The 72089-nt window shown below is 43.1% G+C and overlaps 2 long non-coding RNA genes across 2 annotated transcripts; one reads left to right on the plus strand and one right to left on the minus strand.

The window, feature by feature from the left end:
• Nucleotides 1-15163: 15163 nt before the first annotated feature.
• On the minus strand, nucleotides 15164-21038 carry LOC143158253 (uncharacterized). The gene is made up of 3 exons (XR_012994941.1): nucleotides 20867-21038; nucleotides 20420-20485; nucleotides 15164-19483 (listed from the first exon to the last, which is right to left on the minus strand). It is a non-coding gene; the product is annotated as an uncharacterized LOC143158253 (long non-coding RNA).
• A 13281-nt stretch (nucleotides 21039-34319) lies between these two features.
• On the plus strand, nucleotides 34320-54583 carry LOC143158255 (uncharacterized). The gene is made up of 3 exons (XR_012994942.1): nucleotides 34320-34394; nucleotides 36211-36314; nucleotides 54110-54583. It is a non-coding gene; the product is annotated as an uncharacterized LOC143158255 (long non-coding RNA).
• Nucleotides 54584-72089: the final 17506 nt, after the last annotated feature.

A 72089-nucleotide genomic window follows, 5' to 3' on the forward strand; every position in this document is an offset into this window, starting at 1 on the left:
GGATCCAAAAATACAACAATACAATAAATTAGAGAAAGATGATGATTGATTTAAGAGACCTATTATTTTTACCACACTCTGCTACTGGCATACCGGGACTGCGGTTTTAACCAGGCGTTCCACTGCTATCGGTATCTTTTAGATAAGCTTTAAATAACCACTGGAAAAACACTCTGGACAGCTTTATGAAGATAATAACAGCAATTAAATCATGATTCTTTGGGAAGAAACCCTTAGCACACCACAGATGAACATTTCTCGGCGAGATCTCCTCAGTCGGGTGTACGGAGGCAGAGAAACCCACCGCACGGGCAGGATTAATAGGGCCCTTGTTGGGCTGCAGCTGGTGTCGCGCCCCAGCAGGTGGGCAGGATTTGGGCCACGCGCCTCCCTCAGACCCCCGTCCTCCTGCCCGCCTCTCGCCCCATCCGTCGGGCAGCTGGAGGGGGCCGCCCCGCTGCTCCCCCCGCCGCTCCCCTCCCGGAGCCGTGCCCGGCAGCTGTGCGAGGGCTGCGAGGAGCCCCGCTCCCCCCGCGCACGGAGATCGCTGTCGGCGGGAAAGGCAGAGAGCGGCGGCCCGGGGAGGGACGACGACCGTGTGCCGGGGCGCTCCCCCTCCCCAGCCCAGAAGCGCCCCGGCTCTCCGGCAGGACAAACAGCCGAGCCCTCCCGGGGCGCGGCACGCCCTGCCTTGCTGATTGCGAGGGCGTGGATGTATTTACTCATTTGCGCAGTTTCTTTCTTTCAAGGGTGGATTGCATGTCAAACAGCTACCAACGCCTCACTGCAGCGGTCCGCCACCTGTTTTCTGGTGGGTCGTGCTGGACTTAAGGCACGAGAGGCTCCGGCTTGCAGGCTCGGGGACTCTGCAATGGGACCCACAGCTTTGCAGGAGGCTTCTTCCGCACAAAGCGTGAGGATGGGCACTGACGTTTAGCTGTGGTGGGGTTAGAGACTTTACTCTCTTTTTTTCTCCTCCGTGCCCTTTGGAGGGTTGCCCCTACTCAGGGCTAACAGCAGCAAATGTGTGGTGGTTCCTCGCTGGTGGTGGGGCATGGCCTGGCGCGGCACTGCAGGAGGCTGGGCTGGCACTAACTGGTACCCTGGTGCACCGGCTGTGGAGGAGGCAAGGTCTCCTTACCCTGCCTATGCAATCCCAGGGGAAGAATGTTGCTGTGGACAGCAGGGGCTACATGTATCCTAAAGCGCTGGCTGGACTGACAGCGGTGAGGCGTGGTGGAGTCCCGTCTCTGCCTGGGACTGACAACCTGAGAGCTTTACCTATGGCAAAGTACTTAGCACTGTCCCTCCAGGGATGGGTGAGCCCCGTCATTTGCTCTTTACTCTTTCTAGGACAGCAGTGGAAGTGGGGCTTACCATCTGGGTAATCCCCTAGGTTTCTTTGCCTCTGGGTCCCCTGCTGCCTGTTGCAGCCACAGAGCGAGACCCAAGTCTAATCCGTATTTCTGTGTGGAGACATCCAAACGTGTGTCCTGCAGGCAAAAACTGATGGCCCATTGGTTTGGCAGGCCCTGGGCAGGAGCAGGTTCCCCCTCTGCGGTGATGTCCTGCTGTTCTCCAGCAATTTCTTGAGGGATGCTACCTAGCCCATCCAGCAGCCCACCTGCCAGGGGTGCAGACCACTTTCTCACAGCTGCCAGTCAGTAGCTAATGGACATCTGGAGCTTGCACAGAGAGCAAGTAACAGTAGTGGGAGAGGATCCCTGGCTTTTCCTGCTCTGGACACTACAGCCCCACAGAAACGGGAAAAGCAATGACAAGCTGCAATCTCGTTTCAAGCCTCGTGTGAACACCGAGATGCGGAGCTGTGGAAAGCAGGTTTGTGAACCAGAAGAGCTTTGGTAGAGAAGGAGGAGAGGACATCACCGGTGGATTGGGAATATCCAAAATGCATGAATAGCTGTTCCTGGTGGGTACAATTACCTAAGTCATTGCTTCATTTATAGTCCTTCCATACCTAGCTGAGTGCTCACTGACTTCATGGTGGCCTCCCAAATGTCCTGAGAGTTGTCCCTTTGCTAGCTGCCTCCAGGAATAAATAAAACCAAGCAGTTAATGTGGGGTTGTGGCTATCTGAGGACCGCTACTTTTGTGGGAAAAAGCTCGGCATTATGGGTGTGGACAGCAAGGCAGCAGTGAAGCCAAAGTGAGGAATAATGGTGCCTTTAGAGCTTCTTTTCCAAATGCCTGCCATTAGGGTTTTAAGTTCTGAAAGGAGCTTGTTGCTTTCAGGCAGGACTGTTTTACCACAAGAAAACTGGAAAGAGGAGGAAGAAAGAAGAGGGGAGGAGAGAGAAAAAAAAGGAGTCCTGTATTGTATAAAAACAATTGGGACCTAGTGGAAAGTGGAATTGGTTACTAATGATCTGTGGCTAAGAAAGCATTAAACACATTCAAACTCCAGCCTCTGTGATGACAATACTCAGTGGGTGAGAGGAAGGCAACATGAATGTCAGTGAAGTAGGAAAGAGCTGTAGTCCTGCCGCAGCACAGTGTGACTGCTGCCCTGGTTTCACCGCCCAGCCGGAGCCTGACTGCCTGATGCCCACTGGGTACCAGCGAGGCAGTCCTGCTCTAGCGATTAGCAGCTGCTTTCCTGTCTGCTCTTTTTGGAAAAGCAAACAAACAATTTTTTGTTTAATATCTGTCCGTTCCTCTTAGCGTCCTGCCCACAGTTCATTTGAAAGGGGGTTGTAAGGAGCCTCCCCTGCAGCAGGGAAGAGTAGGCGTTACCGCTGCAGGAACTGCTGGATAAAATCCTATGGCTTGTGCTACACAGGAGGTCAGGCTACATGACTATTGTACCAGTTCTTGCTGGCCTTAAAATCTACGTCATTGTGTGCTTCAGCAGGGCTGACTTACAGCCTAGAGGCTGTAACGTAGGTTGGTTTTTTGGTGAAATGCTGACGTTCGGCTCTTCCTGCTGCCTACTACCTGGGACTTGACTTTATGCTACTCGGAAGAGTTCATCTTATGTGCTGGGTTCATACAAACTGCTTTAGTTTTCATTTTGTTTTAAATATTTGTAATGCCAGGTCCTTTTGTTGTGGTCACAGCCTCTGTGGGCAGAGAACACCTGTCATGGTTCTTTACACCCCACGTCTGTGGGAGATCTCCCAGTAGATGGGATGGCCCTCTAAGTAGACCACTTGCCCTGCACAGTCCTTCTGAGAAGTGGGTCCTGAGAGTGTCCCTGCCCTATCATGGTGTCCCTGCACCGCTTACCCCTGCAGCCAGTACCAGGACAGTGGAAACAGCAATCTTTCTGGGGTCATTACGTTCCCTGCCTGCAAATCTGTCAGGCAGCAGTGAGGAAGGTGAAGGCAAAGGTGTCTCCTTTCCCAGTTCTGCAGGTGGGCATGGCTGCCCCAGCGCTGGACAGGGCTAAGTGCAAAATCTGGCTCACGTTACCGTGTTAGCTACTGCACCCTCAGGTAAGGGAGAAGCTCATGAATAGGTCCCAGTATCATTTCATAGTTCACCCAGTGGTGTGCTGCCAGATAGACAGGTTTTGTATCAAAACCTCAATCCAGTCCCAAGAACTGAAGACATCTGGAGTAACTCTGTCTTTCTGTCTATGTGTATGTCCAGGGCTCAGCCCTGTGAGGTGGTGAGGTTGGCCAAATATCTTGAGCCAAAAGGGAAAGAATACAGGGGTTAGGTAATCAGGCTCCATTTGGAGCCTCTCATTTTACTACTTTGCTAGAATATTTTCTAGTTTGATGACTTCAGTCACAGGCTGCTTTGTTTATTTGCTCTGCTGCTAAACTGTGATTTCTGAAATCACTCCCTGTTGGCCCTTTTATAATTCTCAACTGCCCTAATAACCCTAATTTTCTGTCCCAATTTCCTTCTTCAGTGTTAACACCTGCTATTTTATTTTTCTTTGTAAACTGGAAACTCTTATGGTGGAGCTCTCTTTAGTAGAGTGGCTATGGTGAACTGACATATCCTAATAAAACCCTGTGCTCATGTGGAGCTCAGATACTAAGGAAATTTGAAAGAGGTGTAAAACAGTTTTCTATTCAAACAATGAAAAATAATTTGTTTTCACTAATATTGTGCAGGAAATTCAAGAGAAACAAATGGTATGGTCATTTTAGTCAGACTACAGCTTTTGATCTTGCTTGTATACCTGAATTATTAGGGAAGGAAAGGAGGAATCCATTACATACACTTTTTAATGTAATTCAAAGTAAGATTATGTAATTGTTAATGTGTTGAAGAATGCAACTATATCAACCGGTAGACACTGAAATGTTTTTCACTCATCAGGAAAGCGCTGTTGCTGGGAAATCTCTTCTTTATGCTGTCTCAGATATATGAGGCCTAGTTGTGCTAGTTCTCACCATCACACCAGAAGAACTGCAAAAGAAAAATTTGTTTTTCTTTAACAGACCTGACATGTTTTGTGTTGCAGATAAAACCTCTGCTTATGTACCTCACTAGGTTTCTGCCTGGAATTGTCACCTAATCTTGGTCTCATTTGCTTCTGTGTAAATGAACTGAAAACTGTCTGACAGTCCCAGGTATCGCCCAGTTTACAGTAAGGGTGCATCAATCAGAACTGGATCCCAAGACCGAATCCTGCATCAGTGTAAACCTTGGCGTGACATCAGTGGCATGACTCTGGATCTGCATCAGTGGATGTGAGACAACATCTTCCCTCTTCTTTTGAGAGTTCTCCCAGTCTTCAACAAAAGTGCAGTCCCATGGGGCACCTGGTAATGTTTAACTTCTCTTGTTAGCTCTGAGTCAGGGAAAGTCAATTATCTCCTCTACGTAGGGATTGTATCTGGAGTGGATTCCCTCTTCCAGTTGTTTTAGACAATAACGGGTAGAGGAAGAGACTTCCCACATCACCTTCCATAATAGAAAGATGATACAAGGGATTGGAGTGCAGAGGATAATGCAAAAACAAGACATAATGAAAGTAGTCTCTGGACAGGATGAAAGTAGAAGGCTCTCTCCAAGCAGACACCCTGGAAATGGCTACCTTAAGCAATGTACAAATACTCTTATTACACATGCCTATTCTTCATGTTCACAGTTCAGTCATTGATGTGTGTGCATTGCTTGCAATACAAGAATTTATAGCTCATCTTCTTAGCATTTGTTTCTAACCATGGCCATTCCTGGTCTAAACTGAGGCAACTTCCTGAAGACTAATAGTATTACGATGACTTTGAATTCATGCGAAGAGGGAACTGGAAGCTATGAATTGGTCTAGTGCTTTGCTCAAGTGAAGTTCCCTATTATGAACTGACCCCTAAGTTTGTAATCAACACATTCATGAGGTAGGCTGAATGTGTATGATTAATTATTTGTACCAATAGCTCCAAAAAGTCCAATTCAAGGACTCTGGACCTGAAGAGGTAGATACAGAACAACATGAAGTCCTTGCTCCAGAAAACAGACACTTTAGATACTGAACAAGATGTGCCAAGTGGTACAGATACCTCTTCTATGAGGGCCATCTCTTTTTGTTTGCTGTAAGTCTAGCTCTTAGAAGCTTCATTTGACACTCTGCTTCTCGCAGTGGATAGACAGCAAACAGTCGTTTTCTATCCACTCACTCCACATCATTCATGAGTTTTCAGAACTCTATAAACCATTCAATAGTTTATCATAGTTGATCTTTCTCTGAGCTTTTTCCACCTCAAATGTGTCCTTTTTTGAGGTGAGAGGACCCTAACTGAGAAAAATACTCAAGCTGCAGATGAACAGAGTTGTAATTATGTTTTTGTTTTGCTTTTTATTCCTGGCATTTGAGTTGTTTTTTTGACCGCTGCTGCGCACTGAGCTGATGCTTCCATGGAGCTGCCTATCGTAACCTCAAGCTCCCACTCCCAAATGGTAATTGTCAGCTCAGAGTCGGTCATTTTATTTCACTGTGAAGGGTATTTGTTCCATTGCAAGGACAGACCTTCTGTTTCATGTCTTTTGGCCAATTATCTATTCCTACCAGGTCCTTCCCTCTTATCCCATGGCTGCTAAGTTTCTTTAGAAACCATTCATGGGAGACTTTGTCAAAAGCATTTTGAAAATCCAGTTGTACTTTGCTTGACTGGCTCACCTGACCCACACGCTTGTTAACTTCAAAAAAACTCTAATGGATTTTACAAGGCAGAATTTCCCGCTACAGAACTGACATTGGCTCTTCCAGGTAGGTTGCATTTAGACACGTATCTTAGGTAAAGCCTGTCCTTTATTGTAGCTTTTACAAATTTGTGCACTAGAGTTACTAGCTTGCAGGCCTGTAGCTCTCTGGATCCTCCCTGGCATCACATTCGCAAGCCTTCAGTGTTCATGCTGCCCAAAAAGTAAACATGGGAGATCAGATACTCCTATTAGTGATTCAGCTATTACCTCCTTGGGTTTTCTCAGAACTCTTGGCTAAATACCATCTAGACCAGACAACTCATTAGTGCTTATGTTAACATTACGATAGTTGCTCCACAGTCACTTACGTTTCGGATGGATCCTCTGCAGCATTGCCCTCCAAAAAGGCTTCTAGTGAGGAAATAGCCTCGGTTTCTTCTACAGTGAGCAGTGATGCAAGTATTCATTCTCCTTTTCTGCAACAGCCTTGCCCTCTCTGAGGACTCAACCTGGCTGTCAGTGGGCTCCACAGACTGCCTGGCAGGCTTTTTGCTCCGATATGCTGGAAAAGGAATTTAGTATTACTTTTGATTGCTCCAGCCAACTGTTCCTCAGACTCTTTTTTTTTTTTGGCCTGCCTAATTATATTTTTGCATTTAATCTGCCAGAGTTTATGATCCTTTATATTTTCTTCATTTGGATACAGCTTCTGCTTTTTGAATGATGCCTTCTCAATTCTAATAAACTCTTTTACTTCCCAAATTTTTAGCTTACTGCTCCACCGCGCCTGCTTCTTTTTATTGTATCTCAAGTTTTTCCTAACAGACAGTACGCACTGAAGCTCTGCTTTCAGTAGGATGTTTTTTGGTAGTCCCTGTGCTGTCCATAAGGATTTCATTCTCTCAGCTACCTCTTTTAGCTTCTTTTTTAACAAGTTTCCTCATTTTCGTATACTTCCATTGCTCAAAGTTTAGCACAGTTGTGGTGGATTTTTGACCTTTGCTGCTCCAGAGAGGATATTGGATCCAAGTACATTATGGTCACTGCTCTTGAATGGTGCTTTTCCTGTGAAATTTTGAACCAGAACCTACATAGTCTTTAGAACCATGTCACAAAGTGTTTTGAAAACCTGGGTTGAACAGAATTTAGGGTAAAAAGGAGATAGCTCAGGTACTTGTACCATATCAACGGGATTGATTCGAAGGCAAAATGGTAGAAGAGGTTTAAGAAATTATTTTGAAGTATTAAACTGTTACGGAATTTATCACAGACCAGGAAAGAGGGTAGTGTGGAGACGGGCTGACTGAGGCCAATATCACTGGAGGAGCAGATCTGGGGTCAGCTAGATATGATGCGATGGAGTGACTGCAGGCAGTATCAAGAACAAGCAGAGGAGAGGAAATGATGGATCAGGAAGGTAATTTTGGTAGCAGTACTTAGAATGAGTTTGAAGGGTGATCAGGCAATATTATGGCTGCAGCGTGTGGCACGAGGAGATAATATGGCCTTTCTCCATACTGATTCCTTTATGCAAACAAAGCTTCCTCTATGCAAACTGGGTCAACATCCTGAATGCATTTGGACAACTGGGCCCCTGTCTGAACCAGTTCATCTATTAAAAACTGATTCAAACTGTATAAAATGTTAACCTGAATAATGCATGATAGAAATTAAGGATTAGAAGTTGTGAGTAGGGCTGATGGCCTTGAAAATATACCAGAGTGCTGCAATGTTATGAGATCACTTGTGCCATACTGCCTAGAAGATCCTCCAGTAAAAGGAAAATTAGCAGAAAAACCTCAGGTCAAAAATGGTGGCAGAAGGCTAATCCTTCAATTAATTAAATCATTGCAGATGAACCTTCTTTATGCAAAGGGAGCAGGTAATTTTGCATTACTGCTTTGCACATGTGGGCTTTATTCGCTGAGGAAAGGTAATCATCAGTCCAGGCAGTGCTTTTCTCCTTGCCTCTCAGCCCCTAGCTTAAAAATGAATGTGTGCTGAATGGATGTGTGTGGTAGTAGCTATATTCTTTTCACCTGATTTATTTGGTCCCATACACGCTGAATACATCAGGCATTTGTTTAAGTGTGCCTTTCTGGGTAATTGTGGACTGGAGGAGTATTGAACTTGGTATAATACGAATCTCTCAATAAATAAAAAAATCTCCTACTAAATCTCCCTTTATAAAGGCTGAGAAGAGAGATCTGTAGCATTCCACCTGTGTATGAATCGATTTCAATCAGCCTTTAGGAGGTTTCAGGCTGCGTTAGCTGTAGGATAGCATAGAGCAGCAGCGAAACTGCCCTCACATCCCTTATTGACAGGTTTGTTATGAAACATGGAATATTTAGATTGAGGAGATTCATCCCAGTACTGCAGACACCCAGCCCTGTTATCTTCACTGCAAATCTATTGTAATGCTATCCACAAGCACACCCGCTTCCCCATCGCATGCAACAGGACACCAGCTTCTCTGGATAAGCCTTTTCTGGAAACTAATGAGGTCTTTAAAGCGGGGTGGGGAAGGGAGATATTTTCTGGTTACTTTTTTTTTTAGCGCAATTTCTGTGTTTAGGAAAATGGGCCAACTTTCCCATTTCAAAATCCTCTGATTCAGATATGGGCAAGGTGAGAGGTTAGAGGCCTCATTGTTAATGAGAGAGGCAGCCTCTGATTTTTACACTAATTGAAGCATTTACATTTTTCAGCAGAACTAAAATGCAAAACTAACACATTCCTTGGAGATTTATAACCCCACGATGGATTTTCCTATCCTCTCTCCCTTAATTATCCCAAATTATCTGAACTCTCATGAAGAAGAAAGAAATTAATATTAATATTCCATTTAGAATATACTCTAAAATGCAGTAGAAAATGGAGGCAATAATAATGATAAAGAGGGTAGCTGAGATGATTTGGAATATATAATCTTTCTTCTCTTCACTGCAGCTTCCTTATACTAGAATAAGCCAGGAAAACTCTGTCTTGCATTCGTTTAGCAGAGCAATTTTTGTGCTGCATTGACTTCCAGTATATAAGTAAAAGCTTGGTAAAATATTGCTCTGTCTGTTAAATGTAATATTTTGGCTTTGTGCCTTGATCAGAAAAAAATTAAGGATAAAAGAAATTGGATAACTTTTTCTGAAGAGTGTTTGTACATGGGGGCAAATAGACAGGTAAGGCTCATCACTGGAGAGTAGACAGGAAAAGTAGCAAGAAGAAAAGAGCAGCTATAAACTGGACATGAAATGAAGCAGAAATTATAGTTTATGTTGAAAGAAAGGAGGGAATTAGTTATCTGAAGAGCAAACAGTGGGGTCAAATTAATCAGAAGCTGCAAATGTCAAATCCATATACATGGGAGGAGAGGGTCAGAGGAGAGGGTCTGCTTGCATGAAAGAGAGAGAAAGGTGCCACAGGGAAGGGTCGGACGGGAAAAGGAAGAATGTCTCTCCATTTGGATGGTGAGACCAAAGTACCTGGTAAATCTCCAGTTAGACACTGACTAACTACTGATGATGAGTTACAGGTTTGTAATTGGCCTTTACTACTCAGAGATGGCTCCCAGCTGCTGCCCCAAATTCCTTGCTCCCATCTCTAGGCCATTGGCTTTGGGCTCCCAGTGCCCTGGAAGTTGGTAGGTATAAGATACGAGTGAAGGAGTGGCTTAGTTTTGGTTTAGAAGTGCCCTAGGATGGAAAATAACCTCGAGAACGGTCCTCAGTGGTGCGATACCGTTCACACTAAATGCAAATGTAAGCCCAAGTTCAGCTTTAAAACTGAAGGCAAATTATAAATCTGAGTCCCATAACCACTTCTTCATCTTGTTCTGTGTAAATTTGTTCATTGTTTCGACTCACTGAGAGGAGCCAGAGACTTTCAAAGGACCTACCACCTGTGAGCATCTTGGCTTGCAGCTGCCTTGGTGTTACGCTGTCGGCTGTACTTAGAACTATGTTATCCCATGAAAGTAATGTTTGATTTCTCAAACAATATTTTGTGTCAAAAATGTAACTTTTTAAAGGCAGAAGGGATATAGACTAACTCCCTACTCTCCTATTTTTATAAACCCTTTCTTTCTCACTGTCTTAGTACAACGTTGGCAAGTTGCTGTAAGGGTGGAAGACACCAACCAAAGTGAAGCCCATCTGCAAAGCTGTTGCATACGGCATCACATATTGGGCTTAAGGATGGATTGTGGGAGAAAAGACTGTCGTATTAAAAGAAAAAACAACAACAGAGAATGATATTAAAAATATCATTCACATAGTTCACAAGTGAACAGACTTGAGATCAGCTGTGAACTAAAAAAGCCATTTTGCTGTTGCTTTTTAGTTGAAAATAGCCTTTACTGTTTTTGTAACACGTTGCCTGCTCTGTTCTGTTTGCTCAACTTTCAGAGGCTGAAGACTTGTTTGTAAGAAGTATTGAGACGTGGAGCTAAGTCTAGAAATATATAGAAGCTGTTCACGGTCAACAGCCAATACAGCTGGGGGTCTATGATACGTGGGACCAGGCATACTTACCATTGCAGATGGCCTTCCCTCAGCGCTATCTCAAGGTAATAATACACAGAAAATAGACGGAGGATGCTGTGGACTTGCTGGTGACAGGTGCCACAGCACCACATGTTGCAATGCTGCAGGTGCCATGGAGCTAGGCCCTGGATTGCCTGTGGCCGACGGTCCACAGCACATGTGCAGAATTGCAGCCGGGGAAGTGCTGCACAGGACTGTGCATTGCTGGCACAACTGCTTCGCTGCACGTGGCGACTCTGGGTTATTGTATGCCGGCACAATTGTAGTGTAGCTAGGAGGTGTTGTGGGTTGGATGTTTTGGGTTCATTTTCAGTCTGGAGCATCTGTGAAAGGAGCTTGTGTTTCTCAGCCTTCTCCAACAGGCCAAAATATTTGGGAAGGAACACTAGGTCTTAATGCAGTGTTTTGTTGTTCTGTTCAATATAGTGACATTCAGTCTCAGGCGAAGCAATTTTGTGATCCTGCCTCCTTGGCTTTATTTAAAAGTGAGAATGAAAACCAAACCAAACCAAACCCCACTGCTAAGGATGTTAGTAGTAGCTACAGGTTTTTGGTGCGAATGTGTGTTTTGAATAGTTACTAGCGAATATGTGACCTTTAAACATAATGGAATGGGGAAACTAGATTTTATTTCATTTAGCCTGATGTAACAATTTCAATGTTATGCATTGCAAGAACATTTGCAATCCACCATTGAGAAACAGTAATGTGATGGATAAAGCACTGGACTGAGCTTTTATTCTAGGCATAGCTGTAGACTTTCTACAACAATTTGTCCAAGAAAATTAACCAGCCCCCTTAGCCAGGGCTTTCTTATCTGTGAAATGAGAATGATAATCCCACAATACCAGTCTGTGACAAATACATGAATATTACTTGTATTTACTAAACAGTTTCAGATTAAATTTTTCTCTTGTCCAGTTATTTCAGAAAACAGCTATCAAGAAAACCTGACTAAAGAAATGAAAGCTGTTACATTACATGTCTAATGTGAATTGGCTGGCACATGCTAGACTGTTGAATGTCCCAGGATGAGAAATTAAAATAATTTGGTTAAATTATTGAACAACTGATTGCTAAAAGTACCATATGACCAAAGACACCTCTTACTGACTTCATAATCACTGAAAATTTCTGCAGCAGTCATAAAAAATGATGCATCTTAGTTACATTCTTCATTAATTTTATTTGTTAAATAAGAGATATGAGGCTAAAATGAGACAATTTTATTATTAAAACTACAATTTGATTTCCAAATACCTTCTTGTTTTGTTCTGCGGCAAACATTTTATGGATTGCTTTCTTGTTCATCGTTTAATGAGCAGCAAACTATTCTGCAAACTGCCACAGAAGAAAATAACGCATATGAGAGGACAAGGAAAGAAATAAAACAGCACATGCTATAAACTGAACAAAATAAGTACAAGGTATCTATGCATGCCTTGTATTACACGTCTTTTTCTGTATTGCTCTGGGTGAAGAGAAATATTCTGCATTTCTTCATGTGAATTAGGATAAGACACTGAATTCCAGAAGCTGCCTGGTACCTTTTCTTAATTTGGAAAAACAAAGAGTGTCTGTCTTTTTCCGTTCTTGTTTTCATTTCCTTACAGCTATCTCCTGTACATCATATATCGAAACTGCAGTGGTGCTCATTTGCAAGAAAAGTGCCATGTGTGTGTGCACGATGGTCTGATTGTGAAAGACTTTTTGCCTTCCTTCCCCTTTCTGGAGATCCTGAAGGCCACATTTGTCATATAGTCCACTTTGCTGAGTGTGTAATTAAATGTAAAGCACTTTGGGATGTTCAGCTGTATAAAGTATTGCTACTGAAATGCAAGTTGTTTTTCTGCAGACAAACACAAAAGGAAAAAAACCAAATAAACAGCAACAAAAAAAAAATGAAAAGGTTTCTAGGGATAAAAATGTGAACACTGCTAGATAAATAAAACATTAGAAAGAAAGGAAAATACTTCCGGAAAACAAATCAATAAGATTAAAAAAAAAAAGATTTATTTGAGAAAGTTGACAGGCTTGCAGAAATTTCTAGCTTACAAGCTATTTACAGAGAGAAAATATGATGAATCAAGACACAATCATCAAAGTAAAAACCCTAGGTATTAAAATTTTAACTCTAACTTGTAGAGAGTCCAAATCTTTTCCTCTGTGACATAAATTTGCACAGGCAGTAGAAGCTTCCAATTACAGTGTTTCTTCTGTATTTTACATCCTTGGAGATAATGTTTGTCCTTTTGTAAAATGAGTGTGAGAGTCGGTCCTCCCCAATTTATGACTGCTACACAACATATTAGGAACTGGAATTATATATAAAAACGGAAAAAAATTAAGGCTTAACAAGCTCATTGGTTGATAGTTCTATTCATTCACTGCAAAATTACATTTTTGCCACGATGAAACAGTGGCAGGATTTACCCTGAATTGTGGTTTGGCCATGGACTAGACCCCAGGTATGCAACCTTTCAGGTAAATGCCCTGACCACAGGGTTGAAGAAGTATAGGCATAATCATGTATTTTTTCTCTCCATTGGTTCTGGTGGTTCACGTCTGATACAACAGAAGACAGAGCTGCATGGAGGTCTCCCCTTCCAGGGGAGCGCTCCAGCCCTCGCACTGCTAAGTAGGCAGTTGAAGAACAAATATCACCACATCCTACTCCTCCTTGCTGTTTTTGGAAAGGGAGCCTGTGTCTAAAACCAGGGACACTCACCTGCTCCTTCTTCCATCCAGGTTGTTTTAGGAGGTTACTGCTCCACCTCCTTGTAACCCTCCTCAGTGGAGGTTACCGTCCCCACAAGGTCTTCTGAGGGACCTTCTGTGTCGGGGAGGTGGGGGGCAGCTTTTGAAGCAGGGCAGGGGCACACATTATCTTCTGACTCCAGCTGTGCTGAGTGCCTCTTTTTTTTTCATTGAAAGTGTCTGTAAAGTAAGTGAAACTCTAACCAAAACAGTTTTGGTTAGCTATTTTGGTATTAAATACAGTGAGACACAATGTATACTACACACATATTTCCCAGATAACTTCATAACCAAACCAGTTAATTATTAATAAATGCTCTCTATTAGACTCCTAGCTTTCTTTCAGCCTTCAGTGATGACTTCTCAACAAAATTCATGTTCTGAAGGTCCTGCGTTGCTTTAGCTTTGGTAGCTTTCTCGTACTGGACCATATTAACTCCTCTTATTATCTCCCAGTGGGTCCATGCTGAATTGAAGCTAATGGGTTGATGGCGGCTCTCTTTACAAAATGTTCATGCTTCTCAGTTTTGGATTGTTATGTGTTGAAGGCCAAAGAATAACAGAAGTGGGAATTGCCTTTCAATTTTCTAGTCATCCTCTGCACTTTTAGTTATTTCTGATAAAATGTCTCAAATGTGTCAATTCACTAGTCTTAGAAGTATGATTTCATGAAAGCTAAGTCTTCTCCCTGGTTTACAGAATACAAAGCAACAAATGTTTCCATGCCAGGAGGACTTCAGGGCAAGAAGTTGGACCACCCTTTCATGTTTTGCTTAAACTTGCTCAGTTCGGGCTAAAGTGACTCTCCTGCAATTTGATAGTTAGCTCGAGTAATGCTGTGTACTCTCACTTTATTACTAGGTATCTGAAATTGTTTCGGTTAGACCTGGCAAATTCCGAATGTTAGCTTTGTGTTTCCCCTTTGTTTGGAGAAATAATCCAGTGTATTTGATTTCCTGAAACACTTAACTATAACCTATTAAGAAAACATGTCTTGCTGGTTGCTTTGCTTCTGCCCTAAACTGAAATGCAGTGGGAAGATGGGAAAAGGCCTCAGCCGAGTTGAAATTAGAGAGAAAGAAAGAAACACACTTGCACCATTGAAACCTGGATCCACAGAAAGCAGTTTTTACGGTAGCTTTATTGTTCGTGTGTTTCTAATAACCTTCTCATTTCATCTTATTGTGAGTAAGGGGAGATGATGTACTGCCATGAATGCTAGCGCGTGGTCTAAGCTCCAGCTTTCATTATTACTTCCATTATCACAATGGATCTTCATTGGCCTGAATTGCTAACGTTCTTACAGGAACGATAAGACTAAAATGGCTCTACCTGTCATTCACTGATGTGTGAATCGACAATCAAATGATTGATCAATTTTTCCGCGCTTCAATAGCTTCTTTCAAGCCACACGTCCTGAGGTACCGTATAAAATGCTGCAGTTCTAGCTAAGTTTTCTAAGGGATAGGTAAAGTAAATTAGGCAATTAGACCTAATCTTAGATTTAAAAATTGAAAATCCATCAGTGTCTCTGTCTTGCAAAGAAAATACATTTCAAAATCTAAACGGCAAAAGTATCCTTACAAAAAAACCCTCCTGTACTCCTGACAGCCTGCCTGTGAATGGCTTTCATGAATTTCTAATATATTTTTCTTTTGTTCATTTTTTCTAAAAACTTTGGACCCTAGAAGCTTTTAAGAAGGAGGAGTTTTGAAAGTGGAGCAATAGGAAGTTCTAAATATTTTATTAGTGATTTATGAAAACATGTTTTTGCTTTATTCCTTTAATAGAAAAAAATCGTGACAGCAAAATCATGAGGATTAATGTATGAAAATGTATTGCATGGCAGCTTCTGAGTAATGCATTTATAAACAGTTTCTTTTTTTAAAAATTTTATGTCAAAATGGATTACAAGAAGACTAGCAAATTATTGTAGTCAGATTAAATACAATACACAGTCCATGAGTTTTTCTGTAATGTCTCCTGCGTCCTGACTGAGATCACCCAGTCTTCATGTAGTTCCCTATAGGAATAGGGAACATAACAGGAATGTCATGTTACTTTTGTTCACTTCCTTGGTTTAAAGCAAAGAGTAAAGCAGGTGAACCTCTGAAAAGTTTAATGTAGGAAAAATGCTTCTTGATTTAAGTTGGGTTTCATCCAAAATCTATTTTTCAGTCTATTTAGTCCTTTTTGCAGTTGTTGGTGAACCTGTGCCCTTCATGGTGTACAGGTAATGATTCACTTTTAAACACTAATACGACTAGAGTTGTATGTTCTACATGATCTGTCAAAACTAAGAAACAATAAAGAGCTGCAGAAGGAAAAAAAACAACCCACAGATGAAGGACGAAAGTGAGATAGAAACCATCAAAATAGAGAACTTGAGGCAGACAAAGGCTGGGTAACCATTTTGACAAGCTGACTGGAAGTCACTGTGCTTTATACTGTGAGGGCTTCATCCAAGTTTCACTGGTGACAGTAGAGAAGCTTCAGTAGGCTTTAATGCAAACCTAATTCAGCCAATTTATTGAATGATTTCTTCATTTTTGTGACACCAGTCTTGTTGCTGAGCAGGGATGAGGAGGAAGGAGACGAGGGAAAGCCAAAGGAAAGTTGACCACACAAATGTAATGTTGGAGGCATTAGACTGCGTGGGGCTGTTCAGCCTCTACAAAGAACCAAACTCATTCCCATGGAAACCAATGTTCGAAGATGAATAAGTAGCCTGGCTCTCAGCAGTTCCCTTTCCTTTTTCTCTTTTCTTCTCTCTTGGGACGTTTTGTTGTTGTTTTTGGTAAAGGGAAAGAAAGACGCTCTTCACCTCCAAGCAGCTTGAGAAAAGACTGGCAACATTCATTCCACTAATAAGGTGGCAATTAACGCAAAGAGGAATGTCCTGGATTTCTCAAAGAGAAGTATTTTCCAACAGGAGCTAGTCAAGATGTTGATGAGGTTTTGTTTCTCTTTTTTGTTGTTGTTGTTGTTGTTGTTTAAATGGGATGTACACTTTCTGGAAGAGGGGGCTGCTAAACTGGTGTTGTAAGTCTGCCCTCACGTGTTGGGTTTTAACTCTTCAGGAGAGAAAGTATAAGTGAGCTCAGTGGAATCCACCAGATGTATTGTGGCACCACCCAGGCAGAGATCCTCAGGTCTGCTCGGTTTTTTTAATTTTAAGTTTTAGGTGCTGATGTACGCGTAGCAATGGGTTACACACAGAGGGAATAGCCGGAGGTATGCACTATTCATTTGATGTAGCAGATACGGGTCATTATCATTCCTGCGCTTAGTAGATAATGAATTCAAAGGGAACGTTACAAAGGTGTTACTGATGGTATCAGTGTTATAATGTGTTGCAACTATTGACTGACATAAAAAGAGACAGCCAAAGGTAGGCTGAAAAACAGGAGAATTATCAACTAACTTTCAGTAAGCAAGGAACATAGTCTCAGTAGTCTGAAAAAAATCTTTTGCATTTGGCTTCTTGTGAGGACAGTTTCTGAGAATAGAAAATGTCATAGGGAATAGCGTCATGTGGGAAATTTCCAGTGTGAGTCAGCATGAAACTGTGCTTAGATGGGGCACGAGTTGTTCTGCAGGCTTCAAAACTAATGAAGCCAGGTCTCCTGCAGGCTTGCACCTGGGGCCGACTGACTGTGGCATCTCTGAAAGTGTCAGTGCCTGCTGAACACTGTTGGTGCAACAAGCACCTATAGAAGACCTTTTCCATCCAAAGGAAGACATCTTCCATGTGGATCCTCTGATACCTAAATGACGATCTCATGCTGCAGCTTTTCCTTTATCAGGGAATAAATTTTGGTTGCTCTCCCTTCTCCCTCTCCAGACATCTGTTTTTACAAAACTTGTAGGAACATAATTGTCTTTGAGAGCTCTGTCCCTCTATTCCACTTGGCTGACATCAGTCAGTAGGCTCAAAATTAGTAGGGAAACCAGCCAGACAAAATTATTGCCTAAGCCTCATTTCCTTAGGAAACTAGGCTAAAAAGTTAATATTAGCAATAACTCCTGAATTGGAGCTACCGCTGGGCGAAGGCAGTGTGGCACCGAAGCTGTGTATGCCAAAGCGCAGTCTGATGTGTCGCTCCCATTGTGCTTTTGCTGTAAACTTTCTCCCGGGCCCCGTTAGCAAACAAACCTTCCTCCAGCTGCTGTGTGGGTGAACGGTCATAGCAGTCTCCTCAGCAGGGGGGAGTCAGAACCTCTTTGCTCCTTGGCTTACTCACTGGTGTTTTTGGGATGTGAACCACTGCTTACCAGAAAGTGACGGAGACCACACATCCGTTTAATCTGGACATTCCCTGGCCTTCTGAATATTTTAGACCTGCACTCAAATCAGCAGTTTGCAATGGTTTCATCTCCTGTTACTGAGTAATTCATTTCCATGGCAAATTTTTTTTTTAAATCTTTTAAAAGGCCTACATGTTCTTCTCCACCTGAGTATATGAGTGTCAATTTGGTTTAACCTATCTATCTGCAGTCCTTAAATTGTTTTTGAATTTACTTTTTTTTACATAGTTTTACGTTTTCTTTCTAGATAATGAATTATGGATGTGCAGTGTGAGAAATGTATTTTCTGCTGCAGTGGATGGAAACCTGGGTCTCCATTGCTGCCTAGGGTCTGCATTTTCATCTGCACTGTGTTGTTCATGGTATGTATCCCCCCTTTCCTCCTTCCCCTTTCTCAGAACAGTGCTTAAGAAATTGCATTTGTCTTTGCAGAAAACTGAAATGCTCATCTCTGTTTCAAAAAAAAAAAAAAAAAAAAAGAAAGGAAAAAACACATTTCACAGCAGACTCTTCCTTCTTCATCACATATGGTCAGTGATAGTCACCTCGCTGAGATCCGTTCAACTCCCAGTGTGTTTTAAGAAGTCCTTTATATACTAAGAAAGGCATATGGCCAAAGCTGCTTGTGCTGCGATTTCTACTGTGTGAATATGAAGCGCGGCAATGGCATCGTGACTGCTTTCCAGCGTGAGCTTATCTTCAGTATTTTGTTTTATCCTGGAGGCATTGACCTTTCTATTATTAGCCTCTCTGAAAGGAAGGAGTACAACCATGTCTTGTCTGTATCATCTTGTTTATGGTTTATATGCGGCTCAAAGTTCTGCCAGAAACTTAGTGTCATTTTACTGCCTGGTTTTACATTCTGCCTGTGATGTACTAATTATCGGGGTGTGACAGAGCACTTATTTCCTATCATAAACCAGGGCTGTTATCCAGGAATGAAATTTTGTTCGAGTCATGAAAGGATGTAACAATATGAAGTATTCTCTGAGGGCCATACTCTCATCCTGTTGACATTGATGGGAATGTTACTTTTGTCTTCACTGCGAGAGCCACATAATGAGACAATGGCATTACAATGCCTGCTTTTATTTTTTTTTAAAGAAACATTTCCCCACAGTGCTGTGAGCACTGGACAGTTGTATACCTCAGCTGAGTACCTGGTGCAGCACTAGCACAGGATATTTAGTATGCTAGAAAGCTACAGTCTTTGTGGATATAAATCAGCATATTTCCTTCCACATCAGGGGCAGTGTACTGTTTTATATTATGGGGAAATCTTGCTCTCAGCTTCAAGCTGCCATTTCCTTCCCCTTTTAGAAAGGAAAAAGCAAAGAGACTGCACTTATAATCCATTCCTAGTAAGGGGAGGATGGGAGGAAAGAAATAAAACAATTTGGAGGCTGTGTAGTAGTTTCCTAGTTCCCTACAAGTAGCACACAGTTAATGCACATGACTTAATGGGAATACACTTGCACTCAGCCGCACTTGCCCACGGCAGAAGAGATAATGAAGTTATTTCTGCTTATACCATCACAAGCCCTCACTTGAACAGCAGGAGCACAAGTAGAGACCAGATTCAAACCAAGAGCAAGGGTGAACAGAGTGCAGCCTCCAGCCTGGCCAGGGCTGCTCAGCACCGCTCTTGGAGACGCTGGGTGTTGTTGGACACTTATGCATCATGTTAGAGCCTCACGTTGCTCTAAGTATCGGTGTTTTGTGTATTCACAGGCTGATGGCTATTTCTTCCACGTCTGTGGAAAAGATGGTAAAATTTCAGGACAAGTAAGAAAGTCGGTCTTTTTTGCCAAATTCCAGCAGACTAGACAGCCCACAGTGTTCAGAACATGTGTGATATTATATTGCAGACATTTCTGGTTGTGACAGCAGAATTCAACCCTGAACTCATTTACATGATTAAAACGAAGCCAGAATGTCCCACCATACTTTTATAGCACTGGAATGCAAATTTTGATTTACAGTTCCAAGTCAGTTCCTTTTCTTACTGATATTTCCCCCCTTTTACCCTCCTCCTGAAAAAAAAAAAAAGCATTTGCGTCTTTTACTTCTATCTTAAGCATATCTTTCTGATCTTCTACAGACTGAACCTTGACAATTTTGTAAGGAAATAGATGGTTCTTCTGTTCTACATATCCCATAATTTATTGGCTTCTTGCACCTGTCAAATGCCACATTTCCTCCCTCTGGGACCATGCTCCCATTCATGTAACCCTCCTTGCCCTGTAACTAGAGAAAGAGAGAAAGTTACAGGTGTCAGTTAAGCCATGACTGTTACTTTGATCTTCCCTAGGGTTTTTTTTTATTGGAATGTTTCTTCCTAAGTGTTTTTCCTGTGTAACTTTACTTTCAAATAGAGCAGCTTTTGTTTCGTTTTCAGTAAGCCCGGAGCCCCAATTCTGCTTGTGCCACCAGTGAAAAGTGGAAGCGATTCCCCTGATCTCAGCAGATCCTGCTGGGTTAAACCTCATCCGCACAAAGAGTTCTGGTCTCCCTGTCATCTTATTCAGAAATGAGATCCCTGTTTGTGAATAACCCTTCAAATCCACCCCTTATTTGAGAAAGCACTCAAATACTTTCCTGAATCGGGAATACGGAAAATATTCACTTTTTTAACAGGACAATTTAATGATAAAAAAATCAGGTATATTAAAGGAAAAACAGATCCTTACTCATTTTCCGTGGAAGTGATATATCCTTCGTCAGGACCGGATCTCTTTCTAACTGATGTTCTGCAGCTGAAACAGAAGATGAAAGTATGATGCACACATTATTGGGGAGGCCATTTCCTAGTACTGTTCAAGAGGTTGGACATAGTCACTGCTAGCTCTCTCTGCATCACTGAAATGCAAACAGTTCGGCTCATCTCCGTGCCTTCCAGCCCAGACATTCAGACACTTTAGTAGTAATAAATCCTAAAAAGCACATTTTTAAAACTAATGCTATCAGCCAAGGCAGGCATTTTGCACAGCTTGAGCTGGGCATCTAACCGGACCGCTTTCATTTTTGATCCTGATCTTTCTTTCTTTCTCCCCCTGGTTCTTCTGTCCTCGCAAGAAGACGCCGCTGCCTGTGTGAAATGGCAGGAGGCTGTCCGTGCTTCTGAAATAAATAGTTACCCGTGAGGTTTTCAAAAACCCTGAGAACATTTCTCCGTACACCCTCTTTTTCTTCTTGGTCACGCTTTCCCTTTCTTTCCACGCCGAAGCATTCGCTTTGGGGCAGAGCCCAGGCCATTTCTTTCGGGCTTCCTTTTGCTGCGGCTAGCGATGCCTTTTACTCCCTGCCCTCCTGAAAAGGCTCCCGGACGGTACCGCACACCCGGCACCGGCCCCCTGGGCTCCCCCCAGCCCCGTCGCCCCCCGGGCTCCCCCCAGCCCCGTCGCCCCCTGCCCCGCCAGCCCGCGTCCCTCCGCCAGGGCTGAGGCGAGCAGCCCCGCTCCGGCCGCCGGCTGCGGCGCTCGGGCGCGACGACGCCCGCTGGCGGCAGCGCGGGACACCGGCGGCCCGCCCCGCGCCCCGGCGGCCACCGGCGGGGGGGCCCGCTCGGCGCCTCCTGCCTCTGCCTGCGGGAGCCTCCCGGGGCACATACGCGTCTGTGGCGCACGTATATACATATACATATATCTATATATAATACGCGTACGCTTTAGCCCTCCCTGAAATGAATTTCCATCTCCTTTCAGCGTGAGGTGACGGGATTTAGAAAATTTCAAACTCGTTGGCTCAGCCGCATTTCCCTATGCTTTAACACCCCTACACCAGGCGAGGTGGCTGGGCAACAGAAGCCGGAGGTTCTCGGTAGCGTACGTTTTCTCATCGCAGCCTATTGAACTATTGCCTTTAAAATATTTCTTGTAATATCTCTTTGGAAGTACGTGTTTTAAAAATGTAAGGAGCATCTGTGAGCTTTCTGCTATGTTTATTCAATCCTCAACCCTCCAAACACTTGAGAATTCGAATTATTCAGCTAGGCTTAATGAGGCTGACTCAGAGTAAAGTTATGTGCATAAAAGTCAAGGATAGGAGGCCTTCATGTTATGCATTTTTAGGTGGTTATAGGGCTTTCAATATTAATGTTTACTACTGAACAGTTTAAAGGAGAACTCGGGCTGTACCTTTTCATCAGTGCTTGCCACTTCTTGCCTTGCTGCAAAGGAGCTCTTTGGGGGGGGTCTGGGACATGGAAGTTTGTTTGTGGAAGCACTGCAATCTGTCAGTGCAAATCTGAGGGCTCCGTCTCAGCCACTCCAACCTCAAACCTTGCTAACAGCTACAACTGCTAGCTCTGTGTGGGTTCACGCCACTAACCACTAAGCTCTTAGGTCAATGACTTTCCCTTTGACTCCATTTTCCAGTTGATAGAATGGGGAAAACCACTTTGGATGTCTAAAATGACCAGCACGAAGCATCACCATGGGCTGTACTGTGATCCCTAGCACAAAACAAAAAAATAGGTAAGAAAATTTGACTAGACTAAGAGCCTGCCCATTTCCACATCCCAGCTTGTTTGGGCTTTGCAGGTTGGTTTTTTTTTTTCCTCTTCAGTTGCCTTTGACGCTCCTTTTTCTGGTCCTGAAGAGTACGAGAAGGCCAATTTGCTTGTGGCCTTAGCGGTTCTGGGCAATGGGACTGCAGAAAGGACTGCTGGCCTCGTGCTGGAGATCTGAAGAAGGCAGGCTCTCATATGGCTCTGGAGGGGAAATTGTTCAGGTAGTCTGGCAAAGATGCACATGAGCGAGGGAACTTTTCAGTGCTGGTCTGAACTAAACCTCTAGGGACTCCTCGCAATTAATCCTACAAGCTTCTCCGGGGCTTTATCCTGACCTCATCCCTGCTCCCATTCACACACATAGTAAGAAAAATTCCTGTTGAGTCACCCTGAGGAAATGTTCAGAAGAAAACTCATCTTTTTTTCCTAGATGTGCTTTTTGCTCTGCTAAAGCAGCCGCTGGACGAAGCCAGGTGCCATCCTAGCCGTGCTAGGTGGAGGATTTTGCTGAACGCAGCTGGAGAGCGAGAGTCTCTTTTGGCTTGCCACGGGTGTACAAGGGTGCAACTCTCTTTATTTCATTTACACGGTATGAGAAAGGCCTTAGCATCTCTGCTGTGAGAGCAGAGGAACAGGTACATTTTATATTTCTAATGATTTTTATTCTGATTTTACTCAGACCTTCAGATGCATTTTTGCATATCTGTCTTTATAATTTTGAGCTGGTAAAGGAGTTTGGTCAGAAAATGCTGACTGCAGGAAATGGAAACTTTTTGCAGAAATATCTCACTTTAATGAAGTAAATACCATGTTATACTCAGATCACTCCCATGAAATTGAGTATTTGTCCTCCACAGCGTGGTTTTGGGTTTTACGCTGTGTTGCAATATTCATACTACAATTATAAAAAATGCATAAACATAGAATTGCTTTTGGAATAATTTCTTTCACAGTAAAGTTATGAGATCATTGAATTTTTATCCCTATTCTACTTGAAGGAAAATTGAAGAATCTGAGAATTCCCCACAAAACAGAAATTCCAAATTTTAATTAGCTTTACTAAAACAACCATCTTCCCCACCTTGCATTACAGGATTTTGGAAAGAAAGTCGCACCTCGCACCTGTTTCTTCACAGCATGTTGGGGAAGAATGGAAAGTAGATGGACAGGAGAGGGAGGTGTGTCTGCTGGTGATTTGAAACATATGCAGGACCCTCCGTTCCAGTTTTATCTATAAAACCCTTTCTGGTGCGAGACAGCTGCTGCCTCTGAAGCCTTCTACGTATCTCCTGAAATCCCAAAGATCTTTCTTTTTTTAACCTGTATTGTATCCCCATTGCCCTTGAGATCCTATATTACAGCTGCTTTCCTCGGAAGGATTTGATAAGAATATCTCTTTTGGACCATGTCAGTGTTAGAGAATTGCTGTCAAGCATCAAGAGATGCTCTCTCTCTTCCCCTGGGGCTTCAAAGATGCTATTCTAAAATTAAAGTGTTTGGTATAGATAAGATGCTTAGGGTTATAATGAGGTCAAGAGTTGCTGGCAGTTTCCAACTAGATTTTTTTTTATAAGTTGATCAGATCTCTTGCTGTGTTATTTTCCTTTTTAGAGAGATAAATACAGACAGACCAGGTAGAGAAACAGTCAGGAACAGAAAGCTTTTGAAAAATATTTGGAAATTATTCTGATTGCGTTGTCTAAGTCAAGTTGCCCCATTTGATTATGCTGGTATCCTCTGCAATGCAATGTGACATGGAATATGTGATGTAACGAGATATGCCCGCCAAAATGCAATGATGTGCTTTGTTTTAGTCGGAATGTATTAATCCGCTTACTGAATAATTGACCCAAAGAAATTCTGTCAAACAGTATTAAATTATTCACTGGATTTCCAAACCAGCAGACAGTGTCCTTTAAATATTTAAGAATAATGTCAAATAATTTTCCACACCAAAAATATTCTTCTTTGTGTTTGTTGAGGTTCCCTGGCTCTTCTCTGTTGTTTAAGGAGGGCAGGATAATTAAATAAACGCCAGTATGCCCTTCAGAGGTGCCATGTGAGTGGGAGGGCAGAGGCTGTCCCACCTATTAGCACCCCCCAGAAGGAGAAGCAAATGCTCACCTGGTTCGGCTGTCAGACCCGGCCAGGTGCCATACCATTAGCACATTTTCACTGCCTCGCCCATACGTTTTAAAGCAAACCCCAAACTCTCCACATTCATATACATATATTTTACCACGTAGCCTGTGCCTCGGCAGAGTTCCCCCAGAGATGGTGCGGCATTGCAGGCTGCGTGGCCGAGGCTGTGAAGTGCCCTGTTATTCCCTACCCTCAGGCCTCGCAGTACCTCTCTAGGTGTGCATTATGAGATAACAACCTTGCCGGATCAATTTTGGTGTGGAAAATAGGTTTCCTTAAAAAAGGGACACCAGTATAGCAGCATTCAAGTTCTACCAATTACAGTGTCTGACACCTTTCCCCTTGAAGGTTGCATGCTGAACGAGTGCAGGGTATATTTCTGGCTTGTTTAAAAAGGATGAGGACAGGCATCTGATAGCTTACCTTAATTATTCCATTTCCTCCTCTCTATATACATTTCCAAAATCTAATTATAGTGCTTGTGGCCCCTGCTGTCAGCCAGTACCCAGAGATTAATATAAAGCCATGGGAAGGACAGCTACTTCTCTTCACGCTTTCCACAACATTGCAAATATATTCCAGCAGTCTTTTGATACTAATATTTTGATACATTCATCATTGTGTTAGCATCGGCAGTGAGCAATATTTATAGTTTATAAGCTCTTCCAGGACCAACTGTTCATATTACTCGTATTAAGTCCATTCAATTTTCCACCTGAAATACCACATTTGTCTAGTCAGAGTTTGACATCTATTTTCGGGGGGGCGGGGTGCTTTTAATATCGAGTTTTATTTAATTGTATGTTCTGCTTCTCCCAAAGAATACACTGAGGCAATCTGTTATGCCGTGTCAATCAACTGAGATGCAGTTGGCTGCATTCTCAGGTTTATTATCTAGGTCCTGATAAGGGGACATTTTTGTGTGTATGCATCTCTGTGTGTTGAGGTGTAATTGCTTATCTGTTCTTCTGTGGCTTTATTTAGACTGGAATTTGCTGCAATGTCCTCACGAGTGCAGGAATGCTGTCCAGGGGTGTGCTCTGCGTGCAGTCGGTGGGCAGTGGGCAACCTTCCTCAATACGTTTGCTATTCCAAGCTACAAGTACTGTCACGCTCCGTTCCTTTTTGTAAACAACCAGCCTCCAAACCTATTAAATATCCTTTATTTGTCAAAATAGATAAGTACAGTAATGATTCTCTTGCATCTGCTCTCCCTTAAAGGTGTTTAGATCTGGCTTTAGGAGACAGCAAACCCTATGACTCTGATCAGGCACAGTTTAATAAGAGGAAGCAAAACCCAAATGGAACAAAAATATATAGGAAATTCTTCCTCATTTTTGTATTATTGTTACTTAAGGGGCAGGGAGGCAAATTATGCCAGCACTGAAAATAAACTTTGCAACTCCTGCAAGGACTAAAACTCAAGACTTATGTAGGTCTCCAAGCTTTTAATACTAGAGTTGTCACAGCCATCATGCAATTCAATGTTTTGGCACTTTGGAACAGCAAGAGCAAAACAAGACTTGGCCAAAGAATGCACTGGTCCATCAGTTTGCCTGACAACTGCCATCCCCTGGGCTCCCCTGCTATAGCCCCTACTCACTGCACAGGGAAATTCACCCCCAGAGTGAGAGCTTGTGAGAGACTTCTTTCTGCGTCAAACTTCCACCTTTTTCTCATATGTCCTGTGTGCAAAAACACCAGGGCTTGTGCCTGGTTGCAGTGTGCGAAGGGCATGTCCAAGACCTCTGTTAGCAGTCACTGCATGAAGCAGAGGTGGTGGACGGAGCTGGCTGGGAAATAAGTTGCTGTTTTATGAGAAATTCTGCAGTTGCAGAGGATTTTTCTGTTAAACGGAACAGGAACAAACAAACAAAGCCATTGTAATTTCCAGGAAAAAAAAAACCAAACAAAAAAAAGAAAAGGAAATTAGTGTCATACCAAAGGCTTAACCTAATCAAAACCTTTGATTCTAATTTCAGCCTTTTAAAAATTCTGTATAATAAATGTACGCATATAAAGGAATTAAAAGCCATGATATTGAAACAGAAAATCTAAATTTTCTTTTTCAGAAATAATACGCTAGAGCACTCTGATCTTCCTTGGATGGTTAATTTTTCTGTGCTTCAGGTTTCACTTCTTGAAGCCTTTTTCCTTGCTGGTCTACTGATATCGCAGGTGGTTCAAGCCCAGGCTTCTCCCTCAACATGCTGTTCGTACTCTACCTGTTGAACGGGGCAGCGCGGAGCTACGGCAATGACTCTGCTGTTTCGAGAGGGACTTCCAAAAGCAACATCCACCGCTGTGGAAGATCATGCAGACAGGAGAGGAGGGGACGGTAGTGTCCCAGGGATCTGCCCCAAAGGGTATATCTTCCTGCAGGAGCGTGCCCAGGTGGGTGGAGGCTCTCCTCCAGCTCCACTGTGAAGGAGAAAGGAAGAGCAGGGCTGGTGGTCAGGACATGGATCTGCTTACCGTTCCCTTGGGCAGAGGATCACACGTGCCGCGCAGGCACCCTGCCCCTCCGATGGATCGGAAGGAGAATTTCTCCCCTTCAGCGCTGAAGAAAAGCCCTGGGGCTAACAGACATCCCCCGTAACCCTGCTGTGATGGGGGTCTTGCAAGTGTAATCCTCCGTCTGTATCTGAATACAGAGAGGTGGAATGATTTTCCCCAATCATGCAGCTAATGGCCATTAGAGCTGGGATAAAAACCTCATCCTTCAATTTCCAGTCTGAAGCAACAAAACCCACGTTCTTCCTAGTACAGGCTATGAGGCAGGGCCTATGGTGTGGCGCTCTATAGGTAACATTCATTGCGTTGACAGACATATACTGTATAGCTTGCATAAAACAAATGAAATGAGTTTGGAGGCCTTGCCTTGCCTTGCCTGCGACGCCAGCAGGATGCTGAAATGTTGCTGGCTGGGTGACAGTCCTGCAAACCAAGCTTTTCAGGAGAAAGGCTGCCAAAGCTTTACAGAAAAGCGCCTTAAACCTCAGGTGCCGCAGCACTAGCAGGCAGGGCGGTGACGAGCCGGGATGTGCTCTGTGTGTGTGTGTGCTAGTGGGCTAACACCAGCGTGAAGCAAACGTCTTTTGAATGACTTGGTGCCAGAGGGGACATGCACAGCATCCCGAGACAGCCTCAGCAAGACATCCGACTGATTAGATATTGAGGTCAGGTGCTGAGATACCAAGGTCGTGCCACATCCTGCTTTCCTCATCCAGCTGGGCCCCGATAAAATAGCAGCCGGTAAGACCACCAATCAGATAAGGTGGCAATTTTCGACAGTCTTAAATTATTGTTGCAGCAAGGGAGGTCCAGATAAGATCAATCAGACGCTGGAACGATTTAGCCATTCCTGGTTTTTTTTTCCCTTTTTTCTCCCCTTTCTTCTTTCTGAAGACACAGCCTGTCTTGTGAATGCGAACGCAGGGAGCACTTGCAGAGTCCCTCACTGTCCTCAGAACAAAACGTAAGGGTTGATTTATGGGCTGGATTACTGGGAAACGGTAATTCTTTGCTCTTTATGATGTTTTGTCGGAAGGTGCAGTACCCTCCAGTCACAGCAGCGGGATTGCAACGAGGTTTTTACGAAAGGGGTGAGAGAAGGGGGGTGGTGGTGAGTACGGCAGCTCCTCTAACACAGCAGTTAATAAGACACCAGCACATTAATCATGTGACAGGTATTGAGTCTAACAGGGCAAGGCAATAGTTTTTAAAAACAGCCAGTTAAGTTACTACCTGGTAGAAAAAGGCTGACTGAATGCCACAGGTTTTATGCCACTATTTGCAATTAAAGTTATTTTTTATCCCTTTTTTTTTTCCTGTTTGAAAATTTTTAAATGCCTTTTTGGACCTGTAAGAAAATAAGAGACAAACCTCGCAGGGCTGTATCAGAGGGCTGCGCAGTCCCTTTCCTCTCAACCTGCCGTGCCCAGGGTTGTACCTCAGGCATTTGCACAGGACCGCACTGTGGTCCCTCTCCTGTGCCGTGACCCCAAACGCTAGACACAGCTGAATGACTCCTGAGGGTCATGGCACAGAAGAGGGACTCTGATGCTGTGATACAGCCAGGATATATTCCTGATCAAAAGAGACCTAATTCTCAGCTGCAGCCTTGAGATGTGGTTCCCCTCTTTCATGTGAGTCTCCAGGCAGCTTTATCATAGAATCATAGAATCGTGTAGGTTGGAAAAGACCTTTACGATCATCACGTCCAACTGTTAACCTAGCACTGTGAAGTCCACCACTACACCATGTCTCTAAGCACCACTTCTACACGTCTTCTAAATACCTCCAGGGACGGTGACTCAACTACTTCTCTGGGCAGCCTGTTCCAATGCTTGACAACCCTTTTGGTGAAGAAATTTCTCCTAATATCGTAGCAGACCATGTACACGTCGGCCGCTTTTACTACCACCCGCCCGATTAGAAGTGGCAAGGCCAAAGGGGAGGAAGAGTTGGGGTAATCCTGATGCACAACTACACATGAGCCCATACCTCCTTGGTGTCCTTTATTTAAAGGAGCTCCAGTCACTTTAATCCTGCAGTTACTGATGTCATAGTGCAACTTATTTTTCATTGCTAAAACCTGTTCATTATCAGAAACACTATAAAACAAAGGAAGAGAACATTACTAAATGAGCCATTCCCACGATTTTATAGGCTTCCTGCACGTGCAGATGCCCTTCATTTTGAGTCTTTGTCAAACACCCCTTGCCACGACAAGTTGGGAGCATTGGGCAAGACCAAAGCAGGCAGAGTAGTCATATATGACTAGGTAAAGTTTTGTCTTGCTTCCCATATGACAAATAAAGATTTCCAGGACCATGTCTCTTGGCCACCATACATTTCATCATGTATGATGAAATAGGCCCTTAAAGTAGGATGCAAACAGATGTCGCCATCGAAAAAGAATCATAAGAATTGCCTTCCCAGAGGACATAAAAAGTCCATTTTGCTCATTAATCGGTCCCTGACAGTGATCAAAGCTTGACGTTTCAAGGGAAGATAAAAAAAATAATTGTAATAAACAGAGACAAAAATGCATCTTGCTCTGATCCGGTGCTATGGGAAAAAAATGTCTTCTTGACTGGACTAATCATCAGCAAATGCCAAGCAACAAAAGGTGAACAGCATAATTATGTGGCTCTGCTGCTGAGAATCATAAAATGGAATTTCATGGTCAGTGCTGGCAGTGACTACAGTATGTACAACTTCCGGGGGGTGGCTATGTTTGCAAGATGCAGTCTGTAAATTTGGGGGTAGGTCATATAGGTAAGACACCTGACTTGCCTGAGAATCACCAGTTCCAGGAGGGCTTGTGGTCTGGTATGAGGAGCTCCCTTTATTCCAGTGGATACGATGACTGGTGCAACTCAGTACAGCTTTTTCTGAGATGATGTGTGTGAGCATTGCTCCACTGGAGGCAAGGAAACCATAGTGATTCTCAGCAGCTGAAGACCTGACCCACAGTTTTCAGACGTTTACTTTTGTTTTGCCTTTTAAAGGTTGCAGATTGCATTTGGAGGTCTTTGTGTTTAGTTTTATGGACTCGAGAAGACCTTTGACAGTAGCAGTGCTGAATAATGGCTGCATGGATTTCATGACGCTAATCAGATGAATTATTCTTTCTTGCCTTTTTTCCTTTTTTTCCTTTTTTTTTTTTTTTGCTTTTTACATATTTTTTGTGCTAAAGAGTTGAGCTGAGACTAGGAAAGATGTGCCTAGGAAGTAATTTCTCTAGCAAGTTCTGATATATTTTTCTGAAAAATAATTTTAAATTTATTTTATGTTCTCCCAGCTGTTTCCTCTCTGCAATTTCTCTTCACATCACAGCATCAGAATATACTGCAGGTTACAAGGTAGCCAAGGGAGATGCCTGAGCTAGTTTTAACTGAGTGGTAGTTTGAAATAACACTGCTGCGGATATATTTCTTCTGGTATCTAAGCCAGTTTAAAGCAGTTGGCTATCTCTACTTCATACTGCTGCCTGGGATGTAGATATATGCTTCCAACACTTAGTCAATTAACAGAAAATATTGACAAACACTCTCACACTTTAATATTTGTTTCTTGGTGAAAAATCCTTCCCTAAGTACATTATTGTGTAATTTCACTTGCAGCTGACTAAATACAAATATAACTCATGCAGTCATGTTTGCCACCCACCTCTGTCTCTGCAGAGTTCTATGGGCAAATCCAGGGACACTCCAGTTCACAAGAGCAGCGTGGTTGCCTGAAGCTGCTGCTGCTGTTGCTGGTGGCCCGGCCACTCATTCCTAGCCAAAGGAAAATCTTGGCCCCATTGAACTCGCTGACAAAACTCTCGTTGATTATTTGTCAGACCAAAACATGTATTGCAACAAACACTCAGAGTGCACAAAGAACGAGGCTGCCTGTTTTCTCTCCCAGAAACAACTGGACTTGGCAGCTGGACTGTCACTTTGAGTGTTGGTGCTAAACAAATCACCTCTCTCTGTCATCTTCTCACTCTTGCCCAACATAGCTCTTTTTTAAACTGTGTTGTTCTGAGCACATAATATAATTATCAACATGAAGAAAGGTTTTGTTTCTTTTTTCCACACTTGGCATTTGGATTATGTTTGCTTTTGGGTATTTTTTTCCCAACACAATACAGAAACACAGGGAAGCCTGAAGTTGTCTTACAATTGCCAGAGCACAAATAACTTGTGAAGGGATTAATTCCACCCAACTCCCACCCAGACTGGCTCCATCTCACCTAGAAGCCCTGCCTGCAGTCCAGCCCACTGACTTCCCAGAAGTCCTTTCCCTGCAGACACTTGCAAGCGTTAGATAATTTCCTAATTAGCCTGAATGCGCTCTAATGGCTCTGTTTTAGTTGCGTATCTGTGCTTGGAAGCAGCCACTCTGGTGCAACAGGCACTTTTCTCTGAGCCAGAGCTGTGGTGCCGTGGAAGCAGAGATGGACAGGCAGCTCACCTCCACCTCCTTCCCCAGGGGTGTCTGCGAAGTTTCTTGAGGGACTGTACTGTGACACCACGTAGGAAGGCAGAGCCCCGCTGCTTCAGGACTGATCCCAAGGGCAGCAGGCACATAACAGCTCCTACTCCTTCAGTCTCTTCTCCATGGCAGAAGAATATTTGTGGCTTAAACCTCAGGAATATCTACAGTCCTGTATGGTCAGCGGAGAATGAAGGGGTGATTAAGTTATATGGATAGATCACCCTTTGGTGACCTGTGAAGGTATCTACTTATTTGTACTTGCTAGAAAATGTAGGAATCATCTGGCATTAGAAACCTAAAATTTATGGGGCAGCACCTAGATAGGACATTCAAAGTAGACGGACTGGGTTCCACTTTTGGTTAGTAGGCTAACAAATGGTCTATAAAGAAATAAAAAAATAAAATAAAATTTAAAGAAAAAAAAAGGAGAAAATGAAATCTTTCAGCAACAAAAGCCACTTTGTCTTTTGTCATTCTCAGATCTTTGAAAATGCCTTGAACTTTCTTCAGGTAATTGCTATGCAAACATTTTTGATGTCTGTGCAAAAACATCTGGAGGCTTACAGTGGCATCTGGACATAAATATTAAAAGATCAACAAAAACCTGATGTGAATTAGCCATGTGGGTAGCCATAAAAACCACAACCACAAAAACCTGCTCCAAGTCTTTAGCTGCAAAAGTGGATGCCTTCTCCCTTGTTTTTAGTGTGTTTTTGAACTGACATTCAAAAAGTGAGCGGTCGTGACTAATGGTTGGGTTTTCTTTCATTTTGACCACTCTTAATCAGACTAGAAATTCTCTGGCCTGATTGAATGGGTGGGAAATGTCCCTCACTCCCTCTCTAAGCCCTCTGCCAAATTTTTGGTGTTCTATGTGAAAGTTTTGATTCTCGTTGTGAAACGTGTGATTTCAAGGGTCCTTCTGCCGGACACAGCCTGGAGTCCCACTGAATTCATACTGTGGGAATGCAGTGCCATGGGCAGAGCTACCTGAGAGTAACTGCCATGGGCAGTCACTGCCCTGTGTTACGAGAACGGTGGTTTTGGTGTGCTCAGGTCTCAATCTAGCATTCCCACTGGGGAAATGTGCTGTGAGGAAAGAAACGTGACTCTAAGGTCCATCTCGCATAGGGCAGCTGAAGGAAAACAACAACCCCCATCCACCTCTCACAATGTCAAAAAGCAAGCTAAAATGGTAATTCCATGATTATTTTTCAGCTTATGGAGTCTAGTCTCATAACTTTTGAGCCCCTCAGGTTGGCAGCGTTGCGAGTTGCTTTTTCAAAAATGGCAAGGACATGAAGACACCTAAATCTCTTTGCTTTTTAATGAGTCTGCAGTGCAGATAATCAAAGGTTTTAGAAGCTGACAGGAGTCAAGCGTGTAAACGGGTTTGATAACCCAGGTTGTATTACCTTGATTTTCTCTTGGTAGAAACAGAAATAATAGCTTTTCCCCTCCAGAAGTGAATACATGAAAGACTGAGCAGTGCTTGTATAATAGAGATCCTTTACATTTTCCAAAGAGAACTGGAAAATGCACAGTTCAGTGGATATGGATCAGCTAAGCAATGCTGAATTTTCTAGGTGCCATCACTTGCTATCATCTCATCTTTTTCTCATTCTTACTGTTTTCTTCCTGGTCTTTTAGCTTTGTTTGCTCTTTCACTGCAGGCTTCAGTGCTATTCACCTCATTCTCAGGAGTGGTCAACTGCAAGTCCTATATATCCCACCACCTGAGCTGGACTGCTTATTGAGTGGACTTGTTTTTATAAAGGTATTTCTGTTTCTTTATTTTCTGAAGACATACGTAGTATTTCACGATGGAAACAGAAATGCTGTAACTGGCCGTTGACCTCTGCAGTTGCTAACCCACTGGGGTATTCTGGATAGGACCAACTGCAAGGTGAACAAATTGCTCTAAAAGACTCTCAAGAATGGAAACACACAGATGTTTGTATTTGATTTCTGCCCTAATATTTGGTGAGGACTCTATAATTTAAATAAAAGGGCTCATTTTCCCCCAATTTAATATCTTTTTAACAGTGTGGGAGTTATAAACATTATAATAATTTTACCGCTTTCATATTTAAAAATATGCCCTCTAAGCATTTACATTCAAGATTTGTTTTTCTTGAGATATGTAAATAACGCATAGCAATTTGCATCTCATGCATAAATCTTTCTCCTGTTGAATGCAAATTAAAAAATAATAAGAATCGAGCCCCCAACCCCTTTCATTTGCCTTTTTTCCCACCTCATCATATTTATGGCAAGTTAGCTGGCTAATTCTTCCAATGAGAATTTTGGGGGTTTATGTGCATTTAAAAAATTATCTGACTGAAGTTTTCTTCCACTGAGTAATAAGAAGCCTAGAGCTGATTAATAATGTTTCCTTTTCCAGCCCTAATGAACGTTTTTCAGGTTTTATGCATCCCAGATGAGCCTATCTTAAATAGTGTGTGTGTATGCGTGCATAAGTGTTGGTCTTTCTTGGGATTTATCCAAAATGAATTTAGTTTCTCGGTACCTTGTAGGACAATATCAATGCTGGTTTAATCAATTTCAATTTGTTGTTAACCTGAAACGAAGCATTTATCAGGATGAGCCAGGAAGGGCTGAATGGACATTTCATGTTGCTGAGGACTCTGTGAAATTTGCTCCAGGAAGTTGCTGGAGCTCCAAATTTACAAGAAGCTCTTCTCTGACTTGCACTTACCACTTTGTCTGGATACACCCTCAGGGTGGTTTTACTCTGCAGGTTTCCTGCACTGGCAGTTTCTGTGCCTACTGATCAGAATCGCAGGTCTCAGCCCACTAAAAATACCTTCGCTGGAGAGTCTTGCTGCCTTTGTAAAAATGCGACCAAAATATCTCATTGAATCATCTTCCTCAGCTCAGACCGGCTCTGCTATTTATGTCTGAAGAGTCACTTCTGCCTCCCCGGCTGCTTCACACCGAGAGCCGGAGCCAGCCCAGGCAGACGTGCCGTGGTGCCAGCAGCGGCGGGAGCTCTCTGGGTGGGTGAGAGCCTTCTGCTTGTGCGGCAAGCCCCGGCCCCGGCTGTTGCAAACTCCCCAGCTCCTGGAGGCAGGTGGTGTTTTAGTGATCAGCTCTAAACGCCAAGTGGTGGGTGAGCATTTCCTCCGCTGCCGCCTGATCACAGCGATGCTAATTTTAAAGCGGTGAGGAAGAGCAGGGAGGTGATAGCAGGATGGTCCCAGCTGTTCCTCCCAGGGAGGTGAGCGGCTCTTCTATTCGGAGAGGGTAGGCAGGAACTCCCGTTTCACTGCACAGGCCGGGGGAGTGGGGAGAGGAGAGGAAAACTTTCCCTTGATTCCTCTTTCGTTTCAGAGAAGTGTTTTCAAAGACTCATCCTCTCTTCTCCTCCTGCAGGTTATATTTAGTTTTAAGCTCTCTTGGCTGCTGCGTTGATAGCTCCTTAGCATTTCCACTGCAATTAATCAGACCAGGGTTGATTATGCTTTTGTCTCTGATTGTGTACATCAGGATCCTTCTGTCTAAAATGAGGAGACCTTTGCTGCCTGGGCACTCTGCTGCCCGTCCCGTCCCATCCCAGCCGGGCAGCCAGGCATGGCCAGATTCGTGCGGGGGCCGTTGCTCCTGCGCTGAAATCATGCAGAGGAGGGCTGAGGCGAGGGACGAAGCAAGCATTGTGACTTTGGTGTGAGGAGTTGTGAGACGGATGAAGCCACCATTTTAGGGAGCCTATTAGCCACTTTCGTGCTGCAGTATGAGGGGGAGATGTGAGGGGCTGGAGGGCTCTGCCCTGCCAGCTTCATCACTTTCAGTACACTTCCTCAAAAGCTGCTTGAATACAGTATAGGGTAATGCTCGTGCAATATGAACTGAGAAGAGTAGTTTTGGATAGAAAAAAATATTCATGGTAAAGAAGTGAGAGTTCCAATGAGCTCCAGGTCCCAGCAGCTGCTTCTAAGAGCCCACGGGCTGCTTCTGTCCCCGTTTCACAAGGAGTGGCAAGCACGGGAGCTTGGGGAGAAATCATAAGGGCTTTGGCCATTGCCAGGGGCCTGTCTGGGTCACCCTGAGGCAGCCAGGCTTTCACTGAGATCAGTGGTCATTTTGGGAGAGCACGAGCACAGGAACAGCTGTGAGGATGCATGACACCTTCTGTGTTTTTGGAGAGGTTAATCAAAAGAACAAACTGTAATTGCAGGAGTCCCCAGCATGGCCAGGCTATAGATACTAGCTTTGCTGGCTCTTCAGCATTTTCTCTTTTCCTTGATACTTCACAGCCTGTGAATTTGGCTAGAAGATATCTGCCATTTTAGAGTAAGGTGTGCCAGCGAATCTCAAAGATCTTTAAAAATACATATTTAAACTCAGCACTCGTGGGAGTGACTGCTTCACAGGTTTGTAGTCTGTGGTGCGGAGGGGTTAAAGTTATTTGCCTAAAGACTTAAGATGCAAAGCTGAGCAGGCAGCAGGGCTGAGGAGTTGCAGTTCTTAATATGCCACTCCAAGTACTTGTCCATAATCCCTCCTTTTCAGTTAGTAGCAAATGATAATTTATAACATTGCCTCTTAGAAAAGCGAGTGCAGTATTGCTCTCCAAAGCAACCCAGGTCAGAAATCTTCCAGTTAAACTAGCTAAAACTGCAGAAAATATTTCTGAAGGACAGACACACTATGCGTCCTTTTCTTCCACCTGCCTAAACACTGGGCCGTGTGATTCTGTTCTGGTTTTAAACGGGACTCATGAGTTGCAACTCCAGTTCAGCTCGCAGGGTGTAACATTTGATTTTGCTGTATCTTTGGTTAGCAGATCACACTTTGTTTGCTCTTTCACTGCAGGCTTCAGTGCTATTCACCTCGTTCTCAGGAGTGGTCAACTGCAAGTCCTATATATCCCACCACCTGAGCTGGACTGCTTATCGAGCGGACTTGTTTTTATAAAGGTATTTCTGTATTTAATTTATTTATTATTATTATATTCATATGTATTTATATATACTTATTTATATGTATTTAATACACCTCTACTTGTCAAGCAACAGCTCTGTAGGCAGAGATGAAAGTAGCTGGAGAGAATACATTTCCTTTGCTCATACAGGAGAAGATGACAGGTAACATGATCTTGACCTCTGAAAGTCAGGGACAGCTCTGAGGGTGGGTGACTTGAGCCAGGACTTCTGCTGATCATGTAACACCACCACATGCTGGTGCCGTAACACAGACACGGATTAACTCTTCGGAGGGAGACGTGTTTTCTCAGTTGGCACTAAATTGCATGGGGTCCTAACCCCTGTAAAGCTAGAATTAACCAGGTAAGGGTATCCTGTATTGTTTGTAATTTTAACTATTTTTTTTAATAAGAAAAAAAGCAAGCTGATTCTTAGTAGATTGCGTTGCTAAATTTTTGGGTGGAGAAAAAGCAACTCCTTGAGTGAATTACATCTTCAGATGATGTCACAAGGACCATCACTTCAGGGTTTTATTGCTCCCTAAGTAATGTACCGTCTGTCCTTTCCCAGGAATCTAGTTTTATACCATAGACAAACAGCAGGGGAGCAAAAAATATCATCTGCAGGACATCGTAAACTCACACAAGTAAATGTGGCCATAAACTAGAAGTTAGCTAGTGCATTTACAGATGTTCGTTCTAATCCAGATGCAGATACTGTACCTCAGAGGTCTTGCAGACATAGCGCAGAGGCTGCTTTGCCATGTTGCATGGAGAATTGATGAAGTAACATGATGCTGTTTTTGCCATGTTTTTTTTCCCCAGCTGCTAAATTACATTATAATGCACTAAATAGACACTCAATATTTTCCTTATATAAATTTATCACGTAGCAATTACTGCAGTTAAACTCAGTGCGGGTATGTGATTGTAAATGGGAGGTGGCAATCAGTGTAATTAGAAAAGGAAAAGATGTGCCTGCAAAACAACCTCTGCATTACAATATTGCCCACACTATAAACACCCTACCACATGGTGTGTCCCTTCTCAGTTACACAGTGTAAGTCCTGTGTTGATTCAGGCTTGCATTACAGAGTAAATCTTGTTTGTGAATTTATAGACTGTCCCTTTGAAGGCAGAACTGTGCCAGCCTATTTATTTAAAGTCCTTTTTTCACTGCAGCAGCATGCTTTTGAGATGTAATACCTTATGCGCAAAATCCCTGGGTGACAGCAGCTCTGCAAGCTCATGATACTTATAATACATTACATATTATCAATAAAATGTTGCAAGACATGTCATAGATCTTATTAACATAACTTTAAATTATGGGTACAAGTTTGACCTATCTGTTGATGGATTAGAAACAAAGCTTGGATTGTTAAACAGAAGTAAAAGGCTCAGGGCATCATTAAACAAACTGTTTCAAGTAAAATGTCTGTATTTCACCATAAAAAGTCAAAGCATACCTGAAAAGTTAGCTGTCCCCAAGGCAACTTATAAAGTTTAAAGAAAACCAGAAACAGCTTTTAAGTCTTTTTTTTTTTTTTAAATTACATTTGCCATCGCCTTGATATTAATTATGATCCAGATTGCTCCCAGAGACCTTGACTGCCCTAAAATAGTTTGCTCTGTGCCTCTCCCCATCCCCCCAAAGCAAACCGGAGAAAATAAGCTCTGAACTGCCAGGAGATCTAGACAGCAATCAAACCTTTGGTAGCAGTGACGCGTAGATTGCCTGCCCATTGTGTCCCGTTTCGGAGTTGAGACTCATTATGTCAAGACTAGAGAGTGCAGTGGCAAGGAGGGTCCAAACAGAGATTTAGAAGCGACTCCTCAGACATGCAGGAGTCTGTGCTGGCAGATTCAGCTGCAGAATTTGGAAGTTAGGTCACAAAAGAATCTTTTACAGATTTTCTGAGACATTTCTAGGATGTTCATGCATGCTTAGGTAGCTTGACTAGTTTTAATTTATGGAGTGGCTTTTGTTTTTTTAATTGTGGATCCTTTGCCACATCTCTTTGTGTTCTCTTTGTGTTGGCACTGCTGTTCTCACTTTGGCAACGGGGAAAAATTTAAGGCAAGTCATTTAAGTGACGTGCCTGAAATTATGTAGAAGAACAAGGATAGGGCCAAGAACAGCTCATAGATGTCCTGTTTCCTAGCCCTCCACTTCATCCTGGAAATACTCCTTTTCTTCCGAGTGTCATTAGGAGTGGTCTTCTATAGGAGGATAAATAAGGCTCTTTCCCCCCATGCTTTAACTATTTAAAGCATTAAATTTTAACTTTAGGATGTGAACTTCTGGTTTGGGGGGGTGGTGGTGTTTCCTTAGTCTAGTAAAGATGGGAGCTGGAAGGCAAGAAGCCCAGAAATGACTGCCTTTTTGCATTATTTCTGTAATACCATTTCTGGATCGAGTACAAAACCATGACTGAGAGAGACCTCTTCCATTGACTTGGGAGGGAATGGAGAGAGACATTTAAAAGAAATGTGTCCAGCTGGTGAGTAAGCTGGCACGCACCACTGAGTCGTTAGTAATGTTTATTCTATTAGAGTGGACAGTCTTTTGCTGTTGACGAAAAAGCTAACTCAGTCCATTACACATTAAATTAAGAGAACACATACATGCACTGTAATCACAACTCTCTCTCCCTGAGCACTGATCAGTAATAATTACCTTTTGGGTCGGGGGTGGAAGGAGATAACCTAAATACTTTCAGGTTAATTATTACTCTCCTGCGCTTAGAAAAATCCTAGCATTTTAACAAGAGCAACCTTTCTGTGCCTGAGGTCCTTTGAGACCTGAAATTGGCAACAACAAAAGAACATATATCTTTGGACAACAGCACTGTAAGTCATTCTGCTGCTTTGGTGGTTTGTTCATTTTTTTAATATCTCCCAGAGTGATGTAGAAAGCTTTCTTTGATGAGTTAAAAAATGTTAGTTTTCACTCCTACCGTCTCATATACTGAATAAATAAAGGCACAAATAAAAGCAGCTTGAGCCCTGCACTGGACTTCCCTGACTCTTTCTGTTAACCTTAAAGTTCACTGTGCTGAAAACTAATAGTGTCTAGTTGTCAAGAAGCCAGAATAATGACATTTTGTGCCAGTATTCTAATGTGTTTTTCACTGTGCGTTTTCTTTAATTATTTGCATGAGTAATATCATTATGCATTCATGCCAATAAAATTCTGATAATTAATTTACATGATGGCAATTTCTTAATGATTTTGATGTCAAAGTTAATAGCAACATCTGATAGTTGATCTGTTGGTGCTGACATAAATTTAACTTTTAATGTATTAATGCCAAAACCAACAGCAGCATCAAATTACATTGGAGAAAAATAAACATCCGCTGGGTAAAAACTTCAGTGGAAAAGTCTTGATCCTTACCCGAGGTTTATAGGTTCAAAATAAAACCAAGGCCCCTAGACATGATACATGTCAGATTTTTACTTTGTCTTTCTTTCTTTATTTATTTATTTACATCAGTAATATTATTGATGTCTGATATTTAAGAGATCAAATTATATGATATCGTATAAAAGATGATGTTCTCTTGCCTCCAGCTTGGTGCGTATATTCCATATTTTAAAATGAAAAAATGCATTAATTAAGCTTTTATCTTTATGGCTCTTTAAGCATGAACTCTAAACTGCTCTGCAGTGGGGGAATTCAGGACTGGTGTCTGAACCTGAATTTGTATCTCAGTTTGTGATTTCAGTTTGCACGGTGTGGTAATAATATCAGCAAAATAAACTTTATGTGGAGGCAAATATGGTTAATACCAATAAAACAAGAAACAGAGCAATGCATAATAAGGTTTGAGATCAATATTTTTAGTACATTTTTACTATATGGAAGTGATGCATAGATAAAGAGATAATTGCATGTGTAACTATGTATGTACCTATCTTATTATATAGACTCATGTAAGTAGTACAAGACAATTAACACAGAATAAAAACACATTCTTCAGTCTTTGTCCAGGTGCTCTGAAGATCTCTTTAGAAGTTTATAGGCATTTTATTTACTAGTTAAATATTTTAGTATACCTTAGTATTGAAAAAATGTATGTGAAACAAATTATGATAGCCATAAAATGGTGATGGTTGTTTTCCCTTTATTTTTTTAATCAAAAGCAAAGCCTCATTCCATGACGCAGTTGCTAACATAATATTTATTTCCACCTGCTTCAGCCAGTTAAATGCATAGATGAAATGTTAAAAACCATTACAAATAAAATTGATCCTGTATTTCCGTGTATTCCAACCTTTTCCCCAGTTGGCTTTTCATCAATGATAACCACCGAGGAAGTGCACATTTCATTTTAGATAGTGAGGAGATAATTGTACAGCCTCAATTAGACCTTCCATTGCTGGACCATAAAGAGCTGCTAGTGCAGACCTGATCATTTGCTTCCAAAATGCACTACCTTTCCTTCTTCATTGCACACAAGCAGGCTGTGTGTCCCTACCTGCTAAACAAGAAGCCCGTACGTCTGATTGCTTTTAGCCTGTCTTTTCCTCGTTCTCAAAAACATGAGGACACATACATGCTTGAAGCCAACCCCCCAAAACTGTCGGTGGGGACCTTCTGCTGTGCTCATACTATGGAGATGTCTCCATCCGGAGACAACTTTTGCTGAACAATTTTAAGAGTTCTGCTGGCAACAATGAAGGTGCAAAGAGATGGCAAAAGGAGGCCAAGGTAGGTGGTTTGCTTTTTAAATGGCTGCTTAAAACAGTTTACAATGAAAGGCTAACTTTGGCCCTAATGCACAGCTGTCCCAAGGCATGTAAAGCATGCAGCTACATGGGAGACCTTTGACACAAGCACAGCTCATCTCTGTGAGCTGGCAGCAGCACAGCTGCTGCTCCCCCCTTCCTGAACCACTTGCTGCCTGCCCCTGCTTGAGCCAGTGCCCAAAAGGCAATGCCTGGCACCTGTCATGGAGAAGGACACGATGGCAGTAGCTTAGGTCCCAAGGAGGTGGGAAGGGGAAGGGATAGAGGAGGCAGCAGGCAGGGGCAGATGTGGGAGCAGGAAGCACCTCTGCTGGGAAGAAATTGTCCCGTGTAAGAGGCCTTCCAGTAATAAAAGCAGATAGTCTACTGGGAGGGTTACATGAGCAAATCCGAGTGGCTATGTGTGGTGCTTGCACCTTTGCAAGCGTACAGGAGATCTTTGCCCATGCAAGTGTCATCTGTACACCGATGGGCCCTGTGCTGAAGTCCTCCCTTCCTCTTCCTCTGCCCTTCGCTTCTAGAGAGCGTGCTGGGAGGTAACGGTCTGGTGCTTAATTCCTCACATGTATTTCTGGGGAGCTGTACTTTGGAAGAAGCCTGTGGGATGAGAGGGACTTTGCTTAGAATTTTAAGCTGTCCCATGCAATGTACCGTGAATGTAGGTGTGCAGCTACACAGCTGCAAACTCCTGTAAATGCAGTGCTCTGGTGGAGTACAGGAGAAGACCATGGATGAGAGGAGATGCCTGAGAGCCCCTGGACTCCAACCACCCTTTGTCAGGACGCACACATCTTGTAGCACATCCAGATGTTTAGACATAAGCTGAGCCCACCTTAACCTTTTGTTCTTAAAAGAGCATTGGGCTGAAGCAGATACTAGATGTACAAGTAAGGACAGTGAGAGAGAAGGCTGGGAAAGACTGATATATGGAATTGAGATTTTTTTATTACATAGGTTTTGTCAAGCGCATTTCCTCCTCACACATTTGTCTGTGGTGAAGATGTGGAGATGCTTTCCACTACCAGAATAATTTAATTTCAGAGCCTTTTTTTGGGGGTGGAGAAAAGAAAAGGGAGATTTCTTTCTGTGTAAAATTACCCTGTATTAATTAAAGATTATTTTAATAATAAATTTTTAAAATCATAGCATTTCACATTATAAGACTTTGAGAAATGGGTGGAACAAAATTGACTGGCCTTTTTCCTTGGTCTGCAGAAGGCATGGTTTTTAGCTGCTCAAGTTTCCTTTGGAAACAGGTTAGTCATAGAACACATCTTGGTTTTAAGAATAGCTGCTTGTGCTGGTTTTGGCTGGGATAGAGTTAATTTTCTTCATAGTAGCTAGTATGGGGCTGTGCTGAAAACAGTGTTGATAATACAGGGATGTTTTCATTACTGCTGAGCAGTGCTTACACAGAGTCAAGGCCTTTTCTGCTTCTCACCCCACCCCACCAGCAAGTAGGCTGGGGGTGCACAAGAAGTTGGGAGGGGACACAGCCAGGACAGCTGACCCCAACTGACCAAAGGGATATTCCACACCATATGATGTCATGCTCAGCATATAAAGCTGGGGGAAGAAGGAGGAAGGGGGGGACGTTTGGAGCGATGGCGTTTGTCTTCCCAAGTAACCGTTAGGCGTGATGGAGCCCTGATTTCCTGGAGATGGCTGAACACCTGCCTGCCAGTGGGAAGCAGTGAATGAATTCCTTGTTTTGCTTTGCTTGCGTGCGTGGCCTTTGCTTTTCCTATTAAACTGTCTTTATCTCAACCCACAACTTTTCTCACTTTTACCCTTCCGATTCTCTCCCCCATCCCATTGTGGGGGCAGTGATCGAGCGGCTGGGTGGTGCTTAGTTGCCGGCTGGGGTTAAATCACAACACTGCTCAACAAGGAACAGCAGCGTAAATGTTATCTTTATTTCAGGTGAGTAGAAAATCTCTTAAAAGCATTTCTGAGGAGCGTTAGCTTTGTGGGTTGATTGTTGGAAGGTGTAAGAAATATGACTGTGATTGTGGTGTGCACACTGAGTGATTCTCCCCCACAACCCAAATGGCTTTCTTGCGTGTGGCATTTCAGAAAACCCTTTTTTTGCCTCCAAGCATGTGGAATGCCTGTGCAGAAAATATTTTTTTGGTGCAGGGCTTGTCATGAGTTGGACACAACATGTCTGAAATGTAGTGTAGGAGTTCGAAAGGGAGGTTTTAAAAATTCAGAGCTGTCTGATGACTGGGAGCATTACTAATGAAAATATGTTTGAGTTTAATGTTGAAACTAAATGTCCCATAGAAGAGAATGACACTAATTTCTTCCCTCCCCAAAATTTATGCTGAAGTTTCCATAGTGTTAAATCTGGCCCAGAAAACTTAACCTCCGAGTCAAAAACTGCTCCCTATGCCTCACATAAACACCCACACCCAGGCATCTCATATTATCTTCCATTTCTTCAGTCCACTAATTATTCGCTACACCCAGTTATTGTGGGCTATCTTAAATTAGCTCCCCAGTGACTCAAACATTTATTAACTGCTCAGGTGCTGGGAGTTCGACATATGCACAAAGGTCCAGGGCCTGGGATGTTGCAACAGAAGTTGTTTAGGACACAGATGGTGGTCTTCCTGCACCCTGAAGCATGGCAGCAGCAGCAGGGGTACCGCCTGGGGACAGGGGTGTGGCTGGGTTGTCCCTGCCACCCCAAGGTCTCTGGCTGCTTTGGCCATGGGGCTATTGACAGCTGCTCTAATATAGGCCTGGCACCTAGGTGATTTTGGGACAATGAGTCCCACTGAAGACAGCAGATCCCTTGTCCGTGTCCTCTTGGCCATGCAGGCCAGCTGTGCCTCCCAAAGCTGGGGGGCCCTCCACCCGTCCACTCCACAGAGATGTGGAGTGCTCCACAGGAGGTGGGATGCATCTCGTTAGCAGTGTCCCTTTGAGTCATGAAGCCTGAGGGAGATGGCCGCAACAGTCCACTATGCACTTTCTTTAATCAGTTGCGAGCTCAGAGGTGTGACTGTGGGTATGATCTAACTGCTTTGGGCCCTCAGCACAGGAGCTGATTTCTGCAAAGGCAGTAATTAGTCAGTAGGCAGCCTAGCTACAATGCTAGCTACAATGTTCATTGTTTCTCTCCTTGACAGCTAGCTCAGGCTGGTTATTAACACAAAAAAAAGCTTTCACTTTGAAATTCTTTTTGTTCCCTCCATCCTCCACCACTACATTTCCTTTGCAGAAACCACACTGAACCACATTACGCTGTGGCTGGGGTTGCGGAGCCTCTTTAAGGTGCCATTTGACGCACTGGTCCAGAAGTCTCAGACTGGACTAAGACCAGAAGAAGCAAGCGGTGTGTTTTGGTGGAGGCAGCCTCTCACTTCCCATTGCATGCACTGCTGCACATTGAGCTGGGAAAAAGTTTTGCAGGAGAAGCTCTACATCATGTTACATGGCAGCTTTGTAACAACAGGAAAATTATTTCCTCTGGAAAATGACTAATTGTACCGAGCAATGTGTTTTTAATACAATGTGTATTTACAGTTGTGCTGGTTTTGGCTGGGATAGAGTTAATTTTCTTCACAGTAGCTAGTATGGGGCTGTGTTTTGGATTTGTGCTGGAAACAGTGTTGATAATACAGGGATGTTTTCGTTACTGCTGAGCAGTGCTGACACAGAGTCAAGGCCTTTTCTGCTTCTCACCCCACCCCACCAGCAAGTAGGCTGGGGGTGCACAAGAAGCTGGGAGGGGACACAGCTGGGACAGCTGACCCCAACTGACCAAAGGGATATCCCACACCATATGATGTCACGCTCAGCATATAAAGCTGGGGGAAGAAGGAGGAAGGGGGGGACGTTTGGAGTGATGGCGTTTGTCTTCCCAAGTAACCGTTACGCGTGATGGAGCCCTGCTTTCCTGGAGATGGCTGAACACCTGCCTGCTGGTGGGAAGGAGTGAATGAATTCCTTGTTTTGCTTTGTTTGCGTGCGTGGCCTTTGCTTTTCCTATTAAACTGCCTTTATCTCAACCCATGAGTTTTTCTCACTTTTACTCTTCTGATCCTCTCCCCCATCCCACCGGGGGGGAGTGATCGAGCGGCTGTGTGGTGCTTAGTTGCCGGCTGGGGTTAAACTACAACAACAGTCTGTAGTACTGGAATACATAAAGCCTTAAAAAATATGCTATGTTTGACTCCTAAATCATATGATTTTACAAGGGTTTGTATATATTTTTGCATCCACTTTAGACTTACACACACACAGTATTTCCAATTGTTTACATATGTTAGAATCTCTTGCATTTAAATAGCTCATTATGCAAATATTTACAAAATACATGGATATTTATTTTTACTGTACCCTCTATTCAATCACTGAGCTGAGATTTAATGTCTAAACATTGTCTGCAGTCGCATGTGCAGTAATGAATTATGAGTAATTATGTACTATATACAATTATACAACAAAAATTACAGATTCAAAAAATATTAATGTCACAAAGCCAAGCACTCAAATTTATGGAGCATCAGAGGTAAGGTGCAATCCTAATTCAACCCCCAGTTATGCATGTATGCGTTATAACATGGCCTTTACTAGCCACACTCTGGTTGTCCCCCAACTGCCGTCAGTTGCTACGGGTGTGTGACCGTGTTGCAGGCCAAGGCTCCAGGCTCTGGCCAAGCCTTGGGATCAGACCAAGGCCAAATTTGCGATGTTTCCCAGACAAGAACTTTTCCCTGGATTTGGTCACCTAAGCAACTGACCTGGCTCAGTGAGTATGTTTCTGATTTTCCCACCCCAACAGCAAGAGCTTGCAGCAAGAGAACGCCCTGCACTAATTCACCTCTCAGTCTAGAGCTATACACCGAGCAGGACTAATTTTGCATTTAAGACATTTGAAAGAGCACTGTGTTCTCGTATAATCAAAGACTGAGCCTGGAGTACATTTTGTTGAAGGGGTTTTTTTGACCAGAATATCTTCCACCAGGAAATGCTGCTTTGTCGGAGTTGAAATGTTTCATAGGAACATTTTGTTTGTGAAGATATTTTTGACAGGAAAAAATGTGAGCAATTCAAAATCAGAAGAAGGTATTTCTCACTGCCAGTTGTTTCACTGTAGACTTGATTTCTTTTCTTTTGGTTTCAGAACATATATTATTTATATTTACTATTCAAGGGTTAAATATTATCAAATCACCTGCACGATGACCTTGAAATGTTTCAACGCTGTTAATTCTGATATTGTCCAATTCGATTATTAGAAGACTTCAATAAGTTTGAGTTTTAGTAAGTATGTTTTTTAATGGCCTTTGTGCATGCATGCTTTCCTATGTTTTAAGAAGGCAAGCAAATCCCAGAAACTTAATTTCAACAGAATTTATAAGTGCTATGAGGATGACACCCAATCTAAAAAAAAAAATTTGTTCAAGTGGATAAAGTTTGCCCAAGTTATAAGCAGCCAAAATAAATTTACAGATGAAGCTGAGTGATCTCAGTAATAGATGGCATCCTTAGTTCCATCTATTACATCGCAAACAATTTGTCCTTGGAAATTTTTTTCTCTGAAAACAGTTACTGTATTTCGTTTTTAAAATAAAATAATTTATAGAGAATTTCTAACACAAAAAGGGGATATTTGAAGCCAGTTTTTTTAGTGTTAGCTGAATCAGTGATGAATATGAAGCATACAACTGTCTACAGGCAAAAATTATTTCTTAAGCTAATTCATAGCAATATGCATCCAGCCTTTTCATAAAAGCCAGACTAAAGAGAAGTGCTCTTAAACTGTGGACAGGTGGGACTACAGTAAACCCATTTGGATAAAGATTTATTAGGATGGTAAAATGAATCTGATCCCAAATCTTTTATTTCCGGTTCACAAAACATTTTATAACTTCCCAGGGTGCTTATGTTAATCGACTTGTAGCTCAGCACGTTCTGGCTATGGAAAAAGGTAAAGCAAAACAGTGATGAAGGAGACTCTCAGGTAGGCAAGCTCCAGGAAATATTAGGAATCTTATTAAAAAGCAATGCTTTCATAACATCTCCTACTAAATAAATAGTATTTGGCTAGTGTCTGACATAACATATAGGGATGCTCCAATTCATTACTCAGGTGGCGTCTCTGGAGACATTTGGAAACAGGAGTGCTCACAGCAGGCGTGCTCAGAAGCGCAACCTGGGTAGTGAGAAATCCACCTTCATACAGGACACTGCAACAAGGACTTGTTTGGCTGTAGGCTTGATTGCTTTTTCCGTGAAATATTAATTGGCCGGTTAAAAAAGATCACCCTGGTTTTCCACAGACCCTTAGCCTGAGGTGGCCACAACCCCTTCCAAGCTTTTTTACATTCACTTCTCTACTAGCTGCTTGTTGTGGATCTTAACAGAGAAATCAGCTTGTGATCTTCCAAGGACTGAGATTCTTGAACAACTTTCCTGCAGACATATTGAGGGGGAAGAAAGCCAAGAGGGATTATGAGGTGAATCTCAATGCGTTTATTATAGACCAGCTATCCCCACAATAGCAGCCAGCTGTGGTTGGTGGTTCAGGAGTTTCCTTTGCTTGCCCAAGCAGACTTGTCCAAACTCAAAAAGAGTAATATCTTTTCAAAAGCTTCAGGTTCTTTTGGAGGCCAGCAAAAGCTAGCTGAGACGTGGGTCTTGCTGCTAAGATGCAGGCCCAGAGGTCAGACATGCCAGCCTTCACTCAAATATCACTGGGGTCCTGTGTCTCCTGCTGGCTTCTAATCCTAGTCCTACCTCCGTCTCACAGTGTGGTCTTGGGAGAGTCAAGCCATGTAAACGTCACATTTTCTCATCTAAAACAATGGGAGAAGCATTCCATAAACCACTGTTATGAAGGCAGTGATGGGAAACGGCTCTGAGATGCTTGAATAAAGTGCGGTAGATGTGCAAATCATTATTCCAGTAAGCCTGCAACACAGAGTCCAGTGCTTGGAAGGCATCGACCCAAGCATTTCTACAGCCTCAGCTTGCTCTGCTCTAAACTTAAGACTCTCATTCTGCTCCCCTGGCTCCCTCTCCCATCACTGCCCCACACAAGCTCTGTTTCAGGTGGCAAGCAGAATGCCTTTAAAAAGAAAGAGAAAAAGGAAGGCAAAAGAACAGACACGCCTGTGTGTTTCACATGTGATTTCCACCTATCCCCTGCCATATAGCTACAAAAATGTGTTTATTAATATATAAATAAATGCACTTTTTTTATCGCTGCAACTTGTAAATAGGAAATGAAGTCACAATCCTCAAAATTATAATGGCAGGCACACAAAGACACAGTTGCTGGCACAGAATTCAATTAACAGATAGCAATCACCCTTGGGTGACTGTGTGAGGTGGAAATATACAGGCATGCTAATAAGTAATATCTTAAAGCCAAGGCGTTTATCAGCCAGCAGCCAGACATGGGCATAAGTGTGGGCAGTCAGCACTGCTCTGGGATATTTAATAAAACCCGCTCTCTTCATTTGAGGATTTGTGTTTAATCATTTGGTAACATTTTAGAAACATCCAGGCTGGGAAGCTGCTCAAATGGAACTGCTTAGGTCAGAAAACCTAGAGAGTTATTTACTGATACTAAAATAGCCAAAGGAACAAAGTGGATTCTAGGTAATATTAACAAAATTCTTTGTTGCCGTCTTTTTGACCTTTTGAGTTTCTGGGGTATGCCTGCTACGTGAATCACAGCCTTATCTGGGGAAACAGGCAGAAGGCGTTCATTAATACTGGGAAAGCAAATGATTGAACTGCTGTTTAAAATAAAATTTTTAACTCTTTTTTGCTTGGTTGAAAGCCTAAAGCTAAAATAGTTTTCTTCTAGGCTCCTTGAACTTTAATTTGCATTGCATTTTGGGCTTCCAAAGGCTTCAGGCAGGCCAAGATTTGTCATCCGCTGAAAGATGTTCAATTCAAACTTTCTCATCAGGGCTGTCTTTGTGCCACAGCAGTCGGGTGAATTCGCGGGATGGTTTTGCATGTCTAAATACCGCTGCTTGGAGGAAAGGCAAATCCAGAAGCAAAGTCATGGATTTCTTTAAAGGAAGGCAGTTCAACTTAGTAAGATATTTCTTAGGAGCTTCATGCAGAAGAAATGTAAGGCATGGTGTTAGTCCATTCTTGGGTAACTCTCTAGGGTTAAAGCATTCATCAAACTGAAGCGGTTTGAAGGAGGACAAATGGAGGCCGGCCAGCCTAGTCATGGGACATGCAGGAAGCAGCATATGTCAGCCATTATCAAGGAAGGCTGGAGGCTTTTGGCTAGGAAGCAGATGGTGTTGCCGGTAGATGCTCTCACTGCTTTTGGTTTCGCCTCTGCTCCGAGTAAGCAGACACGCCTTTTGTGGTCATCAGCTCTGCTCCTGCAACCAGGCTGGTGGCAGTGGGAAGTCTGTGGTGCTTCCACTCCTGCCCCGAGGGCGGGGAGCCCCCCTCTGAGCATGCTGCCTCGGGAGACCGGATTGTCCCTCTCATTGGTGTGGCTGCCTACTTTGGTTTGAACAATTCTGATGTCGATGCAGGCTCCGCTGCATAGCAGCTACGTAGCAGCTAAAGCGGTGGCGTGATTGTCCGATTTGCACAGAGTCTTAGAAATTTTACTTTGTCAAAGGAACTGTCAAAGGCACAGGTGGGCTGAAACAAATGTTAAAGATGGGCTGCAGACATGCTACAAGCACTCTCTAGCAGGTACTCTCAGTACCAGCTCCTTTTCCCAGGGGATTCATGTGATCTACAAATCAGTGGCCAGAGCCTCCTCTGCCAGCCATTTCCCACACTGCTGGCATGCAGCCCAGCCTGGGCTGTGCTCAGGAAGCTGTAAAGTGGCTCTGAATAGCTGCTGTGAAGCTGTCCCTGCACTGCTCCTGCCACAAAGAGTTTTCAGTGCCCGCCTCGCTAATGGATGGGTTTCTCCTATACAGAGTGCCGAACAATGCGCTGATAGATTCAGGTTTTATTAGCGTGAGTTTAGTGTGGCCACATTATTCATAATGGCAACACCGCAAGAGAACTGCACAGTTCATCCCAAACGGGAGACCATAATTCCTGTAAGCCACGCAGCGCCGTCAAATGGTGTGTTTTCACCACTTATTTTGCAGGAAAGCTATTTGTATTCCCTCTGTATGTAAACCCAAGCTGTCTTAATATTGCAAGCCCAAACTGTGTTGGAGGAGGTAATATCAACAAAAAATTGCAATCAGTACATTTTAGAAAACTCGGTCATAACTCCACGATACCAAGGCTCGGTACCCGCTGCCAAGTAAGAGGGGGGTGAGTGCTGTGGCAGGGTGGCGTGCCAGCTCCGGCGCGCTGCTGGAAGGGCTCAGCCCTTGCCCATCTGCGAGTTATGGCAGTGGAGCCCTGCAGTTGCTTCAGGACCAAACATTGATCTCCTTTGCTGTGAAGCACGCATGTGTGGAACTGCGTATGTGTGGGACAAGGAGAGACTTTGTATTTCTGCTCGCTTGGTTTCCTTTTAGAGACTGCAGCTGCAATAGCGGTGTGTGTGAAGTACGCTCAGTGGAGGTATGTTAGTGGGCAGAGTGTAGGTAAGTTGGTCAAAAGTTCAAGACAATTGTGATTTACTGTGAGGAGGACACATCACCTTCCTGACATAAATCAGGCTTTGCAGGCGTCAGGAAGCAGTTCAAGCTATATGTCGATTTGCTGCCATGCTTTCCTACGGAGACTGTCACGGAGGGAGCCAGCCTGGGTTGCAATGAGAGCAAGCAGCTGCTTGGGAGGAGCTGGGCTGAAACAACTGCCTCACTTCACGTAGGCACCAGGTGACTGCTAGAGAGATGAAGCTGACTTTTGCATGCTTCTGCACTCGACCTAGTGACCCAGAAACGAAGAGCTACACAAGCTCTTACCAGTCTTATCAGCCACCACCTCTTGTAAAACTCCTGTCCCCTCTCCAGCAGCCTTCTCAGGGCCTGGAAGCCAGGCAGCAGCTGCCCCCTCATCACCCATGGCCTGAGCACTTTTCTGTGATACCACACAGCACTCATTAAAGGAAATGTTCATTAGAAGAACTGTGTATATTCTAGATAGTGAGTGTTATTAGTTGACTCAGACCCAATGGTTCAGGGGAATTACAGAGTGGCCACTTGTAACTTTTGCAGGAAATATTTTCTGAATTTGTGGAGACCCCCCCCTTTCTCTCCTCCATCCACACCCTTTCAGGTATGGTCATTAAAGTAATTAACCCTGGGCTGAGAGAGGAACCTCTGATTTCCCGAGTCTTACATCTGAAGCAAACTCCCTGCACTTCTCCAGTTACTTTGTTCGCTGTTGGTATTGACACTGGAAACACTGACAGCAGCTGCTACAGGTTAAGCGTGTTTGTAGAAAATAGCGTGATGCCCCCTTCTTCCTCTCCCCTCAGCTTCTGAGGGGGAAAATGGCCCCTAAGTACATGAAGAATGTAAGTTAACATTTCTCCAACTCGGAACACATGCATTTATGCAAGAGGCTTAAAGGATATCTTTTATGATCCTAGTACAGCGATGCTCCTCTTCGTTCAGTGCTTGGAAGAGCGACTGAGGCTTCTACAGGGTTGGTTATTATGCAGAGCATGTGTTTTAAAATGTTAAGTACCTTGATTGTCTCTTACATAGCTAGTGCTGTCAGCAGTTTGCACAGTGCTTTTATGCGTCTTTTTCCTCCCTGAAATACCTGTGTTCAGTTCAGAACTGATTCTGCTTCTGAAGCAATTCATTAAACATCTTCAGTGCGCCACTTCTGTGAAGAGGTCAATTTGTTTCTTCTGCCTAGCGATGCAAAACTCTGGGCTCCAGTTGGTAAATGCAAATATTAGATGCATTTCTCGCTGTTTAACTTATGCTTTCCTTCAGTCTACCCTCTCTAGCGATCCCTTCCTTTAACATAGGCATTTATTATTCATGAAATGTGGAGACTGATGCTACTGTATCAGTCTAGGGCAGGTGCAGTTGGGTAGTCTGGCATGCACACACTCCTCTGTTCACCCTCTTCTGGAGGAGACATTTTTCAAATGAGAGAAAGTGGCTGTTTCTTTCCTTTATGTTCCTTTGTCTTTCTTACAAGATGCCAACATGGTGCTGGGTTGGTACACTCTCATGTGATAAGGTTCCTAAAGCACAACCAGCCTGAAGGTGATTCCTAATGCAGCTCATGCACAGGCTGCTGGATACCTGTGGGGTGTCTCTGGCTTTTGGTCCTCTCTGAGGTGGCCTCTCTGGTGGCTAAAAACAGGCCTCTGGGAAGGAGCCCTGTCCCCAAAAGCAATGTTGTAAGTTTTTTTCGTTGCCGTACTGCTTGAAGAGTGGATTCATCCAAAGTCTTCAGGGAGGTGTTATCTATAAATCCCCACCCTCCCATCCTCCCAGGTCCAAATGCCTCTCTGTATCCAACACAATAGTTGTTGTTGGGGTTTTTTTTGTTTTATTTTGTTTTGTTTTTTAATCTGGATATTTCTAATATGTAAATTGACCTGGATCACATCTGCACAAACTAGATACAATAGGGTTATTGTTAAAAAGCAATTTTTAGGCTGGATGGAGGTGGACCAAAAGTACACTTGGCTTTGATCTTGTGAGGGTCCTAGGTAAATTTTTTTTCCCCTTTTTTCCATAATTCTTACCATTGTTCTGGGGTCACTTTTATTTTGGCATTGCAGCCAGGAATATGGCTCATGGTGTTTGGCTAGCCCACCAGTTCTGGAGGGAGTACATTTGCTAAAATAAAAATTGGTAGGTCTTCATGAAGTTATGCAGAGGATCTTGGTCAATATTCATTGAGTAGGCCTAGGACAGCAGATCCTGAAGTAAATGGGACCATTTCTATTGGAATATCAAATATATTAATTTAACTGTCATCCAAAGACAAGTACGGACATACGGAGTTGATATTTTCTCTGAACAGTGATTTCTTTGGTTAAATTCTTATATTGCTTATGCAGTAGTTACAGCTTTTTTGGCAAGATTTTTATTTAATGTAAGTGATTGAATATAATTTTCTGGGCTGTATTTTGCATATGATACAGTTTCTGTTTGGAAAACTGTGGATTTTTTTTTCTTTTTTCCTTTTTAAATTTTATTTCTTTTTTAGACAAAGTCAGACTACGAATTTAAGAAGCAAAACTGACTGCAGAAAGTACCTGGAGAGCTTAAATCAGTGGGGGCTTCAGAAGTAACGGACTCTCAGAGCTAGTAGCTTATGAAAACTTCACAATTATATTCCTCCTGATAGAACAGTATTTTCTTTCTTTCTTTTATCATAGAAAGGGTCTGTAGAAGTATGTACTCAAATAGCTAAAAATGTCCAGTTCTCAAGGATGCTGACCAACTCGTTATTCTTTGTTTTGATTCAGATTAAATATTTCCAGCCTGTAGTTCATTTCCAAACAAACAGAACCAAAAAAGCCTGAACAGTAAGCGATGCCTCACATTTCCTGTTGGAAAAGATTTCAAAAGCTCATAAAATGTCTCCAGCCCATACAATATATCACGTCATATTAATTTATGGTAGTCAATGAACAGTCGGAAATGGTGGAGGAGAGAGATGGAGAGCCTATAATATTCTGCTTTATTCAGAACTGTATATCAGAGGGCTTTTTTTCCTTTACACACAACTCGGGCACAGCATCTCCTCTTCCTTGCTTCAGGGAAAAAAAGAAAGAAAGAAAAAATCCACATATTTGTATTATATTATGTTCTCCAAGTAGCAAATTCCCTCTGCCAACTATCTGTGGGTGTGCAGCCCTTCCTCAGGAACATGCTGTATCTTCTGAGTTCCTGTGTTTGCGATATCACAGTGCTTTTGCTCTGCAAAGCCATGAATGGGGCCATTATGAGGGGCCGCTAGATAATTAAGATTCTGAGACGGGTAGGCTGCTAAAAGGGTGTTTAGTGAGGAAATTACAAGGCCAATAAAAAAAATGTCTTTGCAAGTTCCGATTGTATTCTTTACTTCTGTGGGTCTAATTTTTCAAGGTCTGGCTGGATCATGTTGAGGTTTTCTTTCATCCCTTTTTTTTTTTCTCCACAGCAGGAGCTGAGGCTGGAACCTAAGTCCAAGTTAATGAAGCTACCTCAAAGTTGAGAAGGGAGAGAGTAAACCACAGCTCTGAGGCACAGACCACTGGAGATTCCTCTCTCAAACCCTGCCTCTGCCGCTCACTGGAGTTGTTTGATTAGGGAACAAGATAAGAATTCACAACACTGATTTGCAGAAATAACCTGGAGGAAGGAAAAACAGTCAGAAACACTAATTTCATATATCATTTTCATCTCTCAGTTTCCTAATAGTCTTTCCCAGCTCTAATAGCATTAACCAAATATAAAGCCCAGACTTGGGGGAAGTTGTGCACCGACTGACAAATGCATCTCCAAATAGCCCACAGTTCAGCACTTCTTATTCTGTCAACACTCCGTGACCAGGGAAGGTTTGGAGCATAATTCTCTCCCAGTTATTCATCTTCTCCCTTTCTCATTTTTTGTTTGGTTTTGTTTTGTTTCCCCCCCACCCCGGGTAAGAAATACACCTGGCAATTCATTGCTGATTTCCCGGGAGTGTTATTCATGCCAGTTTATTTATGTATTTATTATTCATGTGCAAACTATTGAAGTTCCTTGTGGTAACCTGCAAATCAAACTGATAGAGGCAGAGGGCTGGCTGTCACACCAAGTGCTGTAGAGTTGAACACAGGCATCGTGGCTGTTATTGCACCTAAGTGTGGGGGTGTGAGGAACAATTCAGCCTGCCTGATGCTCGGGACTACCCATGCCTTGGCTAGAGTTGGTAGAGAGAAGTAGTCAGCATCCTTAAATTAAGAGAACCTCTGCTATAAATACCTAACTGTGGCAGTGGAGCGGCTTCCACTATTGACTGCGCAGGTGTCTTCTTTCCTCAGTGTCGATAATGTATCATTGGCAGGCAACGGGAGTAAATTTATGGCTAACTCCTTCTCACGCTCAAAATTTGGGCTTCAGATTTGTATTGATTAAAGTCGGGGTGGTATGTGGGAGGGCAGGGCCACTGTGCCATTTATCCATTGCTTCCCCCTGGGGGTAGTGGTGCAGCCAGGGGTTTTGGTGCAGCCCTTGATGGTGACCCCCTACGGCTGAGGGGGACCAGGAAGCAGCGGCGCTCAGTGCCGGGCAACCCGAAGGAAGGTTTGTGGGGTGGGTATGTGTCCTGTGGGTAATGGTGGGGGGGGAGACGGCGGCTCCCCAAGCCAGACACACGATGGGTATTGTCTATGGTGACCATAGTCATGCTCTTTCTCTAAAATACAAGACACCGTTACCCCTTCAAAGGTTCAGACGCACATGCTGCCTGTTGCCACACACTCAAAATTTGGGCTTCAAATTTTGTGTTGATTGCACTTATTTATTAGGATTGCGTTTTAATAATTTTCTCCGGAATCTTGTTCTGCATGCCTTCACAAGGATTTAATTGTCTTCAACAGGCCATTTAATACAACTGTGTTTTAGCATGTTAGCGTAATAATTTATTATGTTAAAGTGTCAGAACTGCAACTAGGAGAAATCTATATTAAGGCTGATAAGAAGGACAAATTCAACTTGGAATGTGGTCAATTGCAAAATAAAAAGTGTTTCTAATATAGCACTTGTTTCTAAGCTCCCTTCTTCCTATTCCTGACTTTTTCACCAGTATTTCTGATAATTTATATACATCCATGTTACACAGTCCTGTGTTACTGTGTGAAAAACCTACACAAATGAGGTTCATTGATTACACAGAGGAAGAAGTGAAATTCCTGTCAAATGCTTAAAGAAATTGAACCAAGAGAGTCGTCTTTTTCTTTATTGACGTAGTATTGTTCCCTTTCATAACGAAGGATAAAAATGTGATTTTGAAATTGTTGTGTTCCTTTGCATGGTATATTGGTTTCCATATGGTAGGAATCTCAGTGGGAATATGCTGATTTACACTAGCAGAAGTCCTAGTCGCTTATTTGAATGCCATCTTGCTATGTTATCTTGGTAGAGACATAATGTTCCTGTGTTTTTCATGTAACCTTGTCTCATTTGCAAAGCTCAAATGTCGTTGCCACTCCAGGAAAGGTTACTGGTGAGAAATGTTTGAGCTTTAAATGGATTCTCAATTTTGAATAGAACCCGCTTTTTTATGTGTTGAAAACCAGGCTTAGATTCAAACACCTCTGAAACTTGGGAAGATTCAAACTTGGATCTAGACTGAATTGTGCAACTTAAATCTATTTCTAATATATAGATAATTCAGTGTGCAAAGAGTGTATGTGCACATGCACATGCGTGTATTCACATACATAGACACAACACATATATTGATACATACCCACACAAATGTATGTATCTTGCTTCTGGGTTGTACTTGGAAATAAGAAGTGACTTATTTATATTCCACCGGAATTCCATCAGTGTTGACTATATTTCCTACAAAAGAATTCAAATTAAAAAAGTTGTTAAATCATTTCTTGAGTAGCTAAAGAAGTTACTGATGGAAAAATAATCAAAGGAATCAATTGCATTTTTTTTTAGTATCACTCATTGCCCATAAACTAGATTTTAGACATGTCTAAATTGCTTCTACATAACTAGGGTATTTTTAAATGTTCATTAGTTCCTTATCATTGTTCTGTATTGATGTCAATATAAGATTTTGATTTGAGGAGGACCATAATAAAAAGGAAGACCCTTTTTATGTGGCTAATGCAATGTAAATAATTTAAATGTTGGAAATGTGAAGCAGTGATTGGCAGGAGGAGGAGGGAAAGGATGTTATGTGGGCTGGATGCAAAGCAGGGAATCAAAATGTGGAAATGAAGTAAACGTAGAAACATTCCGGTTGTTTTGGAGAAAATCACTGTCCGATATTTGGTTTTGCAGAAACAAAGACAGGGTGGCCTGGATCTGAATCCTGTTTTACCAGCAAATCCAGCGTTCAGGATCGTTTGCATAACCAATTCCAGCTTTGGCTCACGTCTGTTCTGAATAAGCAGTTAAGCAGTTTGGGTATTTTTTAGTCCCCTGTGGGCTGACGGAGAAAAGATACGCAGCACGGAGGACTGAAGGAGATGATTTGTTTAACTTCTGCTAGCCTGTAGGGATGCACCTCCCTGAACGTAGCAATGTTCAGCCATCCTCATTCCCAGTACTGACCGGTGTACCAGGCAGAAAGTGCTGCTCTTGCAGAGGGAAGATGTTCAGCTCTCAGTGCTTTGAACACCTATTTACAAAGGTTTTAAATAACTTAGGAACAGATTAGAGCTGTCTCCTAAAAACTGGGAGCACTCTGAACCTGGTGCAGGTTCCAGCTTGGCGAGGGGGCCTCCACCTGACACAAGAGAAACAGGGAAGGCAGCCAAGCACTATATGCCTCCTCAAATCCTCATCTATAAGCTGCTGCTAAACCTCTACTGTACTGAAGACTCTTCCTATGAGAGTACACAAATGTATAGTTAGCACCCAAAGCCACAGGACCTAGTGCAACTGACTTTCATCAGTAGATTTGTGGCCGTAGAGGGTTTTTGTTTTGTTTTTTTTTCCCATCTGGTGTGACTTCAGAGCAGGACACAAGCCTTTAAAATGGAGAAAAGCTACCTTCAGATTAATTTTCTCTCTCACCCATGGACACACGCAAGCTTAAAAAAAAATTGACTGTGCTGTTGAGGAAGCGCGAGGCATGGTGTTCATCATTTTAGAAAGGCAGATATTTGGTTAATGCCAGCACTCCAAAGACCCAGACAAGACTGCATCCCCCTGGGCAAAGTGCCCTGCAAACACAAGGTATGAGACAGCTCCTGCCCCCAGGTATTTGCCTTCGCCATTCATAACCTTCTCAGAGGGAGGATGTTGTGCCCGAGGCAATGCAAGGGACTAACTAGAAAGCTGAGAGCAGAACCCAGATCTCTGGCCTGGCACCTTGCACAGTGAGCTTCACTCTGGATTGCTTACTCTTTTCCCACAGCAGCACTCTGCTGCACTAATTGGGATTAGGTCCCCATTGCACTTAATGCTTCCTGAGCACAGAGGAGGAAACAAACCCAGTCATGAAAAGCTCGACAGTTGTAGCTGCTTAATTGATGCGGTTATTTTAAATCCAGTCAGTTAAATTGCTGCGGACACCCTTTATTATAGCCTAGGCAATTTTATTTCAAGTTAGCTTTAATCAATTAGGAATTGATTTTAGCTAAGTCGGTATAAGAACATCTCATCTGGTTTAACAAAATTCGTTTTAGAGAAGTGAAATGGGTGCAGATTCAGCATGGGCCCAAGGAAGGCTTTCTCTTTTTGCCTGCTAGTGATCAGGCAGAGGATGTCCTACTAAACCCCTAGATCCTGTGCAGCCACAAGCAGATCCTATCCCAATCTTAAGTCCTGGTGAAATAACATATACAGAAAGGGAGATAAGGGGGGTTACCTGAATGAAGGACTCTCTCCCCAGCAACTTGTGCACATACCCACAAGCACACCCTCACCCTGACTGCACTGGTCAGTGGAGGAGGTTTGGGAGCAGCAAGTGAGGTACAAGCTAAGAGCTTACTAATTCTGCCCGGCCCAGGCTGTGGCTCCCCAGGCCACCAAGGCAGCAAAACATCTTGGTCTTGCTCCATGTGTTTTTAGTGCGCTTGTTTTCTGCCAGGTTAGTATTTCAAAGAGGTTTGCAAAGATGGCTGAGCTGGAGGTATGGCAAGGAAACTGACTGGGGAGTTTGGCTAGGAGTAGGCAGAGGTAAGAGGAGGAAGCAGGAGCTCCACTTCTTGGTGAGGCACTATACTGTGAAAATGGAAATGCCAGGAGAACTGAGAATTATCAGTGGAGAATTTCGAGATGTGACCAATTTCTAATGCTGTCTCACCTTCAGGACTATGAAACATTTGCAAGGTTACACTATTCTTTTGATGCTTTTTTCTCCAAAAGATTGTTCTGATATTTTAACCATAGTGTAAAATTGGTACTATGTTTAAAAAAACCCCACCCTGTTATCTTCAATTTGCTGCTGTTGTTTTTATCATGATCGTTTTGAGTTTTCATATGGGAACTCTTTATTACAGAATGTTGAAATCTTTCATTTCTGTTCTCATAAATGGTAAGAACAAAGCTACTGCAATCAAGGACCCGCTACTTCTGGTTCTATCAGAAGAAGAAAGCAGGATTTCTACCTGGGATTTGTTTACTTTGTGCCAGAGCTGTTCCCAAGCTCGATTTCTTCTGTAGGTACAAGTAGTGTTAATGAGGTGTTAATGTGTATGTAAGCGAAGCAGTCATAGATTTGCCTTTGATCAGTCGGTGTTATTTCCTTATTTTTTCCCTCCCCCCTTTTTTTTTTTTAACTTCGAAAAGCTGTTTGCACCATGAAAGCCTGTTAACTTAACAGAAATTTCTCCAGGAGCTGAAAGAACTTCTGAAAACAATGCACAGTAAAACTCCCACTGACTGCAGCGGGGTCAGTATTGTTCCTTTGATTACAATTGTTTGAAGAGTAAAAACATATTCTCAGGGGTTTGCCTACACGCAGTTTTTGTACTGCTTTAAATATAGGCTTGAAACTAGTATATTGAAAGCAGTATATAGAACCTAGTACAATGCAGTTGTGTTATTATCAGGATGTTTATGCCAATCTTGCCTGATCCCACAAATGCAAAGGAGCTCATAGTGCCTTCCTATCTGTATCAATATCATAACTTCAGTGTGTTTTTAAAAATGCACCCTTAAGGATCTAACTTGGCACAAAGACTGGGTGTATTAGGTTTGAGTTTCTTGGCTTATAATTATTAACACACATGAAAAATGGAAGCAAGGCATTTAAAGTGGGAAAGCTCCAGAAAGTAGAAAAATGATGCTTTCATCTTATTGATGTGGGCTTCCTTATCCTGTCGCTTTTGTTATCACTCTTACTCACTCTTGCTGACATAAAGCAGCATTGCCTCGTGTTTATCTGAGTCTCATGAAAAAACAAGCAATCGGGGTGTGTGTATGTGTGTGGGACCTTCATAAAGTGAACACATACAAAGTGGAGTTGAAAAGGTGTTCAGTTCAATGCTTATGTCTCCTTCCCCAGACTCCCCAGGCACCTTCTTAAGACTGATGCCTAAAACAATCATGTTTTCTTGTGGATGATTGTGTGAGTTTCTGCATGCGCTGCTCTCGGGGGATCCCGTTTGCTACAGTCGTGCCTTACAAGCTGCCAAGAACGGGCTCCACCGTCCCGGGTGCTGCACAACCAAGCCAGCAGACAGGTCTTGCCCTCTGCGTCGCAGCCCGTGCCGTGCAACTGGTCTGGCCACACACAGCAGCAGGGAGACGTGAAATGCACAGTGGGAGGCAACAGTGCCATCGCAGCAGCCAGTGTGCTGGCGCTGAGGCTTGGGGGGGGGCTGGACGTGGGAGGTTTCTTGAGGAGAAGCGAAGCTGAAATGGAAAAGGAGGGAAAGTGAAGTGAGAAAGAGAAGCCGGGAAAGACGGATGCTCAGAAGAAAACCGTGCAGGAGGCTGGAGGGAGCAGCCAACCAGCACAAATTGACAATCCAGTCAAAACTGTATAAAAAGCTCCAGGAGCAGCTGGAGGCTCCCAGTGCTGATGGCTCTGTAGCTTTCCCTCCTGGCTGGGGTCTTGTTCTCATTGCAGTTTTCCCCCACAGGCCACATGGCAGGAAGAGGAATCAGGCTTGAATCACAGAGAAGTGATTTAAATCAGCCAAGTTGGGCCCCCGTTCCAAATCCAACTTTAGATGATGCCTGTCTCTCCCTTGTAGCTGTAGAAAGCCCTGGATGGATTATCCTTGCCAGACTTAAGTCAACCTTTGGAAGCACTCCTCTTCCTCCTCTCCTAATTCACCCAAGAATGAGATGGGAGGGAAGGAGAGGTGGCTCATTGCATAAAGTTATGTCCAAGGGTTGTGGAGATGTAGAACAGCTGGGAGACTGGGTCTCAGTCTACCCAGCCCCCTGGGTCCATGAGGCCTTATCTGCCTCTCATGACTCCAGTTCTGCCTCTTTCTTTTTGCTTGTTCGGAACAACACGCAACTCCTAAAATAGGAGAGGGAAAGTTTAAACATGCAAAGAAGAGGCATAGCAAACTATGAACCTCTGTGTATAACTCTTGTTTATAAGCCTGAGCGGGGTGTCTGGGTTTGCTAACCGAGCCTGAGCAAGCCTGCCGCAGCAGAGGCGGACGTCTCACAAGCTAAAACGGGTGGCCCTGGAAGCATTTGCTGTTTGCAGTGAGCAGCTCCGGCAACAGCTGCTATAAATTTCCTCATCTTCTATTTCTTCCTCCCCCGCCCCGGGTTTATGTTTTTTTTGTTCCAGTTGGGGTTTAATGTGCTTTCCCATTTCCTCTATTTTTCTTTTTGAGTGTGTTTTGATTTTTTCATATTGAAGTCTCTGCCGACAAAAGGTGCCAGTCTATTTAACAGCTGCCTGGAGATAAGTGCTCAGTGGATGCAGACAGCAGGCACAGCATGGGTGGCAGTGTCCGAGGACAGCTAAGACATTGCTTGGGCGGGCAGCACCGTGTCTCCTCGGCCTCCACGTTCATTTGCCCCTTCAGCTGGGCTGCTGAGAGCGTGTCATGGATGATGCTGATTTTTGGAATGGGGACTTAGTGCTTTGGATGTGAAAGCATGCCAAATGTTTTCACACCTGAAAACTTTTCAAGGAGAGATCGGAGATGTTTCCTTTTATGCGCATACGTTGAACTTTCTTTGCCTGGCTTTGACTTGGATTTTTGGGGTTTTTTTAGCACACATGGTGATTGCTTCCAATGTGTGCTTATAGAAACTGGAGACATTTGCATTCCTAGTTTAAGAGAAGATGGGGACTTGACAGATATTTGATTTGAGTTGGCTTGTTATTCCTAGTTCTGGCTTATTGCAACCACAGTGCCTACTGCTGTATCTCTATTGATTGCAGACAGACATCCTGAGGGATAACTCTGTCTTCCCTTTCATTTAAAAAGGAAAAAAAGGCATGTCTCCAGCCCTGCTACTTGTGAAGACAGACACAAATATGTAAGGCAGACTGTGTGGTGAGATTGAAAGTATGTCACTGTGAGCTCCAGAAAGTCGTCATTTATTCACCCTGTCTTCTCTGTCCTTCTCTGAGGTGCCCTTGGCGACCCACAGCACCGGTGCTTGAGGGAGGGCTGCGAAAAATAAGTGCTTGCAATTGCTTAGGTTAAACTAGCAAGAAAGTGCTGAAGTGAAACCGTGAAGGATAACCCACCTGAATTCAAAGCTTTGCCAATTCCAAAACCACGCCCGACACTGCCCACTCCCACCCCCTTATTTGCGTCCAGCCAGGCAAACTCTACCTGAGCCCTGCTTTTAACACATTTGGGATAGTTTCCTTGGGCCTTTGCCAGAGGGAAAATGTCTGGGTGTGTGTGTGTTGGTTTACATTTGCATCTCTAGAGCACCAGAGTCCCTGAAAGTTTCTCCAGCAACCTAAATGTTGTTCTAACAGAGAAAGACCCTGACCATGTCCCATTGTCCGAGTAGAGCAGGGGGAAAGGACAAATACGAGTATCTGCTGGCATTGAAGCGTTTGTCTGTCATTACAGAAACTGAATCAAAGTCTCCACTCCAGTTCTTCAACATTGCTTTCTCTTGACTGACGTACTTGGGCTGCTGCTCTGACTTCCCTTTAAGGCACTGCAGGGTTTGACTGCCCTGAATATGAAGGCATCTTGTGCAGGTGAAAGCGGGCTAAATTGAAATCCTCTAGCATGGGTACCAGCTGCAGTGCAACTCTTGTAGCAGGACACTCAGCACAGGTTAGCAGCCCAGGAGTTTACCTCTGGCTTCTCTAGTGCATATTGCCTGAGTGCCTGTGGGGGTCTCTGCTAGCAATACCCATGACTCCTCATTTAAAGCCAGCGTGGCCAAGTTCTCAAAATCTTTGAGGGTTCCCGCAAATGGAGGTCTTCGCCTCATAGGAGGAGAAGACAGTCAGTCTTTAGTTTTTGTACCTCATTCCCGCAGCTCCTAGAACTGAAAATGAGGCTAGGAGAAATGGCAAACGTCATGCTTCAAGCCTGAAAAATCTGAGGTTGTCAGGGTACAAATCTCTTTGAAACAACATGCTTACTGTGTTTCATTTAGTGAATTGATCTGATGGCTTATGGTTCTGTGAAGCCATTGCCTCACTTGCTCATTTAGTTTTCCTTCCTCCCTCCAAAGCCTAGACCATAGACCCTTCTAAGCAAACTACCTCATCTGTTGGAAGGAGACGTCTGCTCGTTCCTGCCAAATAAGAGAAAAATAAAATCCTTGCTGAGCAGCAGTAAAAGAGCAATGTTGCTGCCTGGAATTGCATCAGGAGCTCCTTGCTTATTAGGCCCTGTAACTGCTACAGCAGGGAAACAAGTAGCTGAGCCTCTTCAAAAGCCTATGGATTCTTTCTTGCATGAAGTTAACTAGTGAGAAATGAAACAAGCAGCTAACGCATGAAAGAAAAGGATCAGGTATCTCATATCTTAGTAGCTTAGTGGAATTGCAAGGAAAAGGGATCCTACTTGTCACTGATAAGAAATAAGTGTTTTATCCTCGCTTCAATTTTGAGCAAAATTCATTGTGTGTTTTACCTGCTGATGGACAGAGAACGTTCAGCTGCTGAGGCAAATGTGCTAACAACTAATCCAGAGAAACTTGTGTGACCAGTCAGTGCTTGGACACAGTCCCACAGTCCTGTCTGAACCACTTGTTTCTGGCTGAGAAGCACCATCTCCCAATTCCCTTCTACACTCACTCCAACAGGAGGCTACAGGGAGTAGAAACTCACAAATGAACACACTCACTCCTCCCCAGCACTTAGCAGCACCAGGAAAATAAGGCAAACAGATGGGAGCCAATGTATCATCCAAATGAAATCCCACCCTTCATGAAAATGTGCCAGCTGAAGAGGAGAGAGGATTCTTATTGGTGTCCTTTGCCACAGATAGCAAATGTGACTTTTTTGGCTCAAAGGTAGCTAAGAAGTGCTTTGCTTCTTTCCTCCTTTGGGTGCTTGTCAACTTGGCCAGGTGGTCTCTGAAGCTTGGGATGTGCAGAAGTATGAGACTTTCCAGAGAAAGCTCCAGATGCCCTTGGCAAATTTTTGTTTCCCCTGAATCCTGCTTTCCTGCTGTGTCTGTAGCTGGGCCTGAATTTTGCGCAGAAAGACGAGCAGTTACCCAACAGGCTCTTGAGCTGTATTTTTCATGGACAGGATGCATTTCCGTCTGGAGTTGCGGTGGCCCATTTTCCTTGCCTTGCTGACAGGCTTCATGTTGTCATGAACAAAACTTGCTTTTAATGGGTATTGGGATCCCTCTCCCCTTCATGTGTTTCAGTTGTGACATTTGGAAATGCTACTCAGGAAATCTCTTGCCATCTGGGCCTCCAGCAGCCTCAACGCCTGCACCGCTGACGCTCCCTTGCCTCTCTCAACAGCGAGCCCACCTCTTCCCCTGAAGCTGTCCCCTTCAGACTCTCTTCCTCGGTCTGTCAGCAGCTTCTCTGACAGTAATCAGCTTGTGGATCCTGGTCAGCCCTTTATCCCCGCCTATAAACGTGATGGAAGCTTTCTCCACTTGCAGTCAATGTTCAGTTTCCACCCCTTGCCATGAAGCGAAGACCACTCCTGCAGCATTTTAGGAGGTACAGATTTACCTGGAGATTTACCTACGGATTTACCAGATCTCCTCAGCCTGCTTCTTGGTAACAAGCCATCACTTATCTGCAAAACTCGCAAGCCAAGTCCTTCTTCAGCCTGAGTTTCGAAGGGGTAGCTTAGGGCCGCCTCCTTCCCTTCTCAGCTGCAGTGCAGCTCACTGTGCCCATGCAAAAGGCTCTTACCTCAGCTTCAGTATCACCTCTGCTTTGCTGCGTGTCTCCATCAGCAGTAAGCAGCCTGTTGAATAGCCCTCTTCCTCTGCTTCATCCCCTGTGGGGTCAAGAGCAAGTAAGGATGACTAGGAGGAGGTTTGCCTGCCAGCTCTGTAAGTGCAAGGTTGATCTCTTCACATGGCTGGGGCCATCCCGCAAGGTACATGTACACACTCATGCACTGCTGCTAGCCTCAGCAGCCTGCTAGGACCTTCACTCATTGTGGTAGCTCCCTGGTCTAGCTAAGCCCTGAAGGGCTTGTTATCCACTGCTAAATGAAGTTGGGGGTTGTCTGGCAGCCTTTATGTCCTGGGCTCCTGAGATCTGGACCCAAGGTCCCAAGCAGATCAAGTGGGTAGGTGGGTATGTGCAATTTTAAGTTTTATACACACTTATAATTATATATACAATTCTTTAGAGAGATATATATATGTATAGTTACTGAGGAGAACTGTGAGCATATCACTCAGAAACCATCCAAATTATAACACCGCAGTAGAAAGCTGGATCAGCTCTACTGAAGCCAATGGAACAAGGAATCAGATTAATGTCCCATTTTTACTTGGGTAAAGAAGGATATTTACATAAAGTACAGCATTTCAAAATGTTTCTTTTAAGTCTGTGAAATGTTGCTGTTTAAATATACGTGATACAAAATTTCCTTTTCTAGCTGATAAGAACCACTGCTAGAGAGTTTACTAGCATGAGTGGTCTTTTCCAAATTAATTTTATACTTTAACTGGAGTAAGTACTGTACTGCTAGAAGACAGAGAGAATGTGGAATGAACACTGAGTTCTTCTCTCGAAGTTTCACAGTTAAGTACCATGCACTGAAAGGGTGGACAAACTGGGAGTCCTAACTACTGCTAGCAATTCCATCTATCTAGTCAGTTTATGTAAAATCATTGACCTTGATCCGAGGATAGACCTCTTTAACACAATCAATACAGGTGCAATCAGATAAGAACATTCTACTGTTTTATTAAAGTGCATCTAATTCAAAACTCAATAACTCTCACAAATCCTTAATCAGAGAAGACATCCTGGGAGGTATTTAGGTGAGTGATCTTATAACTCTTGCTCTCTCCTTGTTAGGATGGCATATTACAAATAGACATGTCTGTTTCCTCTTTACCCTCCCTGCCATAATTCTTTCACTGTACAGTTGTGTTGATTATCATGCATTTATCAAGTCTTTTTTCCCTTCGTTTATTTAGAGAGATTGAGTCAAATGACAGCTTCTGCTTACCCCATCCCCCAGCATCACTGTGGCCAAGCATATAAATGCAAATGTGGCTCCCTTGCTGGCACACTGGGTCCTCCGTTCTAGTCCGTGGCTTGGATGTTTTACTCTATAGGAGGCACAGTGTTAATGCATGCTGTCTAACTCAGGGTGGCCTGGGATAATGAAAGAAAACAGTCCATGTGCAGCATTATGTGATAGTTTAAGTAGAATAAAAGCCAAGGGCAATGATTGTATTTTTAGAAATGATTTTAAATCAAAATGATACATACTGAATAAGACAAAATAAGCACACGGTAGAGAGCTCTGAGAGCACTGCTTACAGTGAGGTAATTATTATACTTTCCAGGTGATCCTCAGCATGTTCCTCGATAATGCAAAATAAATTGTAATTTGGAGCAGTTGAGCTGAAGGCTGATTTTTTTTTAGTCATTTAAGTTCAAACATGGCAGACTAAGGGCATTAGGTCTTTAGCATAAGTGCGAATGGCTGCACATGCTTAGCTAGACCCCTGGTTCCCCGCATTATACAAAATAGCACTTAGCCAGTCTATATAATAAAATAAGAAAAAATCAAATAGGTTTCTAATTATATACAGCACAGAGAGGCTAAAGTGGCTGCAGTACTGCAACAGACTCCTTAACATATGTGTCCAGTGACAAGAAAGGAGGGCTGGATAGCGGCTCCTCACAGGCAGAAGTCTTCCAGTTGTGATTCTGCTCCTTTTACTCCCTCAGACTTGAACGTAGTTATTTGGAAGTTTCATAATTTTTTAAATTATGAAAAATTATTGTGCAAATATTTTAGGTCTTCCTCAACTTTTTTCCTCGCACTGTTTCAATCAAGGTAATGCTGTTGTGGTTTAACCTGGCAGGCAGCTAAACACAGCCGTTTGCTCACTCCCCGCCCACCCCCCCAGTGGGATTGGGGAGAGAATCGGGAAGAAAAAAAAGTAAAATTCGTGGGTTGAGATAAAGACAGTTTAATAGGACAGAAAAGGAAGGGAAGAAAATAATAATAATAATAATAATAATAATAATAATAATAATAATAATAAAGAAGTATATACAAAATAAGTGATAGTGATGCACAATGCAATTGCTCACCACCTGCCAACCAACACCCAGCTAGTCCCCGAGCAGCAGTAACCGCCGCCTCTGGCCAACTCCCCCAGTTTATGTACTGAGCATGACGTCACATGGTATGGAATATCCCTGTGGCCAGTTTGGGTCAGCTGTCCTGGCTGTGCCCCCTCCCAGCTTCTCGCTGGCAGGGCACGAGAAGCTGAAAAGTCCTTGACTAGTGTAAGCACTGCTTAGCAACAACTAAGACATCAGTGTGTTATCAACATTATTCTCACCCTAAATCCAAACCACAGCACTGTACCAGCTACTAGGAAGGAAATTAACTCTATCCCTGCCAAAACCAGGACAAATGCCTACAAAGGACATGAACTATCATGTTCCAATTCCCACACGCACAAAATCACCAACATCTGAGGTAACTTCTCAGATGACCTGGAAAGTGCTTTCCAGGAGCAGAATTCTGGGTCTCCTATACCAAGTGGGCCTACCCAGTGGACACAGTAATATCTCCACTGGTAGAAACAGGACTGTGTCCTTTCTGTGAAGGGTGGTGAGCTGTGATCAGCAAAAGCAGTCTCATGTCTCAATTCCGAGCAACCTGAGCTCCATCCAGGAGCTGGACTGGGAGCTGTTGTGTTTGGCACCTAAGCTATTTTTTTACTGTGCGCCCAAGCCCATAGCAAGCACGTTGAATCAAGACCAATGTGTTCAGATACAACAGTGCTGCACTGTCCAACACACAGCACACTTCTGAATCCATCTAGCCTTTAAAACATCTGATACAGTTGCAGACACAGAATTTGTTAGGGCTGTGAGCACAACCTGTGTGCAAGAAACATGAGGTGGATCAGAGGAAAAGAAGCATCTGTGCTATGCTGAAGTGAAAAGATGAGCATGTGGCCAAAACCTGGCTGAAGAAACCATTGCCTCTTAGTCAGACTGTGAAAGCTACCATTAGGCAACTTTTTAAAATGGGTTTATTTTCAAGAACAAAGACAAGAAGCTTCAAGCCAGAAAAAAATCAAATAAGAAACCGGATGCAATTTTACTATTTAACAGTGAGAATGAGTAAAAACCACTGGGCCAAATATGAAGAAAGATGACAGTTTTGTCATCCAGATCAGCCCTGGATATATCTCTCTGAAGGGGAAATAAATATCTGATACTTTAGTCAAGCAGAGACTGTTGACCTCAACAGAGGGGTTACTGCTTGAAAGGTGATGGACTGAGCTAGTTAGTTGTGGTGTGCTGCTCAGGGTTTCCTGTCTGGAAAAACCTCAACTATCAGCTCTCTCTAACAGGGAGTGTGGCCTGGGCCAGTTTCTTCCGTTGTAAGGAGACAGGTTGAGGGCAAGAGTGGGGAAGGACAGAGAGCCAGGGAGCCCTCCTGAAACCAGTTTGGTGATGCTGCTACAGCTACTGAGGGAAGCAGAAGAAAAGGGTTGATCCTTTTTGCCCAGCCAACACAGCAGTAGTTGCCATCATAGATATTCTGGCCTTCCCTTCTATTCACACAGAGAGCATGAATTTCCAGGGCTCTGACATAGGCAAAGCAGGGCTCACGGCTACTTTGCTGTTTCTGGCTGCCTGCTAACTACACGGCTGCTTGCTTGGCTTGTGCCTCACCTCTGCAGTCTCCATTGTTCTCCATGTCCAGGAGTGTACTTGCTGCATGCAGTGAAGATGATGCAGCAATTCCTGAGGCACTGCAATCCCTCTCTGATACAGCATGATGCTGTGTTTTGTTAGCTTGGGTCCTGAGGTCAGTGAAGTATTAGTACTGCGCTGTGCAAGACCTAGTCACTCTATCATTAGCCCTATCTTCTCCAAAAGGCCAAGCTGATTTATCAGATTCCACATGATGACTGGAATTAAAGGACTGATGAAAGTGTTATTTCTTTGGTTCGGGTTTGAGTTGTTGGGTTTTTTTTTTAAGTTACTGAGCAGAATTGATTAAACTCAAATATCTCTTCAAAACACGATTTCAAAAGAAGATGTGCTGGATAGTGGAATGGCTAAATGTAAAGGCATGCTAAGTACCTTGGCCTTTGCCACAAAAGGCATTGCTGATTCAAGCCATTACATAAAAGCAAGGACTTTCACTGCTTCTGCAGCACTGCGATCTCTCAGTAGTTACTATATCTGGCCTTATCGCTCTTCTTCTGCAAGGCAAAATAATACTCTCTTTCTATTTTGTAATCAGAAACTATATCCTACCATCTCTGAAAGGTGTTTCTTGTATGTTTCTGCTTTTATAAATGCAGCCCCCATCATCAGTGGAACAGAAATAAAATTAAAAATTATCTCTGCAGACTTCTGTGTGCTGGGCCCGCAGTTCACAAGCAGCCTTGTTTTGGGGGGCTGGGAAGGGGGAGAAGCTGGTGTACGGACATACACAACACTTTAAATGAAGAGTTAAAAAGGAAAATACTGTTTCTTAATGCTAATGGGAGAAAGAACAGCGAAAGAGAGGGAAAAACAGTCCAGATGCTGCATTATGTCCACAATGATATGTAAAAATTCCGTATTAATCGAATAAAGCCATGGGCTATGAGTAAGTTTTGTGCTTTTGCCAGACGGGTTTGGCTCTGAAGGATTCCCACACCCGGTGGAAAATAAGGATACAAGAGATCTAATTAAAAACGGGAATTTGAGATGCACAACAAGACTTTAAACTCTTCTTGTATTTAATGGAATTTGCTGTGGTGCTAAAATAGTATTCCCCCCTGTCATTCTGACATGAAAAACATTAGTGAATATTTGATTTTACTGTGGAACAAATTATGGTAATAATGAGTCTGAGAGAGAAAAAAAAGTGCTCAAACTGGTACAGTCTCATTTAAAATGTGCATGTTAAAAATAGAGCAGATAGACACACAAAATGTTGTCTGCTACTTCATCAACAGACTGTTATTTTATGAGATGCATGCCCTTTCAGTATAGTGCTTGACACTTAACATTGGCCTGTCTCAACCCCACTCTTATTGCAAACTCCATTCTTCTCTATATAATTTGGGCATTGGGAATGTATGAACAGTCAGGTTTCAGCTCCTACTCAGCAATTCAAAACTTCAAGGTCAAATGTCAGTGGGCAGAAAATCCTCCCTATCTTTGCAACTGATTCTCAGAATTAGACTTTACAGTGTGAATGACCAATCATGTCCAGCCAAACAATGTGAACAGCCAAGCAACCATTTGTGCTGTATTGGTTAAACTTATTTATTAATTTTAATTTGCACTTAATTTCATAATGATGGTTGAACTCCAGGCAAGAAAGCAAGGAAGGCAACTCAGAGATGGATGGACTTAGAAGGATTTATTTTTTTATATTTTTTTAATAATGAGGTTAGCAATACACTCATTGCTGAAGTGGGTGCTGTCACCATACAGATGCCTCCTGCTACCTTTTGCTTTTAACGTTGCACTGATTTTAGAAAAGTTGACAAGAAAACAGCTTCAGCTTGCTGCTTGAGGATGAGATGAAGAGTCACTAGCTTCTGTAATCCAGCTCTGGCAAGGAAACTCTCCGTGACCTTGACCAAAGGTCCTTCAACTTCACTTTCACTTCTTCCTTGGTAAAATGAAAATAACACTGGGCTTGCAAGATTTATTAACAGGGATGTTTCAATGAAGACAGGAGGCACTTTGGTGCGCACTGAGATCAATAGAAAGACTTTCAGTCATTCAGTAGGTCGGGTCACATTGTCAGTGTGGGAAGGTGTAAAATAAGTTTCCTTGTCCAAACAAGCCCGGTGGATTACCTGGGAGATTCTCTGGGAAGGCAAAAAGGTGGTTGCCTTGTCACATCTTCTAAGCAGCGATGGCTTTGCAGCTTTCATGGGAAGAGGCTGTAGGAGGAATGTGCAGAACTGATATGCTCTATACACAGTTCCTGCCTTGGCACTCTCTTTTCTGCAGGCATTGCCCACTTTCCAGAATGTCCTGGCCCTTTTATATGTCTGTAATTATGACTTGAAGGGAGGTGTGTGTGGCAGGGGTGGGGGAAGAGCTACTTTTTGCCGTCATAAACTCCTCTTCATCATAATTCCCACTATGATGGCCTTTATCAGAGGACACCTTCAGAAAACTCCAGGGCGAACCTGGCTCAGACTTTGCAAATTTCTGTGTGCATCTTCAGCATTACCACTATTTGTCTTTTGCTGGTTATGAATGAAGATTCCCTGAAGCTTGCAGCTCAAAAAAAAAGGAATCACTGAGTTTTTCATCAGCAGGAGAGGATGATTTTGTTTTTCTGTCTTTCAAAATCAGAAGTATGTGTGTGTCTTCTATGGCTTGGGTCACGTTGTTAAACAGAAATGTAGGTATTATAGCAGGGATACAATTTTCCTGCAGATGTTATTAAGGTGAATTTTACTCTATTTTGTGAGCCAGTGATTGTTCTCAATATCAGTGAGTTAATGACAAATGTGAATGATGAATGTCAAATGAAAGATCTTTTTGTTATAGCTGGGTTGGCTTATTTTTATGAAAGCATCTAAAAAATAAAAATCAAGCAGGGTATAAGTAGCATTCCTTTCCTAGGGATGCACCATATAAGCCCTTTGCACCCTATTGAGTGATTAAATGAAAAAGGGTTGGGCCAGAGAAGATGTGAAATGGATTTTTGTCACTGAGCAAGCCTATTGAAATCACTCTGTTTCACACAGCCAGCAGTGTGTTGTTTAAGCAGAGTTTGTTTGGGAGCCAGGGTCACTGTGGGGCAGGCTTACCCACATATGCAGCACACAAATGTACGCTAAAGAAAACAATAAATGTGAACTGTCAGGAGATCTTATGAAGAATTTGCAAAGATCTTACTCTTA

The sequence above is a fragment of the Aptenodytes patagonicus genome, chromosome 3 (genome assembly GCF_965638725.1).
Source record: "Aptenodytes patagonicus chromosome 3, bAptPat1.pri.cur, whole genome shotgun sequence".
Taxonomy (NCBI): Eukaryota; Metazoa; Chordata; class Aves; order Sphenisciformes; family Spheniscidae; genus Aptenodytes; species Aptenodytes patagonicus.